Raw genomic sequence first — 69,909 nt, forward strand, 5'->3', positions numbered from 1 at the left:
AGACATTGTAGACAATGCATGGCCGCGTGTTAACCGCGGGAGGGTTTTTGGGCTTCTTCTTTTTTCTTTTTGGGGCCATTAAACTACCAACCCTGCACCCCAATTAATGCAGAAAGCAATAGCCACTTATTTAAGGAAGTCCTGACCCAATCGCACATGAGAAGCAAACTCGAAGGGTTACAGATCTTTAGCAAATATTGGTGAAACTGCCCCGAAAAGGCCCCCTCCATAACTTCCTTTTACGTCTTCCTGCCCAGTGTTGCTGGATGGGGGCGGGGGTGTGGGGGGTGGGGGGGTGGGGAGATCATTTCTCTTGCCTCGTTTTTCTCCGGGCTTCATAATAACCACGGCACGTCCCGTGAGCCCCGTCGGCATCACATGTAATCTCTTTGTCCCTCTTACTCCTCCCTCCCTCTTCTTCTCCATCCTCCCGTCATCCTCTCGGTGTCAGCCTCCCCAGCGCGGGTTGCGGGGGGGGGTGACGCGTCAGGACTGATTCCCTCTGACAATGAGCGACTCGCGCTAATTTACTCATTTATGCTAATATGATTGACATTTCATTTGGGCACACTCCCCTCCCCTGCCACTGATAGGGGCCGGTCGAGGCAGCCAGTAATCACTGACAGGTCCATTAAAGGGAGATTGCATGCAATTATCTGGCTAATTCAGAGGGGTTCTTTTAATTTGGCGGCATAAAATTGTCAATCTCGGAAGTGTAACCGGGCCTCATTCGAGGGCCCGGGACTAAAAATAAATAAAGAGCGGGGTCCTGTGTGTCTTTTACTCCTGGGCGAGAGACAAAAGAAAAGAGAATGGAGGGAAGGCAGAGCTTCATCTGTTGTGCTGCCACGGCGGCGACGGACCATGTGGTTTCCCACCGTCGCAGAGGACCGTTTCATTTTTGCAATGTTTGCAATGATGGCCTCGAATCCAAAAAAAAGGAAAAAACGCATTTACTGACCCCCCCCCCCCCTTGTGTAACAATGAAAATAAATACACGAAACATCTGGAGAGCATTGGCAGGATCCTGCAGCTGTAGCGGCGTTGGCTGCAGAGCGGGCTTACAGTTGCCGTGTTCCACTCGGTCCCCGAAGGTGCTGCATGGATTAACGTCTCAATCCATATGTTTGAAGCGGCTAGAAATAGAATTTTGGACACAGTAGGTGGCAGGAGAAGGTTTTTTGGCGTCATCGGAGAAAATTGCAGCCAGCAAGCGGAAGAATAAGTGTTTTCTCACCGTCTCTCTCACAGTTGGGCCTCCTGCATGAGAGAGGAGCGGCAACATTTTCTGTCCATCCCTGAAACTCCTCCCAGCGTTATTTTAGTAATAATAAATAATAATATAACAGCGGGCGCCTGGAGCTCAAAGAACCCAGGAAGGAACGGGATATGGATCGTATGGATGACGTTTAAATAAAGAACGGGTAGTATGTGATTCTTCTTTTAAACGTCATACAGGATTTACAATATGCGGAAGGGCTGTCGTGGCTCAAAACAAAAACAAATAAATCTAATAAAATAAGCTAATTTTAGATCCTAGATGGCTAGATGCTTTATTATGAATCCTCTCAGTTGACGTGATATAAATAATCAAGATCAGAATAATTAAACAATTTGCATTAGATTGAACTTTTTATTGCATTGGATTAGATCTTTTACCAATATACTTTTCAGGATAAAATGAAAAATAAGGCAGCTGTGGTGGAAAATCCTTGTCTCTGATTGGCTCCTCCTGCTATGGGCCTACACTTGATTATTCATGTGCTCACTTGCAAGTTGCTATGAAATATTATTATTATAACACGCCCAACACACACACACTTGATGTACAGAATTGTACATCAATGGTTAATCTTATTCACATTGGTTATCTCCCCCCCCCCCCTCAACGCACGGCCCGGGGGGCCGAATCACTGGAGGGGGGGGGGGGGGGACAGGGGAAAAGTGACTCAATGCAGTGCACTCGGTGCTGCTGAGTACCCCCCCCCTCCCACTGCGGGCAATTCAATTACCTCCAACGCGAATGGGGGGGGGGGGCTTTCATTTCTAGGAGGCAGCCCTTGGTAACTCATAAGGCATCGCATTGGTAACCGGGGCAATTAAGGAGCTAATGCAGCTGTTTGTCATGGTTTGGGGGGGGGGGGGGGGGGGGGAGATGAAAGTGTCCAATTTAAGTGAGCGGGGGAAGAGGAAAACAGGTCCAACATGAATGCAAACTCACTTATACAATTCCATGAAGTCCAGATGCACAAAGCAGGGAGCGGTGCTTTTCCCGCCCGCTGCTGCTCACATCAGAATTTCAAATGCGCCCATTTTCGCGCAACGGCCTTAACAATGAACGATGCTACTACTGGATAATGCGTTTGCTATTCCCACGAATCTATTGTTCCTTTTGGTGTTTCAGCCCCCCCCCCCATGAATAAAACATGCCCTATAGTCATTTTTACTGCATGCTGTTGCATTATATCAATCATTCAGGAAGCCTCCGCCTGTAATTTGATTCGCGGTGTAATATTCACGGCAACAAAAGTAGGCCCCGGAAAACCAAACCGAGGGGACGTGCTTTTTTTGCTGTTGTTGTCACCTCTCTGTATGATTTGCAGCTCATTCATCATCGCCCGTGTCGGTTGCGTGCTGTTGAAACGACACCCGCTGCCCCGTTGTGTGAGCTCACGTCCAGAGACCCGTTTGAATAAATCGTTTCACCCGATGCGACGCGCGCGCAGTGATATCGGAGCGCTCGTGCACCGGGAGCGGCGCCTCCCGCTACCGCGCGGAGAGGGGCGGGGCGCGGCGGGCGGGGCCGGGGCCCGCTCGCTGCTGCTGCTGCTGCTGCTGCGGCCGCCAGAGGGCAGCCGTGCTTTACCGAGCCAGGACTGCGACCAGGTGTTTCATGGAGGCACAAAAAAAAAGTCCAAACTGCAAATTAGAGACGAGATCCCTCTCATTCAAATGTCCGGCAAAGCTTTCCGTTCCAAACCAAATCATCTCTGCAGATGTTTTCCTCCTCTGTAATAAACACCTGTCCATGAAGAAAACATAAATCCTCTAATATCAGCGTAAAGCTGGTTTTGGAATGAAGAGGTACAGATAAAATGGTCATTGTTACCCTGCTAACTGCTAAAGGATGAGACCAAACAAACTTATTCGGTTTTATAACAATTCATTTGAAATAATTTAGTCATTGAGTATGACACGACATTCTTGACCTTGAATTGTCATTCTTTGTTATTATATTCGTGTTGTCTTCAATGTGCGCTATTTCTGGAGGATTAACAACACCATGAAGTTTGTCATGTTCTCAAAATAAATGCCCTAAAAACAAAATGAAAATCAATAAAACCAATTAAGTCGGCCAAAGAAACGGACACATGCACGGAAACGTGTCAACAAAGGAATTGTTATGCAGCTTCAATTTTAAAGTAGACACGTCTAATACAGAGCTGTCAGTCAGGACTTCAACTGACAGTCAAAAGAGTTAAAGTAGGCAGATAATATTAGAGAAATGACAAGAAAAAAGGAATAAATAGCACAAAAAGAAAAAACATTTGACATTGATAGATTTTTATAATTATCGAAAATGTTCTGTTGATCAACTAATCAAACACTACTAATTGTTTTAATTATAAATGATGTTTGATCATACTTAGATTATTATTATTATTATTATTAGGTTGTTGCCTGCTCAACTCAAATCTTGGATTTTAAAGGAAAACGATAAAAGTCAATTTATCTTTATATTTTTGAATATGAATGAAACAATACATCCATAAAGACGTACATCTGTGCGTTAACGTCAACACGAGGCTCGTGAACCCCCCGGACCTGCTCTCTGCCGTCACACAGCGACACGCGTGTGCTTCACGTGTGCTTTAGATCCTCGATCTCTCTCCGCGTGTGACGGAGCGCGGATCCTGCTGCCCTTCGCTGTCTGGAGGGACGCAACCACCTCCCAGAGCAAATAAACAGGAGGCCTGCTGTGGCGACGCTGAAGCCGTGGTCCCCCCCTCCTCCCCCACACCCCCACCCCCCCGCGCTCCCAGCCCCGGTGGCTCCCCCCCTGCAACAAAGGAGCAGACGGTGATTCCGACCCGGCTCTTTTGTCACGGCCCCACATGGGGCCGTGATTAAAACAGTTCCTCCACCGGGGGAGTTGGGGAGGAGGGGGGGGGGGGGGGCTCCGCTGTCCCTCCCCCTCGACAGCGGCGCTACCTGTGGAAGGCCCGCAGGAAACCGGGGAGACGCACAAGGTTTCCGGCCCTGAACTCTGACCTCGTCGCCGGTGTTTATTTTTTTAATTTTCTCTTCAAATCTCACGCCGGGTGGGAGGGGGGCCCACCCGGGGGGGGGGGGCGGGCACTGAACGTGAACCGCTCTGATACCCCCCCCCCCCCCCCCCGTGGAGGTATCAGAGGGATCCAGGTGCCCTGAACCAGGCGTGGGTGTGAAACAACATGTTTGAGTGCGGTTGTTTGCCTCCTGATGGGATTACTGGCACACGGAGGCCGCGGATCGTTCCCTCCGCATAGGTCCATCCTGTTTGTCGCTGCATTATCCCCCCCCACCCCCCCACCCCCCTTCTTAAGTCACCTCGGGAGTTCAAAGTGAGGCAAAAGAAGGCCTGTGATGAGGCGCAGTGTGAAAGTGAGATAGAGAGAGAGAGAGAGAGAGAGAGAGAGTATCCAGGTGTTGATTCCAGGCATTTCTTTGATTCTATTGATTCAGTCGTCTATTTCTTCAGGCCCGAAAGACGCAGTGATCCACTTTCACCACGGAGGTCAGAATCAGCCTCATCGGCTCACGCATTCGTGGGGTTTGACTCGGTGTTTTTCCACATACAGCTTCTTTTTTTACGAATAAACATGAAAAAAATCAAAACCAGTAGAACATTAAAAAAAAAAGAGTAAAACAGGTGATTTACAGACCAAGGATTAGGACCAAGGACCAGGATTAAGTGCCTTTATGATCAGAGGGTCACGTTTCGGAGAGATATTGTTTTCACAGGGCAGCGACACATGCGGCAAACGGTGTTATTTTCATCAGCACGTACGATATTTGGAATACACGTCCAAACGGAGCTCATTCAATAACGCATAGGCGGCTTTAGAGGAGTCAGACGCCCAAGCGGCTGAATGGAAACGCCGTGGTGAAAATATCAGGTGTAAAAGCAAGGAAAGAACACAACGAACGTAGAATGTGTCAAATGGAAAAAAAAAGTCATGTCGTTATTCAGTTATTCTCCTCATTGATCAGTCACTCGCCCGAGCAAACATATCCTCCATCGGAGGTCAGGTCAAAGGTCAGGGGAGTCTCAGGACCTCCGCTACAAACACCGCTCTGCTGCAAAGGACCTCTTGGGTACTTTCGGAAAGGTCGAAAGAAATCATCTTGTTAAACATTTACTTTAAAAGCACGGAGAGAGTTTCATCTGGGATAACCTGCATAAAGTCCCTTCTTCTAAGCCACAATGTCTATCAAATGTATTTTCCAGTCCGATGGAGAGGGAATGAGTGAGAGAAAAAGCAAAGGGGGGGTAAAAAAAAAAAAAAAAAGAAAGAAAGAAAGAAAGAAGAAACACTCCAAGATGAAGGGGCAACGGAATAAAAGGGGCAATTACTGTTCCTTTCTTATGGAAATGGTAATGAAGTGGGACATGGGGCTCGGGACAATAGAGGGCCACAGTCAGGTTGAGCGTCACCGTGTAAACTGCTTCCTGTTAGGGAGCCATTTAGCCCTCACTTTTACTGACTTACAAGCCATCTCCAGGCCAACTACAAAGAGGCCCTCCCCATCAAAGCTGGAGGCCGCTGCTGTCTGTGGAGTCCAGATAGTCCTTTCCCAGGCCAGCTCACATCTAACGCCGCAGAGAGCGGGCCTTTAGGGGGCTGCTCTTAAAATGTGTGCGAGTGTGTGTGTGTGTGTGTGTGTGCGTTTCCTGGCCCATGTGATCCCACCGTGGTTTATTCTTATAAAGGCTTTATCACAAAGAGTGTTTACTTTGTGTGTCGTAACGAGTTCTGCACTCTGACATCATGTGAGGTAGATATTATTATTATTATTATTACTAACTACTTGAGAGGATAAAACCCTCAAGAAAAGAACAGGTACATTTTACGTCTGAAAGAATCAGAAAACTGCATTATTTTGAAAAGAAATGCATAATATTTCATTAAAATGACTAATTCCTCATTCATTTTTGAAGCACGTCTTTTCTTTCTTTGACCATTTTTCACCGCATGCAGTTCTAGATTTTTATTTTAAGCAGCCTTCGCATTCTACTCATATTCATGTTATTTGTAGGTGACTAACTACGAAACCTCAATAAACCAACTTTGACAAACATTTATGCAGACTTGGTATCCACTTTGATTCCTTTTATTTCAGGGTCTGCTAAGGTTCTAGTAATTGAGTAGAAACCGAAGGAAGCCTCTGTGTCAATAATACAGTTTATACAATAAAAAGCTCTGATTTTAAGTATACGTCATTTTAATCAAATGTGTACTGTGTTGACTATATAACAGTAATATAATTTATCCCTAAATGTACATAGCGGCATTTGAACCCTTTTAACTTATGTCAATGTGGATTAATTAATGAGAAGAAGTTGCTAATGATCTTTAAAGACTTTAAAGAATACAAACTTCCACTAACATAAATTTGTCCTCTTTTCATTCATTTTCTTTTTTTTGGGGCTTCAAACCAAGTTTGAACTTCTGTTCTTCCCATAAAGGCACCGGAGCCTGAATGAAGCTGTAAGCCGGCCCCATCACCACCCCACAGGCCAGTAGGGGGCAGTGTGCTGGTGTCTGGGGGGGGGGAGGGGGGGGGCAGGACTTAAGGCAGGGGAGATGAGGAGGAGGGCCGCATCTATTGTCTTTTAATGAGAGCCTTTGATGTGGCCCCACTGTTTGCTGTTTGTACACCTGGGCCGCCGTGCCTGCATTCACATTGGCTGTTGGAGGAGAGAGGAGGTGGGGGGGGGGGGGGGGGGGGGGGCATATCCCAGGTAACACTTTCCAGTCAGCTGCTGCTGCTGCTGCTTGGCGTGGGAAGGCTGTAAAAGCTGCCCGCCCCCCCCCTTTGTTTACCCCCCACCACCACCCAGCTTCAGTTTACGGTGTACCCCCCCCCCCCCTCTCTCACAATCCCCCCCACCACCACCAGCACCACCTAGACTCTGCAGGCAGACGCTGGCGGCCCCTGTGGGGCCCCCTGGACACCCGTAGAGGTGAAGCTGCATGCCGGGGCCCACTGACAACGATACTTCCTCCCAGGCCAGCTGGAGATGAGCGTCACCCTACAGCAGCTGGGGAGGGAGGGAGGCCTTTTTTTTGGGGGGGGGGGCATTGTGCACGGCCGCCCAAAAGAACCGAGGAAGAACTATTTGGGTCACGTTGTCCTTTTAAAAAGCCGCCAGTCCGGAAAAGGACGTAAAAAAACACCCGGATGAGTGGATCCCGGGCTTCTGCATGTGTCATATTATGTGAACCTCTGGAATAGTCACGTGACCCACAGCTGGTTTTTAACACTCACATGTGAAAAAAGATCGAACGAAAACGGCCTTCTAACTTTGCTTAGAAAGTTCTTTTTTTTAGTGGCATCCGCGATGAGCTCGGTTTCAGACACCCACGTGATGCGTCACCACCACTACTGTTTCTTCCCCTTGTTTGATTTGGATTTTCTTTTTTTTTAAAAAGAAGAGAGATTTAGAGGCGTGAAGATATAAAACACGCAGCTCTGTGCCCTGCTCCGTCAAAACCTCTGCGATGGCGACGCAAAGTGCATCCGAGACCCACCTGTGGCAAACTAAAGCCCCTCTGACGTCTTCGGGTGGACCGGTGGCGCCGAGGTCACCGCCCGGTGACGGGCCCGAGGGGCCCGAGGGGGGGGTCATGAATCCCGAAGGAGGCGCCGCGTGAACGTCTCATTTTAATTGTGCATTTATAGCGAGAGGAAGTGTCGCCCGGAGGAAGGAGGGCGAGGGGCTCTGAGGTCACACGTCCTCCGACTCTGGGTCAATAGCGCTCCTGGCTGCACCGATCATTAATCCTCTGTCTTTGACACTTACTGTTTGTCAGTGGAAACAGGCCTCGCTCCTTTTGATCTCACCTCCCCCCCCCCCCCCACCCCACACACACACACACACACACCCAGCCACACCACCCCTGCCCATTCATCCCCTCCCACTAAAAAAAAACCCTCAGAGCCACACCGGGTCAGAGCAGCAGGGAGAGCGTCCCACGGCAGACGGAGGTGGTCATAAGAAGTCCCCCCCCCGGAGCAGACAGCGGGGCCGGTGGTGTGATGAGGGCCCCCCCCCCCCCCCCAAAGAAAAAAGTTATGAGTGCTATCTGCTAATATTTGCTAATATCTTCCGAGCCCAAGTCCCCCCCCCCTCTACACGTCAGAAGGAGAGAGAGAGAGAGAGAGACGATCTGACTCGACAGGGTCTACTGTTAGAGTGTGCGTGTGTGTGTGTGTGTGTGTGTGGGGGGGGGGGGGCGCAGCGCGGGGGCATTTAACTGTGTTTTCTCACACGCTGGTGTCTGCTGACCTCAGCTGAAAGCGAGGAGAGGAGCAACGAGGAAACCTGCCAGGGAAAGGATGGCTCACAACGTCACTTTCTACCTTTTTTTTTGTGGGAGGGAAGGGGGGGAGAGGGGGGGGGGGGGCATTTACATCCATACTAATATAAAAAGCAGAGCTGAGCTGCACCTGCAGAGCATCAAATGCTACCAAGCCATCAGATGCATTTGGACCTCGTTGACCATGATTCACACAAAAAAAGCACAAACACAGACATCGCACACACGACCTCCATGACACGGCAAAGCTTTTCATCCAAATAAATGCCGTGTCGTTTTCGTCGAGGGCTTTATTCAAACTCCTCACATTATAATCACCCGTCCCTTAAAGCTTCCAACCGGACGTGTTTGAATTCACAGTCGTCCCCCTCCCTCGGCGTTTCTGCTCCTCCACAGCTGAGTCGGTCCCTGCAGCGTCAAAGCTCAGCCTCCTGCCATTAGCATGCCAAAGGTCCCCAGGTCTACTGTAAGGGCACCGAGATGAGGGCCTGTGGGGGGGCTGAGGGTGGGGAGGTGCGGGTGGGAGGGGGGGGGGGGGCAATTACTGTCGCAGCTAATTCTTTTTATCCCTTTCAAAGGGACGGGTGATTAGAAGAGGAAAGTTTAGATTTCCTGAACTTGAAGTGGAAACGCAAAAGTGACAGACGAAGCTCGGGGGCTCAATCCACATCAGGGAGGGCTGTGTGTGTGTGTGTGTGTGTGTTTATTGGTGGGCTTACGATGGGATTTGAGGGAGCTGTGGTTGGCGGGTTGCTTCCTCCACTCCGTCTTTCTGTCTTCACCCAAACACAAAGCAACAGTTAATAATATAAGATTTACATGAAAACCACACGCAGTAAGTGTCTCCTTATTAAATGTATCGTAGGTCAAAGGTCAAAGACACATCACGACACATGCTGTGATATATTTAACCGGTAGACTGATCTTGAGTATTTGCAGTTTAGTCTTCTCTCTAATTCATCACATTTCAGAGGGATTTATTATCATTTTAGTCTGACATTTTTAGATCTTATTATATGAAGATTTTGAATTAAAAATGTAAAAATGCTGATTACAATGCAATGCTATTAAATGTCCTAATGAGCTGCACTATACCAGATTACAACGAGAACTTGCTTTGATTTTAATAACAAGCAATAATACTTTAATGTTAATGCAAACAATGTGTTTACAGCCTGGGATGAATACTTTTACTAATAGCAAGTTTTAGCTTCCCAGCTTTTCAATCTTAACAGCAAAAAACTTCCTCTGGCCCCGTACTAAGAAAAACCCTTCAGGGAAACAACAACTACACACAGTCGCACAAATGAGAAGCTTAATTCAATGCAACAAAAATGCAGATGGAAACCGATGGGAGTTTTGCTGCCGAACAGCTTTTAACTTTTAACGTTTCAATAAATCTTTATTGGGCCTTTGAATCGACATATACATATACGTATATAAGCACACACAGACACACACATATCTGTGTGTATGGTCAGGAAGAAATCAAATGAAGAAGTAAAGTTGGAAAATAAATCGCAAAAAAAACATCCCGAAACAAGAATGCAAAAAATACAAAAGTAGAGAAGACAAAAAAGAAAAACAGTTATATACGATTCATCCACTTAACAAACAAAAATGGAAAAAAAAGTGTAAAGTCTGTAAACCCCACCTAGAAAAAACACTTCCAAGTTAAGCTTTCAGGAGGTTGCTATAGAAACATCTCTCCCACACGTTTAATCCCAGTGGGTCTGTGGCCACGCTTCGGCCTGAGCACCTTGACTGCTTCAGAGTGTGTGTCCACCTGACCTCAGCTTTGTCGCGGTGAAATTGGTGAACCCTTTGTTTGATTCTTCCCTGGATTAGACGTGTTTACCCTACAACGCTTTATCATCAGGTTCCCATCGTTAGACGCGTTGCATCGCATCGGGCCGCTCGCATCCTCTGAGACCTTCCTCCGCTTCGGGTCCCTTGGAGCTTCGGTTATTGTGTTTGTTTTGTTCAGTAACACCGCTTATGTCATAATTCATAAAAGTAAAAAAAAAAAAAAAAAGACTGTGTGTGTGTGTGTGTGTGTGTGTGAGGATTTTTTTTCTTCTTCCCAGGCCTGACTCACCCGCCTACTGGTGTTTACCTATTTAGGCCCGGCGAACTCCTCTGGAAAATATGCTTGGTTATAAGTGTCCCTTTGTGAAGCACCAGGCCTCTGTCATATTTCTCACCTAGGTGCGTGTGTGCCGATGCCAGAGCGAGGCCCGCGCCGCTTTAACCCCCCCCCCCCCCCCCCCCCCCCCCCCCTTCGGGTTTGGCCTCCCCCCCCGGGAGGGGGTCAAACTGCTGCGAGATGCTCCGTGTTGTTGTTTTTTTTCTTCGTGCTTTTAATCATTCTCACATGGCAACACCTGACAAACACACGGGAGTTATGAGTGACTGTCTGTCGGGGAGTGGGGGGTCTGTGCTGTATGCAGCCGCTTTTTTTTTTTTTTAACGCTCTGTGTCCTTCTCTCGGGCCTCCGTAAGCGGAGAAACACACACACACAGACACACACACAGTGAGGGGGGAGGGGGGGGGGGGGGGGGGAAGGGGGCCGCTGAATGATACGGGGATGGAAAGGTGTGAGAGAGCCCCCTTTGCAATTTACGGCCTCCGTGGAGGCCGGAGGAAGTGGCGCAGTAAAGGGGAGTCGCGCTCCAAAAGAGCTCTCACTCAATTCCAAGTACATCACAGACGGCGGAAATTTCGGAGGCGAGAAAAAAAAGGCGAGGAGGCCCGAGACGGGGAAAAAACGCCGGAGCCCTTCCCTCGGGATCAACGGGGAGCGTTGGAATGAACACAGCGACAGAAAGCGCTGTTTCACCACGACGAGTATCGACATGCACAAACGCAACGGGATGATGGGATGCATAAGTGTGAGCAACTGATACGTTACCATGTGCAGTATATTTTATTTAGTAGTTGTGTGTAAGCTAGATTTTAATCATACAGCAGGTGGAGTTCATATGTTTATACTTTATATAAGCACATTTCCTCAAATACTCATTGTGTTTTTTTTCTTTATAAACTGTTCCCCTGAAAAGGAATAAGTAACGATCTTTTTCAATTAAATAAATAGTTAAAAAAAATGGAAAATTGCTTTTCACAGTTTCCAATTGAGTATAGAGACAAGTATTTAGAAAATTATAATAAAAAAAAACTTTATCACACATTTCACTTACATAGAATTATAATATGTTGAATGTGTTTGAAAGCAAAATAAACTGATGGCATAAAAAATGTTCCCTTTCAGTGATATTTTTCATTGTTAACAAAGGCGTCGATGTCTAATGTTGATGCAGAGCAAGGTAAAAAAACCAATTATAACTTTTACGTTTTGTTTATAAAATCTTATTTTGTGCTTAGTGAAGAAATGAAGATGTTGGCATCGTTATTATTCACCGGACTTATTTAATAAATGTCGACATCTCATCGCCTCTTATGTGCGAGTTCAGTTCGAAAGGAAAGCGGGGATTCATTATGAGAGCAGGATGCTGACTCTCTTCTTTCAATAACTGTTGACTCGTTAAATAGAATCCTCCCCTCCGACATGTGGCCGAGTAGAAGAAGAAGAAGAAGAAGAAGCACGACACGCTTCAGGAAAGGCGACATTTGTGTGTACTAAGAACGGGATAGAGATCTTTTGAGTCACATGACTCGGCCTCCGACTGGCTGCAAAACGTTTAATATCAGAGGGAGTCGTGCAGGCCCATTATGCAAATCCCGGGGGCCACCGCCGGTGTGCCGTCCACACTTTGGCACAACGGGGGGGGACACATAGTCGACCCTAATGGCCCATACTCAGTAAACACATGTGGATTTGAGACGACAAAAGATTAGCACTATTTGCAAATATACCACTGAGTTCAAAGGCACGGCTCCGAGGCCTCGCTTCCCTTCTTTTGTCTGAAGGCAGAGCCTCGAATGAGCCGAGCACCAACCGCAGAAAGGCTGTATTAGATTTGTATTTATCAGACTGTAACTCACCCAAAAGTTCCATCCGAACGCTATAGCATATGCATTATTTTGATTCCCATAAATGCTGTGAAATGTTTCTGGTTTTGATAGAGTTGGTTCAGGGGGGAAAAAAATGTACTCTTAAAAAAAAAAAGTTATATTATGGTGACCTGGTGTGTGGGGGTGTGGGGGGGCTGCGTTTAGAGACGTTGAACCCGGTCAAAGAGGCGAGGTGTGTGTGCGCACAGGCCACGCCCCGTATCCCCATGAGGTCCCCGGGGGCCTTTAAAGGATGAGGCCTCGAGGTTCGGGAAGCAGTATCCCTCGGGCCTTCCTCATCTCAGCGGTGTCTCTGTGAGCCCCTGCGCGACACACCTCGGATTTTTAGATCGACCCGCTCTCCTGGGAAATAATGACTTCTTCCAACACTGACCAGCGCCTGGAGCATCTCCTCAGCGCCGTGGAGAGCGAGTTCCAGAAGGGCAGCGAGAAGGGCGACGCGTCCGAGAGGGATATTAAACTGACGCTGGATGACGCGGAACTGTGGAACAAGTTCAAAGAGTTGACGAACGAGATGATTGTCACTAAAACCGGAAGGTAGGTCCAGCAGCCGCGAGGTGCCAAAGTGGTGCCGTTTGCGCACAGACCAAACATATTTACGCGCTGTTTTTACGCACGGGGTTTTGTGAAGTTCTCTTTTTTTTTTAACGTTATTCATTTCCTAAGCTGCAGAGATCATTTTATTTTGACGCCACTGTGGCTCGTGCGCTAGTGCTCGGTCGAAAGGTGCCGCTCTTGGGGCCTCACGGGTCTTTGGGACAAGTGAAAACTGGATCTGTCAACGAGTTGTATTAAAAATGATGTGCTTGAAATCCCGGTGAAACGCACACAGACGCCTCGTATTAAATGCTTACCCATTGCGTCCTCGTTGTTTTCTTTTTTTTAAAATCTCTCCAGGAGGATGTTTCCGGTGCTCAGGGCCAGCGTCAGCGGCCTGGACCCCAACGCCATGTACTCGGTGCTGCTGGATTTCGTGGCCGCGGACAACAACCGGTGGAAGTACGTGAACGGGGAGTGGGTGCCCGGTGGCAAACCGGAGCCCCAGAGCCCCAGCTGCGTCTACATCCACCCGGACTCCCCGAACTTCGGGGCGCACTGGATGAAAGCGCCCGTGTCCTTCAGCAAAGTGAAGCTCTCCAACAAACTGAACGGAGGCGGACAGGTGAGGAGGCTGTTTGACATGCAAGAGGTTAAAAAAAAGGGTTTCTAATATTTACTAGTATTAATTAGGTGAAGGTGAAAGTCACTTCTTTTAAGAAAACATTGGATAGAAGTCCATTAGCTGCTGTTTGTTCCTGCTCTCCAACATGATGTTAATTGGTGACATTGTTCTTTCTTCTTGTCTGCAGATCATGCTGAATTCTCTGCACAAATACGAGCCGAGGATACACATCGTGAAGGTCGGAGGCGTCCAGAAGATGATCAGCAGCCAGTCCTTCCCCGAAACCCAGTTCATCGCGGTCACCGCGTACCAGAACGAAGAGGTCAGGCGGCGCCGAATGAAATCCACGTTTGCACACTCGTCTCGTCTCGAGTATTGAATTCGAAATTTCTCACATCTGTCGCTTCCTCCCCCGCAGATTACCGCTCTGAAGATCAAGCACAATCCCTTCGCCAAAGCCTTCTTGGACGCCAAAGAGAGGTGACGGGCTAAAAGTCCAACACTCCTCAAATGAATCAAGTCCGGGCACTGACTGCTGGGGATCATTAATATTGACAGTTAATGATGTTATTGATTACAGGAGTGACCACAAAGACCTCCCCGATCACAGCGCAGACGGCCAACAGTCGGGCTACTCTCAGCGTGAGTTTCCCTCATTTACACTTGACCCAACATGTCAGTTAAATAACCGTGAACAGTAAATGCATCGCGAGGGGGGGGGTTTTTGCCGGTTGACTTGATTTCGTTTTTTTTTTTTAACTTCCACAGTCGGAGGTTGGTTCCTGCCGGGCCAGAGTCCCATCTGCCCCAGCAGCAGCAGCCCCCCCCAGTTCAGCGGCTCGGCGGGCCACTCCTCCGGCTCCTACTGCGAGCGCTACTCCAGCCTGAGGAGCCACAGGGCGGCCCCGTACCCCGGCCACTACCCCCACCGCACCTCCAGCACAAGTAAGAACCCCCCCCCCTGCCCCCCTGACGACGCAGGCCCACCTCGGCGTCCCTTTTCGTCCTCACCACTGGATCACGGCCTTCGCGGGGACGCGCCGCGACCCAATTGGCTTATTTTATGATTTTTTGTTTGTTTTTTTTTTTTTGACATTTTCAGACAACTACATGGACAACACTTCGGGGACTCTGCCCTCCCACGACAGCTGGTCTTCTCTTCAGATCCCCAACTCCACGGGCATGGGCACTCTGTCCCACACCACCAACTCCACATCTAATTCCAGGTAAGCCCCCCCCCACCCCCCCCGAGGCTCCGGAATTGCTGTATTCTCAACAATACTCCATGACGTTCTGGACGTCTTCAGACCCCCCCCCCCCCCCCCATACGTTTTTTGAGTAAACAACAGCGAGTGCCGCTGTAATAACAAGAACCCTCTGGCTCCGTCTCTCGCCCACAGTCAGTACCCGAGCCTGTGGTCGGTCGCCGGCACCACCCTCACCCCCTCGGGCTCGGCCTCCGGCTCCATATCCGGAGGTTTGACCTCCCAGTTCCTGAGGGGCTCCTCGTACACCGGCTTGACCTCCTCGCTGCCCGTCTCCTCGCCTTCCTCCATGTACGACCCCGGCCTGGGCGAGGTCGGGGTCGGGGTCGGCGAGGCCCAGTTCGAGAGCTCCATCGCCCGGCTGACCGCGTCCTGGGCGCCCGTGGCTCAGAGCTACTGAGCTGAGAGGAGGGGGGGGGGGGCTCTGTTGGCCTGGAGAGGCCTTCGGTAAGCGGGACTAAAGACAAAAAAAAAGTGAGAAGCCCCCCGGAGAAGAGGGACACGTGACATCGTCGAGGAATTCTCCCGGCTCAGTCATTCCATGGCCTCTAATTAAAAACAACAACAACAACAAAAACAAAGGTACAGGGCTGGAGTCACGCTGAGCAGTCGATGTGCAGCGACAGAACTCGAAAGACAATCTCTGTCCATGATGAACGATGTCATGGTGCAGACCGTAGAACAGCTGCATGATCAGAACTCCCCATCTGCTCTTAGCCATTCCCAACATGCTTATGACACATCTATAACATGTTCATATATATATACAACCAAACTCAACTAAGTAATCCTTTCATATTATTTGTTTTTATTCTTAAATATATAAGAGGAAACATGGTTCTGCTAACATAACATGTGTATATGTGTGTAAATAGAATAAATTAACGTCCAGTGTTTTCCACATATAAATAAATGTGCCTTTTCTGATTGCAATAAATGTTCCACGCTCGGACTGAGAGACACAAGTGCCTTCTGCATCCCCCCCCACCCCCCACCCCCCCCCCCTCCCCCATGCACAGACACGTGTACATAACTATCTATTTGTATTTGAACTCACTGTTGAGTTGTATTTATGTCATTTAATAATAAATTAAAAATGTGCGTTTTCTCAAATTCTGTCTTGTTTGTTGGATGCCTTGTGAAAATGGTTTTGTTCTCTTTTGTTATTTTCTCGACGCAAGGCCTAAAACACCTTGCACGTCAACACTTAACTGAGAAAGTCTCATTAGTTTGAGGGAAAAACAACGGCCGCTGTGGTTAAAACAAGAAGAAAAACATCAATTCGCCTTTCTTTTATTCTCATTTGGAGCCTTGGAGGTCGTGACCCTCGCTCATAAAAACCTTTGGCCCTGCAGTACGAGCCGACTCAAAACAACAGCTTTCGCGGCGCTACGCTAAGGGACCGGTGCCTCGCTGTCACGCGCCTGAATGTGACGAGGTGTCCGGTTATGAGAAACGGGTTCGGGGTCCGTTTCCATCGCTGGCGCCCCTCCGTGACAATCTGCGCCGTGGTGCGACGTACGGCCGACACCTTTCGGATCTGCATGCGAGGGAAAGTCTAAAAGGTATTGAAAACAAATACAAAATGCCAACACCCGGGGTTGAATTTAATAAGCCTACATTATGATCGTGAATGGAGTCAAACAATGTGTAAAGGTTTAAATAAAGCAAATGCCTTTGGTGCCTTGCCTTTACATGATGCATGAAGGGACAAAAAACGTCTTATTTTATATCAGCAGCTTGTGTTAAAATTTACGTGGGAAAATCTTTCCAGTATTTTTTCCAAATGTACCAAAACGAACATGCGGTGGTTGTGGTGCATTGTTTCTGAAATACATGAAGTTAATATTATATAAATCAGCTCATACAGCAATGAGCACAAACTGAGAAGAGCACCCCCCCCCCCCAAAAAAAAGCAAATTTCCAAAATAAACTCTACGGCTCTTACCCGAGGCCAGAACCCATGATGTCAGCGGTGTGATGTGTGTGTGTGTGTGTGTGTGTCGGGCCCACACAGAGGCTTCAGGGCCCCCGAGCGGTGATGATGGAGTGGTCCTCACCGAGGTGCAAATGAATGCTGTGGGGGTCACGGGGCCACGGGGCAAACAGCAATGAAGCAGCAATGTGACCCTGCAGCTGGCGGGCGGGGGGGGGGGGGGGGGGGGGCGACGGCGGCTTGAGCAAAGGTCTCCTCGTGAAGCATCTCTGGAAAAGCTCCACAGTCGGTGAGTTTATCGCCGCTCACTCTCGTTCAAAGGGTCTAGTGAGATGTGGAAGTGACGAATATATCCACTCAGACACCGGTGGGTTTTATTTATTCACGGTAAAAGTCCTTCTAAGCCGTGATATACAACTCGTATTCAAAATACTTCTATATTTCCTATAGTATGTGAATCCTATCCTACAAGGTATGTTAACATCAAAGGATACAAATACTATGACATACTTTTTCATCATAGCAATATAACTTTTTATTACATTTCAACATGGTAGCCAATATGCTTTTCTATTTCAGTTTCCATTATATTGGTGATAGTATTACGTTACATGTTTTGTATTTAGCTTTTTCTTTTTTTAATTAAATGGGTATTTAAGCATTAAAACAAAAAAAATGTTTTATACATATTACATTAAATTAATTACTCCTTTTCTTCTTTTCAAATCTATGGGTAATTCTTGCATACATTCTTGTTATAAATAAAGTACTTCATTATATTTTTTGCAATTTGTTTGATTGTTGTTGAATATATTTAAGACATTTCTATTAACAGGTGCAACTCCTGAATGTTGTAATTGGTTGAGGTGGCGGGAAAGTCAGTTTGATGTAGTTAATACTAACACATGTTTTGTATGAAAAACCCTAAAAGTGACTTCGCCCTCTGTGTTGTTTTTATTCATGAAAATAAAATAGCAATTTTTTTTTTTTAAAGAAATAGTGCAAGTTTAAAGAACTTTCTGCTTCGGCTTCACTTTTCAGAACAGGTGCATTGTGGGTAGTGTAGTCCTCCAGGTTTTGATTGACGATACATTTTTAGATTAGATTCCACTTTATTGTCATTACACGTGTACAGGTACACAGCAACGAAATGCAGTTTGGCATCCAACCAGAAGTGCAACAGAAAGCATCATAATACATAAAAGGATTTACAGATAATGAATAAAGAGGGTGGCTTATGGCCTGACCTGGTACTATTTAGTAATAAATGAGGCAAAACAGTAGACAGATTAAATTAACATTAAATAAAGCAGAGATATAAACAGAAACTAGTGTACATGAGAGAAAAAAGTGATTTGTCATTACTTTGTATAGTAAATATGCAAATATACATTTTTGTGTCCTATCTAACTGCATAAAATGTGTTACGTTGCTGCACACTAATCCAACTTATTTGTCTTAATCCGCATTTCCCAAATGTGATGTAGTTGTTTGGGCGTACTGAGACATCACGAGTGCGTCACACTGCTGTGTCAACAATCCCTACCACATAGAGGATGGTGAGTAAGCTGTTGAGGTATTCTTCATTTGAGCTATTACTCATAGTATAAGTTTAAAAGAGGAATAACTTTATTACATTTAGAATACAACAGAATGAAAGACCGAGAGAGAGTGTGTGTGTGTGTGTGTGTGTGTGTGTGTGCTGATGCAAACTTGTTTATGAGCAGTTGTCCAGACTTAACGGGGAGGATGTTTGCTGATGGTCTTTGCTCAGTCTGGAGCGATAAACAGGTCCTGCTGGGCCCAGAGCCATCTTTTCCTTCTAACTTACACAGTGTGTGTCTGTGTGTGTGTGTGTGTGTGTGTTGATCCGAGGACCCTGAGCTCACTGAAGCCTTTGTTCTCCACGATGGCCGATCCGCTCCGCACACCCCAGCCTGCCGCCTGTGTTGGCCTTCGCTAATTGACAATTGGGAGTTTGACTTTGCACACCGGGGGGTGGGGGGGGGGGGGCTCCTCTCCCCCCGACTGCAAGTGTGTGTCCCAAATACGCTTTGCCGAGTGTGCCCCGGCACTTAGGTGCGGAGGGGCCGATGCAGATGTCGGGTTCGGGTCACAGTTCGTTGGATGAAAAACCCACCAAAAAAAAAAAAACCTCCATTTCCCGGCAGTTTCAATGACAGAAATGTATTAAAGACAAAAAGGTGAAGTTGGAGGAAAAGAATTTTTTCCAGGCTTCCAGGAGCCGAGCGGCCTTTTGCAGGAGAAGCCCCGAGAGGGGGCGAAGCAGCAGGATTATGACGCTGAGTCACACCCATGATTTACGAGGGGGGGGGGCCGCCGAAAAAAAACAAGCTGTCATGTCTGGGATCGAGCGAGTCGCCGCATCGGCCCCCGAAGGGAAGGTTCTGTTTGCAGACCGCCCCCGAAAGCCCAACCCCCCCCCCCCCAGGCCCTCTGATGTCTGTGTGTCTTCGTTAATGAAGAAATTCTGGTACCTTGGTGAGACATTGCTCTCAGCTGAGCAGACTCGGGCCTCCTCCGTGCCCCCTCGCCGCCCTGCGGCCGCGCCATCGGGGCCGCCTCCGGGCCTCACCTCCCGCCCGACTTACCAGAAGTTTGGATGCTAAAATGACCCCCCGCCCCCCCCAATTTGTGGTTAATTCCACCGTTACGGCGCACGCTGCAGGATCAAATCGGAGGATTTTTCCAATACTGGGATTCTGCGTGGGAGACACTGCCAAACGCAACGTGGGGTTTCTCTGTCTCGATCTGTCCTTTTTCCTCCTAGAAGACGGTCATGTTGCATTGTGGGTAGTGTAATGGATGCAACCGCTTGGTATAGTCAGAGAGGGGGAAAAAAAAACAACTTACATGTAACAACCTAAGCCAGAATTTTTAGATTTCAATTTGTGTTGTTGCAGTCCTCTTCAATCACTGGTGTCCAACCTGGGGGGTTAAGAACAGCGGTCACAAGATGACTGAAGGAATAAGGAAGAAAAAAGACAAATGTTGGATAATCAAATGTATTATTTCTCCTGATTTAAAAAAAAAATTAAATCCGAAAAACGGCCTTCTTTTCACTATTATTAAAACCATAAGCAGCTTGAAACGCTCATTTTGGCCAGAAAATCTAAGTTTAACCTCCATTTTCAAACACATATTTTGGGGAGACAAAAAGAAGTGTAGTAACACAAAAAGACGTCCCACACTCTCCAACAGCAAACACGAGCTTTGCAAAAAAAAAACAAAAAAAAAACACTGTCCCCGATGACACAGACGTCCGAACTACATGAGCAATTTCACACATTAGGAGGACCTGCTAGCCGGCGTGAGCTGATGTATGTCCCCCCCCCTCCCCTCAGCACGCCGGTGGCGACGGCGTCTCTCACCAGCCCGACAGGCCGGTCCGGTTAGAGGTGGACGGTCACACCAGCACAGGGGACTTGTAAGCAAACGGGTCTGACATCCGGCCCGGCGCCCCCCCCCCCCCAACCCCCCCCCCCCCCCCAAAAAAGGGGGTTTCCAGGTCGAAGAGGAGTTCAGGACTTACTGTCGTCGTTGCAAGTGTCCTCCACAAAAGGGAAGTTGTGCGACGTTGTCCACCACCTCAACAAGTGTCTCATGCAAAAGCAATGAAATTGTCCCCCCCCCCTTCCCCCTACCAAGCCCCCACTCCAGGACAAGGGCATGGAAGGTCATTCAGGATCAAAAAGGAAAAAGCATAAAATAATCAGTTCACGAAGATGTAAACAGGAGATAACGGGTCTCGCGATGTTGGAACTGCATCGATGTTCTTCCTGGTTCGACTTAACAGTAAAATTCCAGATATTTTACATCATCTCACACACTTAAAATCCACCTTTTTCTAACTGTAAAGTGTGTTTACAGATGTTTGGGATCCTATATTATGTATAAAGAGTTGTTTGAGGGAAGCTCATCTCTACAGTAAGAACCCGGCTGCTCAGTGGACACAAACTCTCTTCACACTTTAAGGACAACGCTGCTCCCTTGTGGTTCTGGATCAGAACTCTTGTCACGTGCGCGCGGCGTTTGTTCCAAACCTGAACAGGAAGCGCAACACAAATCGACGGAAACATTTTAATTTCTTTCATTATTTTTCAGGAAAGAAAATGTGTGCCCACCGCATCAGGACTTTGAGTACTATGCGATGAACTTGAGGGGACAACTCTTGGAGAAGCCGCTCTCAGTGGGCCAGTGGCCTTCGGGTGGGATCAGAGTTCTTTGCCTCAGAGGGAAAGGGACGTGAACCAACAAATTCAGTGAAGTCAGTAAAAACTCTTTTATCTTTCTTTAGTAGCACATTACCAATGAGGTTGTGGTCCAGCTTGCCAAAGTGTCCTCATTGGAACACAGTGCAAACATAAGTGTATTTGTTTTAAATGTGGATTATGTCTATATAATGTCTATTATACGTATCCACTTTCTTGATGCCTTGTAATGACCGGCTTGTCTTTGAAAATGAGAATAATTCTGCCAATTCATTTTCATAAAAACACTCAATCTTCACATCACTTAAATTCCTTTATTTAAAAAAAAACAAACAAAAAGACACATCTTTAAATATTGAGACGACGTGCAGAAGGTGGAACGAGGGCTGTTCATTCATGGACCTTAGCGAGGTCACAGCGAAGCCCCTCAGACGGGTCACAGGGAGAAGAGCCGGTGGCTCCGGGCGTCGGATCCGATACGATGCACACGAGTCTCCACGTGCGGATTCCACAGAGAGTCTCAGCTGAATTTGGCTTTAGAGAAATCCATCTCCGGGTGTTGGGACATGAACCTGCAGTGACAGGAGAGCAACACAACATGATGCTTTCAGTCTTTGACACCACACGCTCCTTAAGTGACCGACTCTCCCAGTCACAGCGTCACGTTCTCGACCATCACGCCACACTGCAGTGTTACAATGAGGCCGAAGCACCATTTTGATACAACTCTGCAATGGGAAAGTTGCATCTTCTTAAAAAAAGAGTCGGGTTTGGGACCTCTTGCTGCGGTGGGAATGGTTCTCTATGGTTTGTAGCAAGACGTGTCTTCTGAATGGGGTCCCAAAACGTGTGTTTGGGGAAATATGGGGAGCCAATTCAAATCCCACACGTGGCCACCGCAATTATGAAAAAGAACTAGAAGACCCCGTATAATAATAGTCCTGTGTGAACAAGGATTATGAGCAGCAAATTGTTCCCTGTGATGGATTTCACACTGAAAAAAACCCCCACAAATCAATCTTTTCTATTTCTATTATTTGGGGCAACGCTGCAAACTCACTTTTTAAGAATGTCTTGCTTCTTCTGCTCTTCGGACGTAGGCAGGCCCATGGATTTCTGCCTCTGGTCGTACATCATCTTCTCCACCATACCGCGCGTCTCTCCGTCCAGGTCTGACAGCTGCTCAGCGGGAGAAACACACGGTTAGGACCACGCAGGACGGTATTACTGCAGACGTAATAGAGGGAGCCAAAAAACCCCAAAAAACCCATTCGTTACCTTTGAGTTTTCTGGACAGACTTTCTTGGTGTTGATTTCTGGGTCTGTGGTAACAATCTTGCTCCACCACTCCATTTTATTAATCTGAAATTAAAATAATAACATCGGGCTCAGCGACTGAGCGGTTCTTTCGTTTCATTAGTCACTGCGGAGGACAAACACATCCCGGCTCATTTCTTCACTTCTCTTGCGCTCCGACAGTCTGTTTGAACTCGGTGTTACGCTACGCTAACGAGTGCTTCCCCCCATTAATTATGCAGCGGAGCATCGCCATCTTTAACATCCTCGGGTCTCATGTTTCATCGGGTGCGGGACCCAGGTGGGGAGCCTTTTCAACTCAGTGTGATGCAAATCATTCCGAGAGTTACGTACGAATGTTCTTACCTTTTCCAAGTGGACTGTAACGATCTTGCCATCGTCAATGAGCCAGGAGCTTTCTTCCACCTTCACCTCGTTGTAGAGCTCGCCTTCGATAACAGGGGGGTGTCCCTTCAGGCCCACTTTGATGGAGCGTCGCTGGATGTCCACCCCGACGTCTCTCCCCTTAATGCGGAACTTCACATCGAAAGGCACGGCCAGCTGAAGGGGACGTCCGTGTAAGTCGTTAAGATTTCGTTTAAATTACGGAAATCCAAACTACGGGAACGAGCCGAACACACGCTGGACGAGACAAGAGGCGTGTTGAGGGACTCGCATGGGTGTTTTGGTAAAACTCTGGTTGCTCGAGCACCAAAATACTGGTTTGGCGAGGAGCTGGCGATGCGTAACAACATTCAGCAGAAAGGAGTCACGGCGTCAGTCTGAAAACACTCACATCAACTTCAGACAGCGACTGCGTCCACCTGTAGTTCGGCAGGTCAGCTCCGTTTTCTGCGTTGGGCTTCAGTTTATCTTTGTCCTTCTCGTCTTCTTCTCCATCCGAGTCAGTCTGGGGAAATAGAAATGTGAGGTGAGTAGGTCAGCCGAAACAGACTTAACCAACGGGCCACGAATCTTGAACCAACATTTCACTCACCCCCTTCTCTTTTTCTACTTTGTCAGATGGCTTTTCTGCATTTGACGTCTCATTCTTCTTTTTCTCCTCATCTTTCTTTTTCTACGATTACATGCAACACCAATGAATAAGTCACAATTTGCTCAACGACAGAGTTTCACAAGTGAGTGAAGCACGAAGGCGCCCAGATTTCACCTTGTCAAGTTCAGACTGAAGCTTCTCTGCCTCTTCTTCAGTCAGTTCCTGAATTTTGGGGCCTTCTTCGTTTTTCTTTTTCTTATTTTCCTCCGCCAGCTTGGCGGCTCTTTCGACCTTCTCTTTCTTTTCCTTCTCCTGTTTGGTCTGCTTCTCTTTGTGGGACTTGAGCGCGAGCTGACTGTGGTGGGCGAGAGCTTCTTTGACGAGCTGCAGGGAAGAGATGATCGCACATGACATGACGCAGAGACACACACGAGTGTGTAGCATCACAACGTGTGCTGGTACATTCACAGCGCTCACCTTCTCTGCAGCACCTGCTTCGCCGCCGGTGAAGAAATCCGTTTTGCGGCGGAGGAAGCTGAAAAACGTATTTACCAACTGTTGAGAGAAAAACAGGCCGTCACCAATATCAGATGGATTAACTTTAGGTCATTTGTGCTCGAGAGTTCTTGGAATAAATGGCCTGTATGATAGTCCACCACATACGGATCAGCTCCACGTTCAAACAACATGAAACTGTTCTTCCCATCCTCATGACATGTATTGCTTAGGAGTAAAGGCGGGCGGTAGAAGATATAGGTCGGTCCCCGTCCACTCAGGGTGCCGCATCTCACCGCTTTTAAATAAAAACCCAACATTTAAATCGAACCGATTGTTTTGTGCAACCTTGTAAGCCACGTGTATGCCACATTGGACACTACCAAGTTACATCGATCGATTAAAGAAGTATAGCTAAGATGTGTCCAGCAGGATAGTCTATCAATAGTGACGAAAGCATTAACTTCAACCTGTATAGGGTTTCTCTGAATGAAACTTATTAACGTTACATGCGAAGTGTATATCCTAGCTTACAGGCTAACTAACGTTAGCTTCGCAATTAACAAACGGAGGCTTTCACACGTTAGCGACTTATCAAGTTACCTCCTGTATTCCTCCTTCGTGTTGTTGCGCCATGACAAGCAACATGCCGTCGTACTTCTCTTCATCGTCCCCCATGTTTGCAGATTAAGAAACGGTTGAACACAATGTTAGCTGCCCGAATGACGAGCGAAAAGTTGAGTTAGGCCCGTAGTCACTGGTGACACAATTCACTTCCTGGAAACAAACCCCGCCTACGGAAAATCTGTCCAATGGGAAGGATAGATTTGAGATGTCAACCAAAGCATCCAATTAAATAAGAGTATTAGTTCAGGAGCGATTGGGGCGTGTGGAGGGAATATTCTAGAGAATAAGCAATGTTTAATTATTTGATTTTATTTCATTATAATTTTATTTATTTTGTTTTAAATATATTATTGTTGTATTAATGAACGTATTCCCTTGTGATGTCAAAGACACAATGTAGCAAAGGAAAAAATATTAAGAGATCATTTCAGAATAACATTTTAAATTCCCAGGAAGATTATCGTTATAGTTATCATGTACACCTGTAGGCTTCACTAAAGACTTGACAAGTAATATTACACTGCTTGTGTATAATCATATATTCTAGCCTAAATTACTATTGTGGATACCATCGATAAAGGCAGCTATATGGTTTCTACCAGTTTAATGGTTAAATGGAAGAAAAAGACTAAAGTTTACAGCCACGTCTGTGGCCTAGATTAAAGTTTACGGCTGCGTCTGTGGCCTAGATTATGGTATCTATAAAGAGTTGTAATTCTCTAAACCTGTTCAACCCTTTCGTGCAGTTCCTGGGTGTGACTGGGACACGGATCAGGGGGCATCCGGTGCGTTGATCCCATTAGTTCTTGATAGACTGGTACAGGCATAGTTAATGGCTGAAGTAAACATGATAAATGTTGTTTTATGCAATGAGATCGCAGTGAGAAACCCGCATGGCAGTTAAGTGTCGTTGGGAGTCCTTTTATAGTGTGTTATGGTTGAAGAGGCTCATTGAATAGACATTTCATTACTTTCTCCAGTTTTATAACATTGGAGAACAGCATTGACCTCTGTGATAGAACATCAAACTTTATGAATAAATGGTCATTTGTCTCCTTCTGGAGGTGGAACTTAAAAGGTGAATGACACTAACTCAAAAAAAGACGAGGAGTACTTTGACTCCCTCGTGTGACAGAAGACCAGCAAACAATTTATTCTTTTTGTTTCACTTTATTACATTTAAAGCAACAAAATCAGTTAAAGGATGATTCTTGGTCACAACGTTTGCCACCATTTCATTACACGCCGAGGCTGGACCAAGTTCCCGACCTCAATTATCTCACAAACGTATTTTCCCTCCTCATAATTACAATTGAAATGAGGCACAAGAGGATGGATCCCGGGAGGCAGTAGTGTAATCTGGACAGTTAAAACATGTGGATTGGCTCCCTGTGTATGTTCATTGCAGTTATTGGAAAGCTAAGATGAGCCAATAATGATAAGAATCACACAGTCAGCTGGCAGAATTCCCATCAGGGCCCCGTAGGAACAGAGACCTTCACTCAGTGAGTCACATTAATGGCATTTTAGTTCTCGTACACGATATAAGACTATAGCTGCGGCAAACACCAGCTTTATAACAACTTACAATTACACTTCATGTTATTAACCTACAATCAACCGGCTTTGAATGAAGAAAAACCTGCCCCGTGCTACATGAACGTCATAAACCTCACTAGAAAACATTTTCACAATAGATTTTCTTTCTTCAGGGAAGAAAACAAATATTTACACGGCAAAGGGAGGCCTCTTTCATTTCTGTACAGCCAATACGGAGCCACTGCCCAAAGCCAGGTAGCTTAGCATTAGCATTAGGTCTCCCACTGTGCTAAACAGCTAGCCTGGTTCAGTCCAAAGAAAACAAAACACTCTCTGGAGCGCACTTATTAACAGGTTGTGTATTATCTCTGATAAATACGGACACAAATGTCACATTGTATCCAAGGAATAATCTGCCGCATGAGAAGAATCAAAACGTATCTTCCGATAGAACCGGGCTAGTTACCTGCAGTTTAAAAGCTGTGGCTTGTAACATACGACAGCGAATTTCCCTCCCAATTCTTTCTACTATCAGACAAACACATAAATACTTCAATATTAGAATCAAAAGATCAAAGCCAAAGTCAAACTTTTTCTTCCTGCCCAATAATATGACTTCATCCGTTCACGCTGTTGCCACACTACGCATGTTCCATTAAGACAAATGAGAAAACATTGAATAGATTTTAAAATTACAAATTACTTTAAAATAATATTTAAGACAAGATGAGGAAATTTGTAAAATATATTCACACTAAACTCAAATAATCTTTGCTTAACAACAGCCAAAACGAGTCAGCTTCAATGGACAAACTCTCCCTCAAGGACGAGGGTACGCTTTGACTCCATCAAGCAATCCTTCAAACACGCACAGAAGATCCAAACACACACACACACACACACACACACACACACACACACAAAGGCCCGAGTTCACCGACGTGGATATTCACATTTTCACTTTGCCCGCGCCGCGGACTCGCCCGTGACCTTTCAACCTCCTGAACGCGACGACCTCGTGGAGACGATGCCATCATTTGTCCTCATGTCCCCACGGAGGCGCGGATCAGCGCGGCGCCCGAAGAAGCAGAACTGGAAGTATGACCTGTAAAAGGATAAATAAATAAATAAATAAGACTCATGTTTCAGCTTCAATTTTGCCAATTGCCCTCCCCATTCTTAGGTAGGCGAAATAACACCCAGGTAGTCCGACATCACCAAGTCACAGTTAGCCAATGCACGTGACAATGTAATAACAAAGAAGGAATTGTTGTTTTATTTGTTCTTATCTGCAAAGGCTGCCAACAGGTTAGTTTGAGAACAAAAATACACAATATGGATTTTTACTAATTAATTGTTGAATGAAAACTTTCTGTTTTGGAAAAAAAAAAAAATAACTCCACAGGCATCTTTAAGAAGTGACACTCATTTCGTGGCAATTAAGTCTCGGCTTTTGGCAGACTGTGCCACTGGTGAATGTTTTACATTTCACCTACTAGAGTGACATCAATGTATAACATTCCAACTGCTTGAAAGGTTAAAGTGCAACAATGATCTTGCATAAGGTCAGTGGTTGTTTCCTTATATTCACCATTTACATTCCCACATAAAACAGGACAGGGGTAATCATTTTGTAATTTGAGAAGTGCAAAGTGTCTCAAAAGGATCTCTTTTTTTTCTGTAATCTACGTTTAGGTCATTGATGTTGAATCAACGTTCAGACTAAGTGGAGAAAATCCACTAAATCAATGAGTTTATAGAATATGCTTTAAAATGGCTGCTGTCAGATGAAACCACATGAAATCCAACTGTAAAACGACATTAGAAGTCAAAACACCTGGACAGGGCCGCCGCCGCCACAAAGGACACAGGGGTCATGCCAACCCTGGTCCAGATTAGATACTGCCATTTACTGCTTTTTAGATAACCGTATTTAAAAAAAATATCTGTTTTTTCAAATCCAACCACTTTCAGGCCAAACTAAATGAAGGACTCTGTGTTTGTCCACTAGATCTTTATTCCTCTGATTAGGGGTCAGTCATCGCTTTTTTTATAACCGGATTCCCGAGGTGAAATAAATAAACAGTTGACACGTCTTATGTTGCTCAACAGGAAGTCCAAGCTCAGGTGTGCATTGTTGAGTGAAACTAGCCAATCAATGCCTTCAAGCTTAAGGGAGGCTTGTGTTTCTTGTGTCTGGGCTTTTGGGCGTCTTTTGATTCATGCACCTGGCTTTTTTTTTTTGTTTGTTGCCGTGGACTGACAAGACAGTTAAGGTCATGGAGTTTACAGTAGCTGAAACAGATCCATTAACTGTGACCAATCCAAACACAACGCTGGGTGCTAAAAAGTCGGAACGAAATGTATCAGGAAGTGTTTTGACCGATCTCAGATGCAAACAAACCCCGGCGTATGCCGCCGGATAATTGCTATGACAGCCGCTGTTGGTGCGAACAAAGGACTTCCCTTGTTACACTAGCCAAGTCACGCCAAAGAAAAATGTGCACGTTTTTTTTCTTCTTTTTTTAAAAAAAAGCCACGCCAACCAGCTGCAGAAAATAGAAACAAGTGAAGGACACACTATTCGAGTTACATCCAGGAGGTCTTACCTCCGTTGGCCCGCCACATCTCTCTGGCACACTTGTCGGAGGAAGTCAGGTCGGATATTTGAATGTTGGGGTTTGATTTGTAATCATCTTGATCAAACAGATTAAAAGACAGCGGTGGTTAGTTACTTAAGCCCATTTGCGGCGTCTCAGAAGGCGACGCCTTTGTATTTTTTGGAACCCGGGGACTCACTGTTGTTGCTTAGCGAGAAGGAGTCGCTCTCCCTCATGGTCTCGTTGCCGCTGTCCGACAGCGTCCTCTCGGCCCGGGAGAGGCGCGGCCTCCTCTTGGCGCTCTTCCTGGTGCTGATGCGAATGATGCCGCGCACCAGCCGGCACTCCGCCTCCTGCTCGTCCATTTTGTGCTCCTCCGCCAGCGCGTTGATGAGCTGGTTGATGGCCGTGCTCTTCCTCAGGAACACGGAGTCCGAGGTGCACCGGGCCAACTCCTCAATCTGATACTCGGAGTAGAGCTCCAGCAGCTTCTTGGTAATCAAAGAGTCCACGTTCTCCTCGCTGTCCTCCCACCCATCGAGCCTCATTGTCTCGTGCAGGGACGGGTGGCCGGCCTGTGTTCGCACCCCCGACAGCGCCGCGCGCGATGGCGGTTTGGCATCAAGCTCCAGATACTCTCTGGGACTGTCAACCCTGACTCCGTCGATGCAAACGTCCCCGAGCCAGTCCGTGCCGTCGTCCTCGTCGTCTCTGATGTCTTCTGGGTTCGCCGATCGCAGGCTCACCTTCTCCCCCGGTTCGTCCGGGGAGCTCTCGTTCGGCGCCAGGCACGGCGCGAGGACGGTACGCTGGCAGACCCCAAAGAGGCCGCAGGTGAGCACGCTGCACACGAGGGTCCTGCAGCTCCTCTGAGGGGAGCAGGGATTGCAGCTTCGCGCCGCCGAGGACTGGTCAGCTGAGCCGGGAATGAAGCCGATGGTTTCGGACTGCCTCCCGTTGGCGTCCCCCGGGTGAGCTTTGTGCCCCGGCTTTGGCTGCGGGACGGGGAGCCGGTCCTCCACGGGGTCGACACAGCGCTCCTCGTAGGACGACCTCTGGCTGCTGCCCCGTCTGGTGCCGTGCCTCAAACCGCCGGAAGACATGACTTAACCCGCCCCCACCCCACCACCCCCCCGAAATCTGTGCAAACGACAAGAGAAAAGAGAGTTCAATTGAGGAGAGACTTCAAGGTGAGACAATGGGGGGGATTGCATCATCAAACTTCTCGTTAAAAGGCTTGAAAAAACTTCAAATCAGCCGAGGCCGCCTGAGGGAATTTCTCGTAAACAATTGTGAAACTAATGTCCCCAGGTGGCAGGAAAAGTAACCCGACTGGTTCTCTGGATGATGCGAGAGTACGCAGTCAAATCAACCAGTCGCTGTGTGATGAATGGGGCATTTGTGAAATGTAACTAATTGTGTTACATTGCAACTTTTTTAATAGAAGAATAGAGAAACTTTAAATATTATAGGACAAGATTGAGAATGATTCCATGTATTCACAGGCATCGCCCGTGTTTACACTGGGACAGTGAATCAACACAATAACACCAAACCAAAACCGATGAATAAAATGTGTTTTTTTTTTTGCATGCACCTGCTTGCGGGTCGCATTGATTTAAAGAAAAAAAGTCTCATAAGTGTCGGAGTTTCTTTGCTTATGATTTTCCGGGAACACACAACCCAGTGTCAACAGCTTTAACTTGTAGTTTTCTTAAATCGTGTATGGCGTTCCGCGACGTGCCGAATTGGAGCTAATGTTTACAGAAGCTATCCCTTCAGAGTCATTAGCCGAAAGCTAATTTCACACGGTTACCACCTACTCACAGTTCACACGGTGCGTCCACCGACTGACTTCCGAATCACCGTCGTCTTCGCCAACTTCCACTACACATGTCCGCCTGAAATCCAATTTTGAAGGTCCCAAATGTTCAATTCCGCTCGAAATGATTAGTCACAGTCGAGTTGTTCTACTTGCTCCGTACCTGTGCGTCAAGGTAGAGGAAAAGCCCCAGGTAGCCTGAACGGGAGGCTGGACTTCCGGTTATGACTTCCGAAACAAAACGCAAGTACAATGATTTATTGAGGGTATCTTCAAAGATAACACGGCGTAAAAGTATTTGAATCTCGCAGCAACCAGCCGAGAAGGGTGATAGTATATATCACTTCATGAAGAATTGCCCCACACACAAAATCAATGTACAGTTACTTTTATTTTGACGGGATTTCAAGGGTCTAACTATATGCCCGGAACACCTTGTACGGCCAAAATGAAAGGTACAGTGACATTGAAACTGGCCTTCGAAACCTGTGACACTTTCTATGAGTAAACATATTCATAAAGTTTCAAAACGGTTATTTTTGTACTAATGTAAATCCCCCCAAGAAACTAACTCTAAACAAAACAATGACTGAAATGATTTAAGGATATGTTGTCACTTAACCTTAAGCAAACAATGAACACATGTGTCACAGTGACATGACGTTATAACAAGGTGTATTTGGAATATTTACTTATTACATATAACTATACAGTTCTATGATGATATTATAGGGCATTATAGGTTTTGAATGTATTATAAGCATGTTACAGAAGGCACATTTAACCAATACATACATTCTAATAAATAAGTTGAGACGTATTGCTGTTGTTAGTGTTATTATTATAATAACAAGCTCCTGTAAATCATGGCTGGTAAATAAAAGCCATATTATCTTGTTTGTATCTCATTCCCCGACTACGTCAAGTCACCCGTAGTGACCATTGATTTCCCGGATGTGACTCCGTTATGGGTATTTATGGAGAAACAAAAATCACAACGCACGTGCAAGTATTAGTATTTTAATTATCCATTAGTTCGTAGGAACGCCATTACGATCACCATCGCTAAGAGTTAGTGCGTAAATATTATATTTATTTTGAAAAAACACCGACCGGAAACAACACCTTTCCTTTGTGTTAAGTTTGACAACATCTGGTTGTGACAGCGCACCGATTCCACTCGCGAATCTGTCGGGACTCTTTGAAGGGAAGATCGATAAAAGAGACAAAAGACATCACCAAGTTTTAGTGCTCGTCTTTATGCACACAGGACCTCTCGAGGTTACCAAAATGTGCTAACAAGCTAACAATGGTAACTGTGTCTTGGCTGTGCCGATGTGGAAGTAAACGTTAGTCTGAATGGCTAAGCTAACAAGCTAACAAGCTAACGAGCTAACGATGACCAGTTGGTCGATGCCGGGAATCCAAGCGAGGACGTTCTGGAGGCTCGAGGAGGAACACGTGATACGTCGTGGGAAAGTAGCGGCACCAGGCATGTCATTTCGAGCACGGGCTCTTTTGCTGGCGGTTAATTGGTTAATTGCAACTAGATGCTCGGGATAAGCTCGTTTTCTCCGTTGAACATTTGCCCCATTCCGCTGCTTCGAGCGCGGGGGGGTGGTGGTGGTGGTGGTGGTGGTGGTGGTGGTGGTGGAGGAGGAGGAGGGGTTGGGTGGTCGGTGATGCCCAAATGCCCCCGGTCCGCCGAATTGGGTCCGAGCAGCCGACACTTCACCGCGAGCCATGAAAAACTGCGAGTATCAACAAATCGACCCGCAGGCACTCCCGGCCGCCGCCCCGACCCCTCCGCCGCCCCCCGGACCGGACGGGGACCGGGGAGAGGAGCCGGCGGCGCCGAGGAGGAAGTGGCAGGTCTTCCCCGGAAAGAATCGCTTCTACTGCGACGGGCGGATCATCGTGGCCCGCCAGAGCGGGGTCCTGCCCCTCACGCTGGGTCTCATCGTCATCACGTGTGGATTGTTCTTCATATTTGAGTGAGTCTGGCTGTCGGGGCAAAACACGGCGGGATGTGACGTCAGCGCGCGTCGGGCTCCGGGAGCCGCACCGTAGCCGCGCGGCGGAACCGGCTCTTCGAATGGACCGTTTTATTGGTTTGATTGCTGCCAGGCGTGTTGGAATCCGCGCCGAACCGTAGAGCCGGTTCTACTAATTCACGACATGTCGTCATTCGTGTTTTGAAGAGAACGATTTATTTACTAAAGAGCAAGTCGACCTAAAATGCTCAAATATCATCATGTGTTTTTGCCTCTTTGCTTAGGCTTACAACGTGTACAACGTGTCTTTCCTATATAACAATTCTATTTAATATTTGCATCTGTTAATAAGACCAACATGTACTGTTATATAGAATTACTCTCGCATGAAAAACGTTTCTTTTTCTTACTATCTCAGCATACTGAACAGTGTGTTACATCTCCATGGATTTCAGATGGTGATCAAAGACACTGAAAGTTAATTAAAACAAGATTCCCTCATGGATGGGGGGGGGGGGGGGGGTGTGGGGGGTGGGGAAGTAGGTTAAGTTATAAAACAAGTCTCCAGCCTTTGATTTGGTGTTGGTTGTAATTCATCCTTTCTCCACCCCGTCTCTGCCCCACACCACAGCTGTCCCTTCCTGGTCAAACACCTGACCAGCTGCATACCTGTTATTGGAGGACTCCTCTTTGTGTTTGTGGTCATCACGTTGCTGCAGACCAGCCTCACTGACCCCGGCATCCTGCCCAGGGCCACACCAGAGGAGGCTGCAGACATCGAAAAACAGATTGGTAAGGACTGACTTGGTAATACGTGGGGGCGACACCCAATGTTAACATTTATATTCCTTTGCACTGGAACTGTGTCCTGAAGGAAATGTGATCCCTAAACTTAGAACTCCACTCCACTCTTTATTTTTTTTATTTTTACCCTACTCTGAGCAAATATGGCAAATATTAAGCATTTGCTCTTTTTGTCACATAAGAGCTTCAATATTTTGACCTTTTTTTACAAAATATTTTTTGTACTTTTTCCATGATACTTTTCAACTTTTTTTTCAAAACATTTTTCGAGACAATATTTGTCACTTATTATTGACTTTTCTTTCGGTGACATTTTTTGGACTTTCTTTCCCACATTTTTAAAATATATAATTTTTTTTTTTTTTTCAAGCTATTTTTTGAGGCAGCATATTTTGACTTTTTTCAAAACATTTTTCGAGAGAGGAGGTCTGATTGGGCAGCATAAGGAGCCCGTAGCATCTGGTGTTTTTAATGTTGGTCATTCACGGAATGGAAGAACACTAAACGGCCTGTATTGTGTCACGTGTCAAGTGGCGAATGTTCACAGCCGATTTTGATCTTGTCATCAACTCCTCCTGCAGACAACACTGGAAACGCCAGCTATCGGCCTCCGCCACGCACCAAGGAGGTCCTCATCAACCAGCAGGTGGTGAAGCTCAAGTACTGCTTCACCTGCAAGATGTTCCGGCCTCCCCGCACCTCCCACTGCAGCCTGTGCGACAACTGTGTGGGTGAGCTGTGGACACGCACCAGCACTCCGACGTGTGCACCGGATGAATAATGAATTCATATATTTACTTCTCAGGACTTATCGGCGCACTCTTGAAGTAAACCCATTTCGGTGCGTTTCTCTCCCAGAGCGATTCGACCATCACTGCCCGTGGGTAGGGAACTGTGTGGGAAAACGCAACTACCGCTTCTTCTACACCTTCATCGTGTCGCTCTCCTTCCTGACGGCGTTCATCTTTGGCTGCGTGACCACACATCTCGCCCTGAGTATGTGTTTTTGTGACTTTTTTTTTTTACCATTTGAAAAAGAAAAAAAAAACCTCCACCCAGGACCTTACTGATAATGATTGCTAACACACCTGGCTCAAACAGCCCCTGCCGGTTTCGGTGGGCGTTTGATTTGTTTCACTTGGACTTGCCAGACGGGCGGTGTTAACCACATCAGAGCAGGTTAGGTGCCTGATAAGAAACATGTATCGAATGCTTTTTTTTTTTTCTTTTCATATTGGTTCTGGCACACATGTTCCTCTTTAATGGGTGTGGAAACCCGCTTTGAGCCAGTGTTTTTTTTTTTTTTTTTCCCTCTCTCTCTTACAGGAGCTCAAGGTGGAAAAGGCCTTGTGTTCGCTCTGCAAGAGAGTCCAGGCAGATATCCTTTAATCACAAATGGGTTTTTAAGGTTTCTGACAGGGAGTTTTATTTATTTCTCCCCCTCCAAAATACCGATACTCTCCTTGACGCAACCTTTCACTGCAGTGGAGCTGGTGGTATGTTTCTTCTCCGTCTGGTCCATCTTGGGCCTCTCGGGCTTCCATACATACCTGGTCTCTTCCAACCTGACCACTAATGAAGATGTGAGTGATGCCTTCAGTTGAATTAGCTGCACTGCATTTACAGAGTAAATAGGTCTCCTCTGATGCAGAATAAACACAATACATAACATTTTGTGTATTAAATGTTGCTTAAATTTAAATTATATTACACTAAATAGTATTTTTTGGACATGCACATGGAAAATATGTACAATTAAACATTTGGTTACTTGTAGAAGGAAAGCATCTTTTTACAAGATTTCTTTTTTGGTATCAATTCACCTGACATTTATTGTCAATCAAAATGCTTTTAATTAAATAAAGCTGTAAAATGTTGCATGCCAAATACATTTTGAATCTTGTCTGTTCCAGATCAAAGGTTCCTGGTCAGGGAAGAGTGGAGAAGATGTCTCCAACCCGTACAGCCATAAAAACATCTTTGTAAACTGTTGTTCTGTGCTCTGTGGACCGATGCCACCCAGGTTCGTCCTAATTGGGATTTACTCAAATGTATTTTTCTTTTTCAATTGATTCACTTGTTTCTTTCTCCCTTCACTTTACATTTTAGAGTTGTATAGATATTGTATGGGACCTTGTTTCAAGTTCAACATATGGCAGATAATTATTTAAATGGACAGGATTTCCTGAATTGGCTGGATATAAAGCTTTAAAAAAAATGGTCATAAATATAAATTCAGTTACTAAATTTGCTTACTTTTTTTGTAAATAAACTACTGGAGACAAATGTTTATTACAGTCTGTATCATACATAATTAAACAGGCAATAAATGAAACACAAGCAACTATTTGATTTTAATGATGTATTGGAAATGTACGTCCTTTTTTTTTTTCTACCATAAAAGAGAATTCAAGCCTGTGAACTCGTACGATTTGCATAGATATGTTAATTTTTTTTCATGCCACTGCGGTCCTTTAGCATGATGTTCAGCAAAGCATCCACCAATAAGGGTGCATTAGATATGGAGACTTAAAAAAAAAAGGAACGTTGCTGGTTCCCCTCTTTTTCTTCCAGCTTGATTGACAGGCGGGGTTTCCTGCCCGCGGATGAATCCGTGCAGACCGCCGGCGTGGACACTGAGCCGGCCACCCTGGCCCCTAAAAGTGTGGTAGGAGACTCTTCCACGTTGGCTTTTGGCTTGCAGGAATCCCATCTGTCCCCGTGCCTGCGACCCCCCCCAAACTGTTCCTCCGCCTGACGTAGCTCCAACCCGGCCGCTGTGCGGAGCTGTTGTTGACTGTTAATCCCCACGTACACTCTGCTTGCACTAAAGCCAGAGCTTTGGTATTTATTGGTGTTTTATTGTTTAAAACAAAAAAAAAGAAGAAATCGTCAGCAAATTTGTGTGCGATCCAACCTGATGTACCTGAATAACCTGAATAGATGCCGAAACGCCAATAGAGACGAGTCAAACATTACTGTGGGACACTCGGCAATGTCTATTACACAGCCAAATCCTGGCAGCAGCTTTGTATTTATCCTTTCATCTCACACGGTGGAAAAATCTGCAAACAAGCTTGTTGCATTAAAAAGTATTCTTTTACGTTCTGTACTATGTGCTTGGCTGTTGGTCTGACGGGTTAAAACGTCAGGCAATCAAATGCTTCTGAGAAGCTACCTCTGGTTTACCTCAGACATTTCTTTTATTTATTTATTTGTGTCATCTAATGTCCATCACAAGCTCCACCTCAGTGTTTTGTCATGTTGTGGAGCAGCTGCTGTTTGCTGTTCGTGTTAACAGCCCCTTTGTTGAGAGTCAACGTGCCAAATTATTTGTGACGCGTCATGTCGGTCCACATTGTTTACGTTTCATTTGTCCATCTTGTTTCTATATTGTCAGTATCAGATGTAAAATAATAAAACATGCATCTTTTTTTTCGTCCATGCATTTCATCATGTGTGAGTGCTCATTTTTCATTGTACCGTTTGTCCACCCTCCTTCCTCAGGGGAAGGAAAGATCCTGACCAAAACAGCGTTTGTGTCAACTTGCCGTCCTGTCTGTTGTCCGTCTCTGTGTCGGACCCCCCCCCCCCCCCCACACCCACAAGGAGGAGAAACGTCTGGATTCTGCTGATTAGTCCTTGTTAGTGCAGGAAAAGTGATGCTTCAGCTTGCTAGAGAGCAGGCAAAGCGAGTGCAGAGTTCTCTTGTTCCCACCACTGTGTCTGCATGGCCTCGTCCACCGCCTCCCCCCCACCATCATTAACACTTCACAGAATATACGGACGTTTAGATTTGACATTTCCATTTGTTTTAACCTTGAGCCGTGATTGGAGAGGAAAACTGCATTCCTTAAAAAGATGTGTTACATTGATTTTATTTTTTCTCCCCAAATTGGTAGTTTTTAGTTTTGAATAAAAAATGACCCCCAAGGCTTTATGCCCTCGAAGGTCATCCATTATTCACACTTTGAGTGACTCAAAGGCCCAGAACATTTTAAACTTAAATCAGGCCAAAAGCTGCACTATTCAGTACTTTATTCTTTATTCAACAACACTTCTGAACCCAACTAAGTCTTTTTCAGCTCCACGCTGCCTTCTAACTTGTTTCAGCCTAATGCTTTGGTCTTATGCTCCATAACGTCACTGCTCCATATCAGCTTTTCAGTGGAATCCATTGTACACTCAGTCCAACAGCATTAACCTGTACGTGTGCAGCTATCAGTCCCTGCATTTCAAAATATAAAGAATGTAAACAACGTCTGTGCCAGGACTATGAAAGCAAGATGTATGGCGTTGATACGGTGAAACCAATTCCTTTAAACAGTTGCGTTCTTTGGGCTAAACTTATCAAAACAGATTCCACAGGTCCGACCTGCATCCACTGCAATTCATCTTCACCGGCTCCTTTCATCACTCTCTTCCTCTTCCTCTCTGGTGCCTCTCCAGTGCACACAGGGGACTAAAGGTCTGCTGGAGTCGGCCACGATCCCTCCGCTCCTGTCCACCTCGTGTCCTCAGGGGAAACCTCACCCGGACGAGGGCCCGGCGGTGAACCGGGACCCTTCCCCGGAGCTCTCCTCCAGCTGCGGGACCCGCCGAGGCGAGACCCCTCCGGCGCGTCGCGCCAAGGCCCGTTCGAAGAAGGGCAAGCGAGCCGCTCCGCGCGCTCCCGACCCGTCCTTCGACGACACCGCACCCCCCAGCTCTCCTCCGGACGGCGGCCGACGCCCCGGAGCCGGGGGCCGCGAGGGCGCCGGGGGCCGCGAGGGCGCCGGGGGCCGCGAGGGCGCCGGGGGCCGCGAGGGCGCCGGGTTCGCCTCCTCGCGCTGAGCGGAGCGGCGGCGGCGGCCTCCGGTTTGGAAAAAAGCGCACGTTGTTTGGCGCTTGCATGCTGTAACACAGTCAGATACAAATGGTGTGAGCTTATAAAATGTGTGCTGTTTGTTGGTCTATACGAAAGAGTCTTGTCGTGGACGAACACGACATCACTAGGGTGTGTGTCTCGCGTGTTCAATTTGTGGTGGACGTCGGGACGCTGAAGCCGACTGGGTGTACTCTGGTTGTAACGTAGCATCTTAGCCTTCGGGTGTAGAATGAAAAGCACATGAATAGATGGTGTACTGATAGAGCCAAATGCCTTTCTGATGATTCTCATGTGAAACATGAATTTTACCAGCATGTCAGATCCATCAAATATTGTGAAATAGTAGCTTTGATGTATCAGGTTGAAAAAAAAAAAGCTTGTACGGTCTTAAAGGGAAAATCCATTCCAAGTGTTGAATTGAAAATGATTTCTATTGGATTTACAGCACAGTTTATGGTGTGAATACGTTTGTTCTCGGGTTGAGGAGCAGAGAGACGCTTTCTGCTGATGATGTCACCTTGACACACACAGGCAGTGGATAATTGAACTGGTCACGTGACTCAAACAGCAACCCCCCCACAGCACTTTTCAAGCTCGGCTCTAAAAAATAAAGAGGGTCACACTTAGTGCTCGTGAGGCTCAATTTTGGGCCCTGAGCGGAGAGCCCTGACAAGCAGTTTGGGTCGAGATCCAAAGACTGAAGCCGTCGCATCCAATTCACCCTCAAGTCTCTGCCTCCTTTTCTCCAAACATTTCTCCAATTGTTCTGTTTTTTTTTTCAATTGCACTTGTGAATTTTGACGTAAGTGTGGGTTTTCCCTTTAACTTAGCACATGGTGAAACACAGTGTGTTTCAGTTGTATCAGTTTGTACTGTATTTTTGTGCTGTATAAATGGCAGTGAATGCAACTGCATGATATTGACTAATAATGTATTTTCGATTTAGTTTATTTACACCCTATTCAAAACATTCCTTTATACGCCTGAGAGATCCTCTTCCACTCTTTTTTTTTAAGGAAAACTCTGCTCTGGACTGTGTATGTGAGCTATCATTAATATGAAAAGATTCTCACACCTGCTCACACTGCAACAGCCATCCCCGTTTTCTCCTCCGTAGCACTGTTTGCTTCAACTGATCCAAGAATGTGACTGGTGATTGGTTCTCAGGGGGAAGAAGTGGGTGAGGTGGGTAGGTGCTCATTATGCAAGTTTCATGTGGGACATATCACGTCGATTCCTCGGTGCAGCCTCATAGATGAATGGTTGCTCAAAAAAAATGCAATGATCCAAGGGTTCATCCAAATGCACTCGATCGCAGGCACAAATTAACACACACACGCATCACATGTGGAGTATTCTTTGTGTCAAAAGTTAACCGAACACGATGTCACACATTCAAGTAAGTCTACCAGCTAAAGGAAGCAAAAGGAAAATAAAGTTGAGTGAAATGAAGAGATTTTGTTTGTTTTGGTGAACAGCGTGGTGGAAGCACATCTGAGTACTGATTAAAAAAAAATCCAACCGAAGCGAGAATCTAACGAAACATCTGCCCACTGTATTAAACAGCATCCTGCAATGATGACTGTGAAAAGCCTCCTGTCTCTGTTACATCAGACCCAACAGAGATTTAGGCCAATAATAATGAAATCATCATCACAAAGCAGAGCAAGCAATATATAGACACAAACACGGCAAGCACTCAAGTGATTAGGATCTGCGTTATTTAGTCAATCTGCTCTCAAGATTGCCCAATCAGAGATGAGCTCAGACCTATCCATGAGGGACACAGAGCATTGGCCCAATCAGAGAAGATCTCAGACCTACAGATGAGGAACACAGGCCCAATCAGAGAAGATCTCAGACCTACCCATGAGGGACAGAGGATTGGCCCAATCAGAGAAGATCTCAGACCTACAGATGAGGAACACAGAACATAGGCCCAATCAGAGAAGATCTCAGACCTACCCATGAGGGACAGAGCATTGGCCCAATCAGAGAAGAGCTCAGACCTATTTATAAGGGACAGCGCATAGACCCAATCAGAGACAGATTACACCCTTAATGTGATTGGGGAAATTTGAGCGTAAATTGACTCTCAGTGATTCAGATCTCAATCGCTGTCTTTGTGTGTATCCCTTGATGCGCATCACGATGGGGATTTGATCGCGACACAGTGTGCGGATCTGTTGTTTTGTTTTTATGGCGCTGAAGTTCTGCTGTCCACCACTGGATGACAGCAATGACCTAAAAAAAAACATGCCGCTGATGTCAGACGATCCATCCACATCATCAGCCACTTTCGTCTTTTTTCATTTTTGCCGCCTTTGCCTCGCTTCTACGCGGCGTTCTCGATGAGTCCTGCGAGTCCTCCGCCCGGGTGTTTGTTGAGTCCGTCCCTCTGCTCGTGGACACATTCTGTCCACACGATGGTGTCAAAACGGGCGAGATCATAGATAGAGGTCCCCAGATAGAAGAGGCAGCAACCACGCCGCCGGGCCTGGTTTTGGCGCCGTCCCTTTAACGGGATCACAATCCCGAGACTCTGCCGGTTCGAGTTGTCACGCATCGGATGAAAGGCCCTTCATTTCTAAATGCTGTTGGTTTTCACCTGTCTTGTTCTAGTCATGGACGTATACTCATTGGGTATCAAATGAATAACACAAAGGTTTTCCAGCATCCAGGGCCCTTTTCCTTGTGGCGCATGGGGCCTGCTGAACATGCACATTAGTGTTGCCCCCCCCCGCTGACACACTAAATTGGGATCGCAGTATGGACTTAAAAATCCGCCCCTCTAGGCTCAAAGTTTTCCAAGAATAAAAGCTTTAGGGATTAAAAAAGTACAACATGAAGCACTATATTATGTTCATCGTTTACCTGGTCGTAGAACTTTATTGTTTAACCCAGGGTCGCCCTCTGTAACGAGCCTTGCTGAGTGGATAATCATCACCTAAACGTCCCAAATATACTATACAGTACATTAATGTGTGGAAAAAAAACTTTAGACAACCAAGATGAAAAGTACGTTGTGATGGGAAATGTCTACTTGGTGTGTGTTTCTACTGTGAACCCTTTAGATCGTCAGCCTTTAAGCGAGCGCACAGACTTCGTCACGTGACCGTTTCACAACGGGTCGTGTTACAGACGTCATGTGCTCTTATTCACGGGTTCTCTTCGTCTCACCTGTTCAATTACGAGCGCTTATTGTATGTTCACATGTTCCATGCCCTGATGGACGGTTCAGTGCACAGGCCCCACCCTTGATCACTCTATAGCTGCAGGAAAACAACACAACATTTCAAAGAATGGTTCGGTTTGACGGTATAAGACTCAATAGCGGGCGGAATTATTTTCTTCCCACCACGATCTGTAAAAAGGTGTCTTTAAATAACGCTGATTCAAACAAAGGATGTGTTATTCAAAAATGTATACTTACTAAATACTTAGTTATGCAAGTTATCCAACCGTAATTTTCGTCCTACGTCAGTCAACAGAGAGAATGAGAGCAGGATCTAACGCACCCACGGGCTGGCCTGCATACATTCTGGGCTGAGTCTGCTATTCGTAACGTGAGAAGAACTCGTTTCAGGTTCACTACGGAGACTTTGTCCCCATTGTTGTCACCACAAAGGTCAAGAGGCGTCGCCAGAAAACATTGCTTCGGTTGCCCGCTGTGTCATTATCAACCAGCTGATCGAGAGCCAAACAATGCTGTTGGTTAGCTTTTACTTTATTGTGTTTCCGTAACCTTTTTTTTAAAATTCCCTAAAATTAGTGGAAAATTAATGGTGACCTGTACCCGCAGGTCACCTGAGCTCTTTGCTGTTCATCCAAACCTGCCGTCTTTTACTTACGGCTGCAGTAAACCCAATAACAAATGGCTCGGTTGAATCCGCTGTGCGCTACTTTCCCAGAAACAAGTGAAGCGAGGGAATATTTCTCCCAGTAGTCCGTGGAGACTAACAAGGGGCTTCCAACTAAATGCTATAGTTGTTCCATATTTGCCAGATATGCAACTGTTTGCTTGCTTCTTTAGTAGTTACAGATGTGTGTGCGAAGCTTGTCATCGTAATCCCATGTTACCTAAAAAAAAGATGAATGCAGTTTTGATTGGGGGTCAAATGGTCCATTTGACATCTGGTCAAGTGAAGATAGATATTTAGCCTTTTTGCTAATGCTGAGACACACACGGTGTCTACCAATGTGAAGAATTATGAATGACCTCTAAAGGACCCCTGGTAATGTCTGCCTTCTTGGAAGCTGCAGTAAACCACACTTCACTTATCATCCATCACTATTTAAACAAACCTAGCTTAGGACGACACGGTTTATCCCTATGTTTGCCGCTCCAAAAACATTTAACCTCATTTCACTTCCTGCATTTATGACTTTTGTTTTGTCTAATCGGCGCCTAAAGCTAACAACGGCACATCAAAAAATACCCTTTTACAAGCGGGGGGGGGGGGGGGGGGGGGGGGTCCCCCGTTTACACTACGCGCTCACAGGAATGTCTGAACAAATCCAATCGCTCCGGGGCCCAAAAGGCGGCTCTGCCACGTCTAATGAGTTACCCAGAAGAACATTTAAGCGCTTTACGGGGAAACGCCGCTTAAATTGGCGCTCAGCTCTCCTTCCTCGTGCGCTGCGTGACGAAAAAACACGGCGAGGAGCTCCGTTTAATTAGCCGCTCATTTAGCCAATGGCCGCGTGCCTCTTACTCTTCCTCTTCCAAATATCCTTATCGTCACCGAGAGTCTCTCAGCTGCATTCCTGCAGTAAGGACAATTGCACGATGCGGGTATTGTGGAGGGACTCGATTGACTATCTCCTCTAAACCGTGCCAGGAATCCGTGTAAAAGCAGGAAATGCACGATGAAATAAATTAATAATAAATAATAAAAAAAAAGCTGATCGCCAAACACACAGGTGAAGTTAGACAGCTAAAATCCAGAAATACCTCCACGCCAGTGAGGAAGATGTGAAGGTAAGAAGGTAACGCCCCCAACGACGATTGCATTATTCAAACGAAATGACTCGACCCCACCAAACGTTAAAAGTAGCCGTGTTGAGAGTATCACTCAAGGCTCACCTCTGGGGCGAAGGTGGAGAGCCCAGACAGCCGGGGTGGTGGTGGTGGTAGTGGGGTGGGGGGGTTGGAATGTTTCTCCTTCGTGTGGAAAGTAGCTAATCCAGGTGGAAAGTGTAAAAAACTTGATTATCAGGATGCCAACTGGACGCCTCTCTGTGGAGGCAGTTATTCCGTGGAGTCCATCTGGGAGGCGTCTCCCAGGCTGAGGCAGAACCTGCTCCAGGGGTTCCACGTCCCATCTGGCCTGAGGAAAACAGCCCCATCAGGTAGCAGGGGGGGTGTGGGGGGGAGCAGGCGGTCTGAGCTCCTTAGCCCACTGCCACCAGGACGCCACCAGGAGGAAGAAGGAAACGGACAGATAGGCCGTTCAATTGCTGAGAATCATGCGGTCAGGACTCTGTGATCACTGTGTCTTTCATTTTAATCTATCGTTTCCCTGGCAACCTGATCGGCAGTCAGCACGTTGGCTTCTTATCGTTGGATATTTCTACATCACACTGCAAAAGCGCGACGTGAGTTTCCAAGTTCTGTGCAAAGGCCTTTGACTTCACACATGAAGGAAAAAAGCCAAGACGTCGCCACACACAGGACAGCAGCACAGGGGTGGAGAGGCGTCTTTGATACCAGTGGGGCCAAAGTCCAACAACTGTAACACAAGCGCAGCGGTAGTAAAGTAGTTCATGTCGGGCCCAAGGTGCCGAGCCCCAGCAGAGCCGGTCGCACCTTCGGTTTGGGCCGGATTTTTAAATTAAACCGCTACGGCTCAAGCATAGAAGCTCTGACTACAGGGTCTCTTTAGTCAACACCTTTTGCAGATGCTACCGGTGAATTCCATTTTTAAAAAAATGAAGAAATGATTTGACTGTATGTGCCTACTGGAGTGTGTGATTCAGACAGGTTCAATCGAACTCTGGAATTCCTCCAGCGGGGTTGCGTTCTTTCCAAAGGAGACGGAGGAGCACAAAAAGGCTTTAACCCTTTGAAGAGGAGAGTCGCGCGAGGTTTTCTTTTTTTTTTAATTTGTTTTGTTTTTTGCAGACTCATCGACTCCGTTTCGTCGCGCTGGTCGGCGTCCGGAGGCAGGCCGTCCAGCTGGAAACTGTGATGAGCAGCTGGAGGCCACGTGTTGAGCGGGTGAGAGCTGGAGGAAGAAAAAATAAATCAGGCTGTTCTAAAATGCTGTGTGTATGAAAAAAAAGAAAGAAGGAAGAACACTGTGATTTGTATACATTCCACTAAATAAATGTGTATGTAACGCACAGCTGCAAACGTCGCGTATAGAGACATTCGTAGATTCACGAGAATTGAAGAGTCGTCTTTCGCGCCTATAATGAATCACATGATCTCCTGTGAGGATGGGAGTCACTATACGACGGAAATTGCCGCGTCAGGTTTTTCTGCGGTACAATTAGTATAAACTGCGTTTTTTTTTTTTTTTTTGGCAGCAATGGGCTGGCGTGGAGCCTTCAGCGCTGTGTGGGGTCGCCGCTAAAAGAGAAACCCCGCGGAGTCAACTGGGGGGGGGGGTGAGAAATCAAATGCAGCCGCTCGACTTCAGCAAAATGAATTGATTTTGCTTTTACAGGCGAGATTGCATGAAGTCTCCTGGAAAACCACCACCTTTAACAGTTGAATCTCGGGAATGATTGACGTGTAGAGTAAAATGACATTATATATAGTCTTCAACAGATAGAAGAGTCTAAGACGGGACCACAAGTTGAATTATTACATCTTTTTGACTCTACAACACGCCGAGGACCTTTTTATTCAGACGTATATATCTGTGGCTTGAGTCCCTGAGCAAAGTACTACTCGTTCTCGGCCAAACCGTGATGCTTGGTCTGACCCGAGGACTCATCACATCTGTTTCACAACGCCAAGTGTCAAGAGCGGAAAAACATGCTCACGTGAGTGTGCCCGGAGGTGGATGAAATGATGATGCCATCGCGTCTCCTCTTTGTTCTGTGGGTATTTTCTCTCATTTAGGTAAATAAATTAAAAAAAACGTTATAGCTGTGTGAAACGGCGACGTCGCGTCAACCGCCATTTCATTCTCACACAAAATGACAAAAAAAGTCGGGTTCATCTTCGTCGACGGGCTGGTTCAGTTTGGAAGTTGGTAAAACACAGGAAGCAGGCCAACACCAACATAGCACGACAGAAAGGGAGACACATTGTCCTTTAAATTCCCAACTTCTACCAGAACATGTGAGTCAAGTTTGAATTATCACCGAAAAGCTTTTTTTTTTGTTGTTGTTTCACCACAACAAAAGCCTTCTTCCCAACCTCGGGCCAAACTTGTTTTAGTTACAAGCATAAACACGGCCTCGCCCCGAGCCATGAAAACACTTTAGTTTACCTTAGTAAACTAAAGTTATTTTACTGCACTCTGATCTCTCAAATTCTACTTCAACGGGTCCAATATTGAAAAAACACTTTTAATGAAAAGGTTTCCTGTCACGCTTGCAGGAACACACAATAAGTTGTGGAATGATCGGTTGAGTTTGGTCCACCGAGATGTTTGGTTAAGGTGAGAAAAAGACACCATAGCTTGTGTTAAAACACTTCCGTCACAAGCCTGAGTTCACATGACAACCAAACACAAGCTATAAAGTTAAAACATGACTCCCACATTTTGTCATTAACAATGTTAATGGTTTAACATTCACATGTTAAACCGTGTTAACCAATACGTTGAATTAACAATTACGCAAGACACTGTGCAACCACAACTATCCATACATCCACAATCAACACACTTATCCAAACTGCATTTTCGTGACAAACAAACGCTCCACAGTTTGATTACATCAATTGCGCTTTTTACTGAGACGCGTGGATGCATTTTATTTACATCGAAGGACGTGTGCATCGTTCACGTAAGCACGCTGTTACAGCACTTCCTAACTTGGAGAACTTTGGAGGCGCACGTCGCTCTGTCCGCAGGCTTGCAGAGAGATGTTATCTGGGTGTGGTAGCAATGATTTTATCCAACACGCCGTCAAAAGAGCCCCTGGATTATGGCCCGCGAGACTTCAAAGACCCTCTCCTTTGTCAATCCCAGTGACGTCTGACGCCGCTCTCCAGCAAACATCAAACGAATGGACTCGGATGAATTTATGTGGCTGTAAAATAGGGTCTTGGAGCTGACCGTAAACGGCCTCACATCTGTCCTCAATCTTCACCGCGGCGTGTAATGAGATCACGAGGCCTTTGTTCTCTCCCAGTGGAGAGAAGGAGCCGGGGGGGGGGGGGGTTTGGAGCTCAGGTAAGCCCGTGTACGCGCCGCAGGTTGAAGCTAATGGAAAACAGGAATGGACGGCCAACGGAGCTCTGCTGATGAACTGTTGAAGGCCGTCAGGACTCGGCTCTGACCAAAAGTTCGGGACGTCCCACAGAGAAAAGCAACAGAGTCTCACGCACCTTCAGGTCCGCAACCGCACATTTTCCACAAATGACGATGAGTCACAACCAGAGCTAAAGAAACATTTTACAACAACAGGTATCTGGCAGATTGACATTTGCATAAAAAACACAAATGAAGATGTAATGTGAGAGATGACATAAGTCATCTATTCATTTAGTATTAAGGGCAAACGCCACCACTCACTGTCCTTTGATTGGGATGATTACATGAATTACTATATAAAAAAACCTGACTATCTTATAGAGCACCAACATTTTAGAGAAACAAAATCTGTGTAGTGAAAAATCCCAAAGGTTAAAAAAAAAATCCAGCCCAACTGGTAATGATTACTTCGCTCCACATGACGCTCTAAAACTAATCCTTTCTAAGCGTGGTTTTGATCTGATAGAAGTGCACAGAGCCAGTGACAGGCCAGTTGCAATAATCCAAAACCCACAGGTGGATTCAATAGTCAAACCCCCCCGCCCCCCTCTTGGGGGTGTTTTTGGTTACGGGGTGGAATACCACAACACGAGCCCCATCTCATCCCCTGCCTCCAGCACCGGGAGGGAGAGGGTGGGGGCGCGATAACGCCAACGAGACGTGTTTGTGGTTTGATGCCGTATAGAGAAAACCCCTGATGGAGGATTTGTTAGTTTTCACTGGCCTTACACCTCGTAAAGCGCTGTGTTTTGATCCCTCCCGGTCATGTGGTTTTTGTGTAGTCCAGGTGAAAGGTGCTCTGCGTGTGTGTCCCCTCTTCAATTCATCAGGTTTCAGACCGGGAGAAATGATACCAAAAAAAAAACATACTGGTTTTGCACAGGCTGAAAATGAGGAGTCATCCGTTATAAATGGTGCATTTATTTGGGGACATTAAAAGGAAGTGTTTAACTAAAAGTGAAATTCTACCAATGAACATCTTGTCCAAATAGGTCTCATTCTAACTTGAGGAAACTGGTAAGTGATGCACTGACATGACACCCAAAATCTTAATTACAAAGTGTTTGCTGTTATTGTTTGTTAAAAAACATATAATTATGATGATATGAATCAACTTCCGCAATGTGAGTATGAGGGCGATTAAAGGGAAGTAACTAAAAAGCCTAAAGAATGCCAAGATAACCAGTATACGGATGTTTCTCCACTGGATTTGTTGGTGCATAAAAGTCAAACCTATTTACAAGGTTTTATATGTTTTATATGTGAGGTTCTGGCTGGAAAGGTGACAGACACACAAATCACAGTTCATAACGAGGTAGAGGACGCCTAAATCAAGGCGAATGGGACATGTGGTCTGTTTACCACACTGTTTGATGTCAACATATTGATGAAGTGATTGACAACCCGTCCGGGATTTCTTAACAAACTGCTGCACAAGTCTGCAGGATGCAACAAAGGAAGTGGAGAAAAGCAAAGAAAGAAACAAAACATTCTGGCGAAAAAGGTCAGAAGTAAAACTTTCTCTTTCTAAATCAGGGTCACAGGATTATTCATTCGGAGATCGCCACAAACTGCCAAAAAGTAAACGAGGAACTGAGGGACGAAACTGGCACTGAGCCACGGAGGCTTCTACCATTCAAAGCAGACACCTGACGTTCTCAGGAAGGCGCAGACGTCACAGTGTCGGAAAAAACCGACAATGACCCAGTTCTTCCGAGATATGTGGGCACGCCTTAGGCTGCTGTAATGAGTTCTGGTACCACGCCCAAATGCTAACTTGTGCTACGTAATAGCTTTTGTCTTGGGGCCCGTGCGACATTGAGAGCAGGCCTGGAGATGCCATCTGTACCCTTAGAACACACAGAGGGGGACGGGGGACGGGGGGGTTAAAAAAGAAAAGCTAGTGTGGCACATTGTGTTGAAGAAGACAAACGTGTAGTAAGGACGAAGAAGCTAATGTGTATTTGATCTTGGATTGAATGACGGGAACCTGCCAATCTATAAGATATTTTCCCATTTGGAAAAGACAAAAGCTCGGTGCATGTGTGATTTCACGTGGTAATGGAGCCAAAGTTGGAGTGCGTTTTGTAGTAAGTGTGTCATCTTTTAGTAGCTGCTTCACTTACCTGCCATTTGCTAACTTTCCTGTGTCCGTCCAATAAAAACAACTCCTTTTGGAGCGGTTTTGTCACTGCGAGCAGCGCTCTGATCATTTGATATAATCACTTCCTGTAAAGTGTCAGCATTCTTTTTCCACTAACCGGTATAAGTGACGCATGTTTTCACGCGGCACCAGTAACAGGTCACTGCTTTGAGGCACACACAATGCTCTTTTCTTTCAGAATAGAATCTAGAATAAGTGTTGCGTTTGCAGTAGTGTTAAAAATAAACACACATTCTGTTATGAATAGCAGAGGAGCAGTCAGAAAAAAACTCCGAAATGAAATGTGTCTCCTCAACGCTTCATTATATGATAAAGATCAGTTATTTACTGGAGGCTTTCTACTGACTCATCAAATGTAAAGATAAAGCGTTGGGTTTCCAGTAATGCCTCGTGAGGGTGTTTCTGCTTATTTTATTTTTTTTGGTCAATATTTCTAAATTATGATAAGAAGGGCCATTGGAAAACGAAATGGCGGATATAAATGTTACGAGAAAAAAAAAAAAATCCCACTGAATGTCAAGCCGCTCATAGCTGGAATCCGTCGGAAAAGATAAGGCCGCGTGTTGCCGCGAGCGTGACAAAGGCCATCTTTGAAATGTCGCTGTTTAACCTGTCAACACCGGTATGCTGCTGCAGTCCAACCGCGCGTGTGTGTGTGTGTGTGCGATCTTTGAGACTATTAACACATTCTCCCCTTCCAGGAAAGGTTTGCACGGGGGAAAGAGAAAGAAGGCGCCGCAGACACCAAGGTGTGCGTCACGTGCCGATTGCAAACAACAGCATGCAAAGCCACAGCGTTGAGCATCGACGTACCGATGGTTTCAAATTCTCATGAAAATGAAAATACTAAGGGCTGGTGTCAGTGCTCTAAGGAGCCGGCACCGGTCTAAAGCGCGTCACTACTTGGGCTGGGCTAACAATTAAACTAGTTTAACCACTTAGGGCCGAATGCAAATGACACAACGGGCAGCAGGGAGGTTAATTGCTGTGTGTGTGTTTGTGTGTGTCAGGGAGGCGTGTTGCCATGTGTCTGTTGGGTGGAGGTATTCTCTCTTCGCTTTGTCACTTAGAGTCAAACAAAATAGCTTTTTTTTGTGTTCTCAGCTGGACAAAAAAAGGAACAATTGTCCCCAGAACGTTCCCACAGGGGACGTCTATCTTTCAGAATTAGTGAGTGCAAATTTTTTTTTTTAACCAAGCTCGTCACATCTGCAGAAGCACACTGCTGTTGACACATGAGTGACGACTGTTTATGTCCATTCTCTGGTTCCAGTAGCATTAAAGCAGGGTGGCAGCCTTTCCCCCCCCCCAGAAAAATTGAGATATTACAGATTCATAAGCACTTTTATCGTTGAGCAATGGCCTCGGTGAATATTTTATTAGAGATTGCCCAAGCACTTGCATGTTTTTGAAGGGTTTTGATCAAGATTTAACTTAACACATTTAGAAAAGTTAGTCCTTCACATACTGCAATTCTAAAGGTGAGACAAGATTAATAAATGGAAACGAGCTCACAGGGGAAGAACACGCAAAATCAGGCTTTTTTTAGACGTTTTTCTGTTTGTGGGATGGCTTTCCGTGACTATTGACAATTGTCCTCCCCTAGATGAACTTTGCACCATGTCACCAACTTATACGGCCCCAATAAAACAAACTGATGCCCACGTTCCTTTGAGCTTTTGAAACAGCCACAACAACGAGACTCCAGTTTTATTTGTGCGATAGTCGTATCATTAGAGATTTATTCATTTGGTTTGTTTGTGCCCTTTCATGGTGCATGTGGTTCGTGTGAAAAGAAAACGTTAAACCGAAAGTGCTCACTAAGTAGGAATGGGTTGGCCTCAATTAATCCACCTCCAAACATCCTCAACCAACTAGTAATCAGCATATTTTCTTACGCTCCTTGAAACCTCTCGCCCGAGGCGGCACGCGCCTACGCGCGGTGCAAAGTGCACGCGTGCGCGTGTCGTAGTGTTTTGCGCGTCCAGGGGGAATCCGTGCCCAGCCAATCGGGAGGCTGCAGTCCATGTCCATCCCAGCTCGGTAAAAAAAAAAAAAAGGCCGGCCCGTGAGAGAGAGAGAGAGCGCCTCTGTGGAGAGAGTCACTGAAGAGGGAGACAGAGACAGAGACGGGGAGAGAGAGAGAGAGAGAGAGAGAGAGAGAGAGAGAGAGAGAGAGAGAGAGAGAGAGAGAGAGAGAGAGAGAGAGAGAGAGAGAGAGAGAGAGAGAGAGAGAGAGAGAGAGAGAGAGAGAGAGAGAGAGAGAGAGAGAGAGAGAGAGAGAGAGAGAGAGAGAGAGAGAGAGAGAGAGAGAGAGAGAGAGAGAGCTTCTGTTTCGGAGATGACCGATACTTCACACAACTTTCCCATCACTTCATCGCACTTGGACCGCTGAGGAGGAGACGTAGCGAAGCCGCTGTCTGCGTCCTTGCGCACCTGTCCGAACACACCGCCGGCTCCACTGAGGGATCGCGACCGCGCTGCACGTCACCTCACGCACACGCACACACACACACGCGCGCACGCACTCCGTGGACATCCCGTTCCGTTGCCGTTCCGTTCCGGTCGTCATGTCCTCCGGTGATACCTCGGAGCAGAGTCGGCGGGTCAGCGTGCTGTCTTGGGATCAGGTGCAGCGGTTGGACTCCATCCTGGGGGAGAGCGTCCCGATCCACGGCCGCGGAAACTTCCCCACGCTGTCCGTGCGGCCCCGGCAGATCGTCCAGGTGAGACCTCTTCTTCGTATGGTGGCGTTAACATATCAAGTGGAAGCTCAGATGAAGTCCCCCCCCCCCCCGTGGCACAAGTGGTGAAGTAGGGGAAAAAACCAAGTGATTTTACCGTGGTTTGTGTACCAAATCTTCCCCGGAAGGGATCCATTATAGAATTTCGGGTTTCCATGGATACATCATTTATATTTCTACCAGGCAGATCACCAGGGTCACTTTAAATAAAAACCTTGTTAATGAAGTAAACAGAAAGGATCAGGTTGAAGGATCCCCCCCCCCTCCTCCCCATATCACACAGAAAGACAAATACACCCATATTTCCATTATGAAACGTTGAATAAAACAGTGTTTAGAAGGTGCTCCCTTAAATGAACCACAAAATCCCCCTCGTTTGACTCCCTCGTCGTCTGAGGGTTCTGTGGCTGAGCGGCTCGCTCATCCCAACACATTGGATCCCTCGCACATTTAACACGACCATAAAAGTTGAGATGATCCAACGGCGTGACTACAGTGTTCCACTCGCTCATTGAGGTTTCTGCTCCTGAGGGATATTTTTTTCCCTCACTTTTCACAGCTCTCGTGAAAGTAAGCAACAGATAAGGACTGAGCTGGTGGTTGCATGTATGTCCAGGGCTCATATTTCACTCTTGAGTGATTCATATCTTCCGCGGTGACCCTTTTTGGGCCAAGCAAGAGACCCTCACAAATAACCGTTTCAAGACCCTGCAATCAAAGGGGGGGGGGGGGGGCCCTGTAATTTACACTGAACATCACCAGCATTTCATATCCTTCATCACACAATCCTGTAAGCGTGTTGACATTTTTGCATGCTGGCTCTTGGCTTTGGCATTACACTTTACAAAAAAAAGAGACCTCGGGGTGAGTCATAGCTCAATAGAACCAGTTTCTGTTTGAAATATGAAAACAAACAAGCCGGTCCCACAATGGAGCCCTCTGAGCTCCTCTCCCTGCACGTTTGCTGTGCACACACTTCATCTATAAATACGACTTCATGACAAACCGGTGCAAGAATTCTGCCATGCACCGCGTAAGTGTTTGGAAAATCCTGCAGCGCATCGCCATGCGACGCTGGCATGGCTCTCGACAGACTTAACAGCGCACGCCATGTTCGCTTCCATGGGATATGTCAAGTTGATTTGGTTACCATATGGCCACGAGGGGAAACCAATGGCCGCCTGGAAGGAAGAAAAACACACACTCAGGGATCCTAACCACCATGATGTGTTTTGGAAAATGGTTGACAGTTAACGTGAGGCATGCGTGATTCATGGCACATTGGCTAAAAGCATCTCAAGACTGCCATCTCGGCTGAAAAAAAAAAAAAGCCTACGCACCCTACGGTTCCGTCCACCTGGAGACAGGTACGGGTGTCGCGCGCTGGGTGAGGTCGACCGAGCCGCCCCCGCACTCCCGAAAGCGTCAGAGGAGCCCCAAAACTGACAGCTGGCGGGTTTGTCCGAGGGCCACGTTCAAACAACAACATCTGTTTGTGGTCTGGTCGGCGAAATGAGCCACGGGAGCAGTGCAGGAAAGACTTTTACTGTCACCGACACCTCTGCGCTCTCCATTAAACGTCGACAGCCATTGAAAACCGCAGTCGGGGGGGTGGGGTGATTATGCACAACCTTCCCTAGACGGGTTGAGTCCACACGCACAGGCCGCTGTGTACAAACCCGGTAGCCTCGAATCACATGATGAGAAACACAGATATCTGCGGTGTGTGTCACACGTTACGTCATTTGGTGACTGGGTTTATGTGTGTGTGTGTGTGTGTGTGTGGGTGGGGGGGGGGTGCCGAGCCCAACGTGTTTTCGTTGCCCACGCAAAAACTGTCCGTCTCTTATTTCCAGCTCTGCAGGTTGTCACATTTAGACCCGAATGGTTCAAACGACTGGGTTTGAGGGGTGGATTAGAGCCTGTAACAACACTGGACCTGTGGGTCAGGCTCGCTGTGGTAAGTGAAGACCAGTCGCCTGACTCCCACAGCGGACCTTCGCCAGACTGTAAACCGACTCCTCACTGGGCTTTTGTTGAGAATGAGCAACATGTAGTCGCCACATGCTTCCAGAGGAAGTGGCGTCCGCTTTAAAATGTGCTTTTATTTTGCATCCAATAGCATCTTTTGGATTTGTCAGTCGAAGGAGTTTGAGTTTCTTTTATGCCGAAGTGGTTACTTCCTCGGGGGCAGTAACCACTACGCTTATATTCCTTTTTGAAGGTTTTTTTTCTTTGGGGTCAATTTACTTATTCAAACTTATTTAAAAATGGATGCTAAACTCTTTTTCCTCACCTATTCCTGTAATTCTGACCTCTAAATTACAATAATAACACATGCATTTGACAAAGAGGCATATATACGATTCCACTGCAACAGTGTTATGCAACATACGATACAGTGATACAGTGTGGGTTACTTCATTTAAGAAGCCCTTGAGCTGGTTTCAGTTTCACCCGTACGCCTTGAGAATAACCGGATAAGCCGGGCTATTCTGACCACTGGTTTCATTTTACATGGCTGGCTGGCTGGCTGGCAAAAAACAACAACTTTACTACAGCTAACTCAAAGACAGCGAAATGAGAGTGAAGCACCAACAGCGCGTTTCCGGTACCCTCACCCTGGCACACAGGTAAAAGGACCTCTCAAGCATAGGACGTTTCAAAAGGAAGCTTTTTAAGTACTCGGACCAGTCGGCTGACTGACTGGGTCGCGTTTGGAGTGAAGGACCGAGGACGAAGGGCCAGGGACTCGTAACTCCTCATTTGCCGTGGCCATACATCCTCGGATCATCTGACTCAGCGCCCAGAGCTCTCATTGGTGGCCAAGCGACCGTGGGCTGGCCTATGACTGGCTTATTTCAACCTGACATTATATTAAAAAAAACACACATTCAGACCACAGCCGCAATGAAAACCTGGAGGAAACTTTTGAAAGGGGGGGGGGGGAGAGATGCTGTTATGTGTCGCCGAGGCGTTGTCAACTCCAGACAGTCTGGTGTGTTTTAGCAGCTCTTTTTTATTTTATTTTTTTACAAGGCCTTTTTTGCCCCAACGTAGGCGGAAGTGTCTCCCTCCCCAGGTGCTGGCGCGTCATGCAGGAAATGCACGAGCCTGTTTTATGAGTGCTGCAGGGTGGGGATGACGGGGTGGGGGTGGGGGGGGCAGACCTGGGCTTCCTCGTGCACTCTTTTTCGGGGACCCACAGACGGGGGAGACGTGGCTGTGTTGAGGGTGAGGTCAGAGCTGACACTGCTGTGATTACGCTTTACAAAATGATCCAACCTTTTGTCCTTGGGATGTGGAAATATATGGTGTCTTGTTAATGCCTTGCTGTTCATTCTCTTGCGTTTTGGGGAAAACTAACAACTTTGAACAAAAATTGCTTCTTTTCAATTATAACCTTTAGTTTCGAAGAAACCATTCAATATTATGAAAGATCTTGCCTCGCCACCTTCGTCTGGTGTAGTGGGCCAGTATTAAAAAGGGATTTATTGGAGTAGCTTATATCTGGTATGATATAGATTCTAATAGTCTGGCTGGATGTCTGCCTGATTTGATTGATAGCTTGTGGCCAGCAGATGCTTATTGCTTATTGCTCAGCGAGAGTTGTCTAACAGGGGACGGCTGTGCTTTCGATTTCTTCAAATTCCTCCTCGTTTGGATGCTTTTAATCCCTCTGGTGCAGTTTTGAGTGACGCAGCAAGCATAAACATCTCAGCTGTCTGTAGCTCAGACGTCCTCTAATGCATCGCAAACACTGTGTTTGTTCCAATAACCAGATAAACATGTGCTGGAGTGTTTATATGAAAGCATGACAGACCACGTTCTCTCAATGTGGTCTCGGGGCTCTAGTTAGAAGTCCACGGCTTGATTCCATGCTCTCTGCAGGGTTTAGTCGCTCTCGCCTAACAGGACCATCTTTAGTCAATGACACTGATCTGCGTGGAGGACGACAGCCTCTAATTTGCCACTTTTGTTGTCAAAGTGTACAAAATACTGCCTTTCTTTTAGGAATCTACCACAGACTTTCTCTGACTCTCTGTGTAACTTCTGCAGTGAAAAACATGCTGATATCCTGTGGCCCTATCCTTTTTTTTTCGGTTTGCCCATCATTAAGTTTTTCCTCCCCGTCTGTGTACCTTTTCAGGTGGTCAGGGCCCGGCTGGAGGAGCGGGGCGTGGTGGTGTGCGACGTCAAGCTGAACGGCTCCGCGGCCAGCCACGTGCTTCACCAGGACAATGGCCTTGGCTACAAAGACCTGGACCTGATCTTCGGCCTGACCCTCACCGACGACAATACCTTCCGGGTGGTGATGGACGTGGTTCTGGACTGCCTGGTGGACTTCTTGCCCGAAGGGGTGTGCAGGGATCGAATCACCCCCCTGGCCCTGAAGGACGCGTACGTGCAGAAACTGGTGAAAGTTTGCAAGGAGACGGACCGGTGGAGCCTCATCTCGCTGTCCAACAACACCGGCAAGAACGTGGAGCTGAAGTTCGTGGACTCCCTCAGGAGGCAGTTTGAGTTCAGCGTCGACTCCTTCCAGATCACCCTGGACTCCCTGCTGCTCTTCGACCGCTGCTCGGAGACGGCCATGTCCGAGGCCTTCCACCCTACCGTGCAGGGCGAGAGCATGTACGGGGACTTCGAGGAAGCCCTGGGCCACCTCCGCTCCAGGACTATTGCCACCCGCAACCCGGAGGAGATCCGCGGCGGCGGGCTGCTCAAGTACTGCCACCTGCTGGCGCGCGGCTTCCGGCCGTCCTCCGAGACTCAGATGAAGCAGATGCAGCGCTACATGTGCTCGCGCTTCTTCATCGACTTCCCCGACATCAACGTGCAGCGGAGGAAGCTGGAGGCGTACCTGCAGAACCACTTCGCGGGCATCGAGCACAAGCGCTACGAGTGCCTGGTCACGCTGAGGCGGGTGGTGGACGAGAGCACCGTGTGCCTGATGGGCCACGAGCGCAGGCAAACGCTGGCGCTGATCTCCGCCCTGGCCCTGCGCGTGATGGCCGAGCAGAACGCCATCCCCGCCCTGTCCAACATCACCTGCTACTACCAGCCGGCGCCCTACGTCAGGGACGTCAACTTCAGCAACTATTACGTGGCGCAAGTTCAGTCCCACCTGACCACGTGGAACTCCTACCAGACGTGGCTGCCTTGCAGTTGAGCGGGTTGACTTTGAAGGGTCGGGGGGGGGCGGCGGCGGCGGTGGGGGGGGGGGGGGGACGAGAACTTTCTCATTTGACGTTACGTTTATGAAAGCGGAGCATTCATTGGAGCGCGCTGCGCCTGTGTAGCAATGTGGCTTTTTCTTGGTTTGGGGCCCACCATTAAAAAAAAAAAGAAAAAGAAATTATTCGTTTTTTTTAGCCAAATATTATTTCAAAAGCATTCCACTAAGTTATATTGATTAATACTGCTGTAAACATAAATCTAATTTGAGCCATCATAACTTTTTATTCTTATGTTGTGTCATAACTAATGTGGACATGTATGGAAAAATATGAAGGATTAATATGTGACGGAGGTCTGTTCCTTACCTGATGGAGGCTTGCATTGGGTCTTGATTTCTGAATTTTTATTTTATTTTACGAAACCAGTTTTTTGTTCCACCTGTGGTTTCAACTGACGTTTTTCAGAGGACAAAAGGACCAAAGATAAACTTTCTTGTGTAGCATGACAAACAGAGACTGTATGCGGTTCTAAGTGCCTGAAACTGACCAACTGTCTTTATAGCATTTGCTCTGTAATCATTTTGGAAACCTTTTTTTTTATCCTTGTTAATTTACATTTTTATATCCAGGGTTGGGGTATTTTGTTTTTAAATCATTAAAAAAAATGGAATGAAATCTTGCATTGGTCTTTTTTTACATATTCTTTAAGAAAATCTTATATAGATAAAGTGAGGAGATACTGTATGCTCCAGTTGAATCAGATTACTCTGGGGATTGCATACTTCAACCTCGCTGTCTCAGTCACTGTGTTTCCAAAGATCTCTCTCTCCCCCCCCCCCCCCCCCCGGTCTATCTTTCACTATCTCTCTTGATCGGGCACAAAATCCTCAGTGTTTTGTCTGTGTTCCAGCAGCCAAACACCGACTGGCCTGACACAAACACTTCCTTGTTCAAACTCTAACCCGCCCCCCCAAGAAGCGGATTCCACCCGAGCCTCAGCATATACATTAGCCATTTCCTTCCACTTGTGTGCCTCTGAGAAGGGGTTTCCTTGGCCTCATTCATGAAGGGGGGGGGGGGGGCAGGGGGTGGGGGTGTTGCTTCTCTTGGATGGGCTGAGCTCTGAGGGCACAGCTGAGGACCAGGTGGTGAAATGGGACGGCTTGTTTTTCAGCAAATGCAACGATGCGTTCCAGCACTTCACTTCCTTGCATGATCAAAACAGATCAGTATTTCATCCTTACTTGGACCGAACATTTCTGACATATCATCCTAATTACTTTTCCACGGGGGATGACTTCTTGTGATTTAATGCAGCATGAAATGGTATCGAGAAGGGATTATGCTAATTGCCGTAGCGCTCGCGCGTTTCTTCTTGATAAAAGTTCATTTGGAAGTAAAGTGTCTGCCTGTGGGATGAAGGGTAAATGGAAATACACAGAGGGAGGCTTCCCTCCCTGGGTTAGCTGTCAGACTTGTTTTCAAAATGCTACAGTAACACTTGAGGAACCATGGGACAAGCCCCAAGGGCACAGAAATAGAGCTTGTTGTATCTTTAACAACCCTGGGATTTTTGCGCCTGGAGGCCAGACCTCAAGAGGCTAGCAGAGAGTAGCGTTAACACCTCTTGTAAGACATTAACTAACAAACTACAACAAGTTCTAAAAGTGTTGAATCTCAGGAGATTGATGAAACTTTTGGGCGACAATGATCTTCGTGAGGATCTTTCTTCACAACCTTCACCCAGACGGGATGGTTTCAACTATTCGAGGAAGACATTGGCTGGATTCAAGTTACGTGGCGATGGGAGACGCTCCTCTTGGAGTCATGACACAAACAACCAGGATATGCAACATAAATGAGTTGTGCTAAAGGTTGGTCAGTCTCATGACCTGCGTTCCTCGGTCACAAACGGCTTAACGACACGTCACTATTTAATTTAAATTGTAGGATGGTCCCGTAAAGGATGGTCCTGTGGTTCCTATGCTAAAGAAGCTAAGTAGGGAAGCATTGGAGCTCCTCTCCTTAGCATTATATGCTCCTAAACTTCCTAATGAGTTTGGCTTTACACTATTTCAACGTCCACATTGTGAGCATGCTAGCATTAGCATTGAGCTACATTGCATCCTTGCTGAGAAATGACCGCGGCTTCGAGTGTTGGTTGAACATGAAATAAAGGCTTATTGTAGAAAAGAAAATGGCTTTTATCCCACTAATGTTATTTTTTTTAAGTAGCTGAATTCTTTTCTAAGTAACTGTGGACCTAAAGCAAGGGAGCCCCATTTTTTATTTAATTTTTTTTGGGACAAAGCTCTCAGCAGCTGGGCCTTCTCTCTCTCTCCCCCCCCCCCTTCTGCTGCAGTCTGCTTGGGTGGGCCCTTCTCGGTTCAACTCCCACCACAGTCGTTGGAGCTCAAAAGGTCCCGTTATCATTTTCTTTTCTCCCTCCCGGCTATTACAGCCTGCTGCGAAGGGTAATCTGTGTGTGGCGATCGCACGGCGCATGTTATTCGGTTTGCACGTCGGCTGATTAGATTAGAAAAAATGTCTTCTTTTTGGGGTGACAGATACCACCTGGGGAGGGGGGGGGGGGGGGGGGGGTGGAGTGATGGGAAGGGTCGGGAGGAGCTTTGAGTCTTTGCGCTTGTCCGCTCCCTATCGGGACATATTGGCTACCAGGGGGGGGATTTTAGAGAAACACAATATTGTCCTGAGACGGGGGGGCGCTACGCGGGCGGCTGGTTCCCCTCAAACAAGAAGGTGGAGCGCATTGAACTTTAAAGAGCACGCTCAAAGTGGGATGTTGAAGGAACGTTTCTCGTGGGAGGCGGAGTTTGGGGAAAGTAAACAAAATCAAAAGACGTGTGATATCAAAGAAGGCAGTGAGGACTATGTGTTCCCCGTTTAACTGCCGCCATCGAAATAAAGTTCCATAAAAGTACCACATTTACAAAAAAAGTGAGATATTATGAAAACACATAAAAATGTTTTATTCAAGAATGATTGAATCAGATTGATACTTATTTCTATCTTTACGGCTGAAGGATGAAGGAAGTGGTGCTAAAGTTGTTCTCATAAAGCCGTTTTACTGGACTGGGTGGCATTGCTCCATCCATCATCATGTCGTTAGCAGGCAATTCCCAGGGACTCACACAGGACTTCTATTTGTAGGTTCGTGAGGATATTCAGAGCGACTTCACCATGGTAATGTTATTTGTTGTCCTGAAATGCAAAGCGGCTGTCTGTGCCATACAGTGGGAATAAAATCTATGCATCCACTTTGGACTTTTCTGTGCCACAAAATGAGTAAAAATGCACATTTATCTCTGTTCAAAAGTGCAAAAACACTTACATGGAAGTATACAATTGAATTCCTACAAAAATATTTGAAGCATATGTAGTTTCTAAGTGTGTGTGTATATTTAATGTGCATTGATTTTCATTTTGCCTTTCAGAGGCATAGTAATTCAGCCTTGAGTTGCAATGCTTTGTTGGAGTATTATGAATCCATAATAATATGACAACACTGGTTTGTCTTCTGTGATCATATTCATGATAACATGAGAATGATCTAATCTTCCTCCGATCTACATAATTAGGGTAGTACACATAAACCTCACATATAGCAGTTATTCAATGTAATAAATGTGCCGATTACTCCTTCCTCGTTATACCAGAACACCATATGAAAAGTCTGTGGTTATATATGGAAGAAGTTTGATTCCAGTTCCTGCAGCCACGAATATAAATTACATTGCCATGGTCATTTGAACACAATAAAAGTGCAGAGAAAGCTAAAGCAGTGAAATGTGTGGTCAATTGGACAGAAAAACCCATATAAAGACCAGCTCGGGTGATGAATCAATCGACACAGTCAAGCAAATCAAGCAAAGTTTTTCCAGGACTGACACAGGCTCCACAATACCTCGCGTTGCTTAATCTATTTTTCCCAAGACGAGCGGAACATGAATGTTCTGCATCCCCTGCCCTCACCACTTTAATTTGGTCAAATCCCAAAAAAAACAAAACAAACCTATAATTTACAAACAACGTCGCAGACGAGGCCGAAGAGAGGCCTCGGCTTGTGTTTTCCAGGACAAAAAAACATGGGGGCAGGAACACGGGCGGCCGAGCGCTGACATTCTGTTGAGTCACTCCCATGCAGAAAATAATGAACCGTATTTTTAAGAGAACGTCCCAGACCACTGTGGGTGCAGACTATAAACAAAGCGAGACACAGTGTCAGCGCAGGAGACACTTTTTGGGAAAGTATCTGCTGAATGGAAATGTCGCGTCTTGGAACGGCCCAACGGGGCGGGGGGGGGGTGATTTCGGGCTCACGGCCCGTCCACACAGCTGCTGGGTCCATAGTCGGGAGTTTCACCTGCAGAGCACATTGACTCTGTGAGATTCAATTTAAACTCCAAGTGGGTGTTTTTCTTGCCCGTGTTAAATCAACAAAAGTGTTAACGGTTTAACTCGGAATAAGTCTCAAAAATAAACCTGTTCAGCGTTAAATACATTACACGACATTTAGCTGACGCCTTTATCCAGAGCAACTTACATTGCTCTATTTACCCGTGGTTCTTACATTTTAGCTCAGGGAGAAATTAGGGGGTTAGGTGACATTTTGACATGGGACATAGAGCAGCAAGGGTTTGAACCACCAACCTTGTGCTTCTCAAAAACACACCCTCTCCAATCCATGCGCCACAGTACGTAGAGTTAAACCCAACCCGAAGAAGTTTGACACTGTTCAGTCACATTCCAAACCTACCAAAGAGTTAATTTAACTCTAATAATAATTGTCGCAAATGAATCTGATCTTGACTCTGGACGATGACTCCAGCTCTTTCGTACAATCGTCTCTGTAACAGTTGAATCAACGTTTTGCACAACACCAGAAAATGAACTCTTTTGCTGAAGGCGAACCCCCCCCCCAAACAACTGGTATCCCACCAGCTTCTTGACAGCCACGGTAAAAATGGGCCTGAAAGGTCACCCTTTGACCCCTGCAGGAGTCTCTCTTCTCATAAATATTAATGGCCACTGTACCAAATGGGACCACTGACTGTTAACGAGGGGTGTCAAGGAGGGGGGGGGAGCTGTGCTTTTTACCACTGCGAGAGGCTCCACTGTTGGTGGAACCTGGAAAGGCGCGGCGTCCGCTCCATGTGGATCTTCTTAGCGACTGGGCCTCTGATCCCGGATGGCTTCGATTGGCTCCGAGGGGGGAAATCGGCGAGCGGCTCGACAGATTCACTGCAAACCACAGCAGCTGCACACGTGGATACCTTCGACCAACTGCAGATTCTCCCCAGATGGTTCTGACCGTCCTCCAGCCACAACCCGAAAACCTTCCAATGCGCCCAGCTGGCTCACTTGCATACCTGGGTCGTGTTTATCAGTTGGCCTCAGACAGTTTATGTAACCGTGTTATATAATAATCACAGCCAAACAGACAAGGTATACAACGTTCCGTCATGGTGTCCATTCCACAAACTCCTTAACCCCTCGACAAAAAAAAAACTAGGAAACAGCCACAGAACATCTGGTTGTCCGCTGATTTTAAACAGCAGCCAAATGATACGCACGCAGCAGCCGGGATGAGGAAAAAATTAGCTTGAGTCTGCAAACAGGGGATAAAAGTATGGAAAAATCTGTTTGGGGTGATGTTTGCATGATTCAGAATGATCAAATTAAAAAATCCAAACCTTTCATTAAATGGCATTACTGCAGAGATATTCTTCCTCCAAAAACCAAATGAAATTCTCCCAGCAAGTACGCAGCTCTGACTTGTGTCACAACACGTTTTGCTTGAACTCTCATAAAACATCCTGTCAAAAGTCTTTTTTTTTTATGTCCGCAGGGCTCATTTCCCTCTCGTTGGATTTCCCGGTCACACGCTGGATGTAAAGAATCAACATTTCACCGGCAGTGTTGATGTTTCCTCCAGAAAATACAGTGTGCAGCACGCAAGGGCATCACGGCTCCACGCTGAGTGGGAGGCGGGGGGCGGGGGGGGGGGGGGGGGGTGATGGATGAGCCACAAGGCAGGGGCTTCATTTTCAGTTGCCGTGAGCAAGAGGGGACTGACATCTGATCAGCTCAGGTGGGGAAGCACAGGGCTGCCTCTGTTTTCATCCAGACCTTCTGCGGGTCCTGTATGTGCCTGGGGGAGGGCGGTGAGAGGGGGGAGGAAGGAGTGGGGGAGGCGGGGTGGGTGGGGGGGGGGGGGGTGGTCCAAATCACTGCTCAACCCGTCTGGTCATGTTTCAGATAAGCGACAGGTGGGCTGCGTAGCTGCAGCCAATTGACAGTTTCATGGGCGTCGAATGCCCAAAGTGTGTCGGGCCGTACGGTTTGCCGGGGGGGATATAGCAGGAGGTTAATCATGCGTTTGTGACATGTGACATCAAGGGCTGAACGGATGAAAAAAGAAAACAGCCGAGGTCTTTGGGTAGGGAAGTGAAATGATGTCATGGACATTTTGAGAAAATGTCATAAATTGGCTTTCTTAAAACTTGACAGAGTTAGATTGACACCACTCACCGACATTAAAAAAAACAAACACGTACAGACATAACTGCTCTCATCTGACCTCCCCTTTGGCTGATACACCTGCCCTCAATAACTGGCCTGCCCTTGACTTTGATATTTGTCTGCCCCGCTCTTCCTGTTCCGTGTGTGTTTTTTTTGTTGTTGTCTGCTCCCAGTCTGGATTTGCTTCCTCTGTTTGGACTGACCCTGGGTGCACGAGTGCCTGGTTTTTCATTAAAGCCTTTATGTACTCACCCTGTGTCACCGCGGTCTGAAATCGAGTCCGTATTCAACCGAGAATTGTTTGGCCAACAAACCAAAGAGTCCAATAAAATCCGGCTTCTTGGCAAACAGCAGGCAGGTGACGTGACTCCACCACGTGCTGCTGTTGTCACAGTGAGGCTGCCAAGTTGCACTGATGCTTCTGGGCTGGTGGATTAACTGCTGTTCACTGAGAAATACATTTCATTTACAGATAGTGCTGGTTTTTTTATGTTATATATTTAACTCTTTAAAAAATATATATATAACACAAATGAATGTCTAAGATGGAAGTCCTCAGTAGAACTATTTCTTAGACCTAATTCTCTACTTCAACATTACCAACTCAATGGATTGTAACGCGGCAGCTGTTCTAACCGTGTCATATTGGATTGGGCCATTTCACGGTCATCACATTGGGGCTACGGGTCCGTGAAATAATGCATTATTCATGAGAAGAAGGTGTGTGTGTGTCTACTTTGTCTTGGGAGTAGTTGTGGGAACAACTTCATTTAAGGTTCACATACTTCCGGAGCTTTCCGCCACACATCTCGTAGCCTGCATCCATGGCTCAGGAACAACAACGACAGGTAGGGTGATACAATCTGAGCCATCGCCATAACAACGTTTTTTAGCTGTCTATGAGGGTCATCACGCATAGTTCAAGTTCTCGGGCCTTTGCAGTCGCATTTTTTTAATTAAAAAAGTCTCATTGATACAATGGGGGCTCCTTTCATCACCCGCCTCCCTTCTCTTCCACCACTTGTGCGCATTCCTCCCCCTTTCTGGCCTTTTCTCACATTGATCAAATATTTGCTCTTCTTGGGCCCCGGGGGCTGTTTTTTCTTCTTCCCGGAGTGTGTTTTCAGCAGCGGCCCGGGCCTGTGCGGCGGCACAACAGTGCCGCCTTAGACGTGTGAGTGTTTGGCTTAGCGGCCCGGGTGGGGGGGGGGGGTGGGCCAGAGTCTGGGGGCTCGGAGTGTGCTGGCAGCGTTTTGCCGCTCTCTCCCTTTGCTGGGCAGACTGGGCCTGCGACTCTCACACACTGCGGCCATTCACTCTCCCAGCACACACAGGATAGAGTACGGACTGTTTGAAGGCCGGTGGCAACGCCAGGAATGCTGAGCCCTAGTTCCTTTCTGGGAGGAAGAAAAAAAAAAAAGAAGGTATTTGGTTCTCTGTCTGTCTGTCTCTCTCCCTCCCTGCCTTTTGAAAGGTTGCAGCAGTCTGATGAGAAGGATCACCAGGGTCATTAGCTGCCCAGCTTCCTCCCAGCCTGGCCAGTCGGAGAGAGAGAAAGAGAGAGAGAGAGAGCCTCCCAGCCAGAGGAATCCTAAGGAGAGCCACCGCCTTCCACGTCGGTATTTCCTGGCCCATACCAGCATCCCCAGTGGCTCATTCACACAGTTATAGCAATGAAAAGCAGTAAACTAAATGCGGATGTTTGCATTAAACATCCGTCCCTGAACTCAGCTTTGGTGCAGGCTGTTCATACAGCCTTCGTAGCTACACGAATGCACTCCAATTTCCACGCAAACCAGTTTCATTCGTTTTCTACGAAAAACAAGAAATCACGAACCAGGAAGTGGCAATCACGCAAAATTGCCAAATTGGAGTCAGGGGGACGCCTTTTTGTGCCTGCAGTGTGAAACGAGACGTCACGTCCATTCATTTGTCACGTAATTCATATTAATTGGATAATGCAGGATGGGAATAATCTTTTACGACTTAAAACGTTGGACTTTACCACCATCGGCCTGTTTATCCTTTTAAATTTGATTCATTCAGCCTCTGCCTGCTGGTGTGTGTGTGTGTGTGCACTTAACAACTTAGCCACTACAAACTGCAAATGTAATAAGAGCAGAGGGGCCAGAGGATATACTGTACGCAGCACACTCCAAAAGTCACCAGAGGAGGGATCGTAAATCTGTGGATGTTGAAAAGCAGAACTAGGTGAGAAGTTACGAAACACAGAAGACTTTTTTTTATTTATTTTTTTTAAAGGAACCAGTGAAATCAGGTGGGAAAATGATTACAGTGTTGAACGATTCATTTTCCGTCTCAGAAGACTCTGCATTAACTTTTCTTCCAGCTTGGCAAACGACAAGAAGAGAACGTTCCAGGAGTTCAGAACAATCGGAACGTTTCTTTAAACTGCAATAAAAACAGGCGTCAAGGGGTCAAGTGGAGAAGTCGGTGCAAGAACGTTGCGTAAACCCCAAACTATTTTAATTCAAGTGCCAAAAAAAAAAAGCTAGAGAGAAGGTAATGATGTCCTTGACAGGGGTTCAAATCGACAACTATCTAACAGGCAAACACTTCACCGATTCCCCCCGGGTGGTTGTCAACTGCTTGTGAAATTCTCCTGTGCGTCTATACATGCCAGAGGAGATCCTCCTCAGGGAGAAATCCAATCTCTTCCTCCTCTTCCTCATATCAAGTTCCTGCTCTGTCCTCCGCAATGTCTTATAACCAGCACCCAACTCAACACACACACATAGAAATATATGTATACCTACTGTGTGTGTGTGTGTGTGTGTGTGTGTACCTGTGAACAAGCGGCCATTTCACCTGAACACACTCATGAAGAAAAACATTTTTATTTCAACTCAGTTCCCTTCCTGACATATTTTCTGGATAATTGGTTCCACTGAAAATTTGTCAGAAAAGAAAACTGATCCCACTAAATTTCCCTGAAACTGCAGTTTTTCATACAAAATGTGTTTTTTCGTAGAATTATTTAAAAACTAAAAAACCTAGCGAAACCAATTGGCAGTAATTGTTCATCTTAACTAGCGGGTAGAGAAAAAGAATCACTGATTCATTTTCAGAGCGATACCCTTTATTGATTTTCTTTAGTTGAGAAACCACGCAGGTCATTGTAAAAAAACAAAAACAAAAACAAAACAACCTAGACGATAAAAGTGTGAACATTGCTTTGAAAGAGTTTGATCCCCAAATTCAGGGATCATTCGGCCAAAGGGACGACGGATGTCTTCTGAGGAATCGGAGGGCTTTTAAACCAGCGCTGTTTGCAAAAGGATATTACATAAAAGTCACCGCACGCAGCTGTCGTTTGACAATAAAATGTTCCAGCAGAAACTGGAACAGTCCTTTCATTTCACTCTCAGAGGAAATGCATGCATATTTCCCCCCCGATTTCTGAAACCATCGTCAAAAGCCTGTGTCGTTGAGTCGAGTGAAAACTTGAAAACTGTAACAACGGGAACTATAAGTCCGAGAAAATCTTCCTGACAGTTGATTTGTTTCAAATCCACCTATAAATGAACTCCTCTCCGAATAAACCTGTCCACACACTAACCAATAAAAAAGGAGCTAAATGCAGGATCCGTGACTTTAAGAACTGCGTATGGTCACAGAGGAGAAGACTCGATCTTGTGTTCCGGCTCGAAAACGTCGAATCTCACAGCAGTGAGTCTTTCCACCGTGATAGAAAATGCATACAGTGTGCTCAGGAACGCTGTGATTACACTCCAAAAGGGATACTTAGTAGAGTCGGATGAGGCGTTCACATGCCAGCTGAGGGGGAAGAGGAGGACATTCCTCCATGTGTTTGGCTTTAAGAAAGAACACACTGTCGCATCAGCTGCACTCAAGTTCCTTGCTTTAACTCGTTTTAATTGAAGCGTATTCTTTGTACTCGAGCTACGATACATACGTATACGAAAAGTCAGTAAAAATTTGGGAATATCGTGTACTCATCACAAGCGAACATATGCATACTAAATATAGCTAATATACACTAATGCATTTAAAAATACTCCAAAACATGACTCCAATAAATGAGTAAAATATCATATGCAAATTCATCCGTGCTCTCTGAGTCTTTCCTGGGCTATTGATTAGTTTCTTCACCAGTAACGTAAATATCCAAGTAGTTAGAGTTATTATACTTTCATACTGGTGTGGGAGGTCAAAACACAGCCTCAGAGTGGAACAGGTTTAAAAACAAAACACACCCACACATGAAAAAAATATATTTTCGGATTAAGGTTATTATGTCAAACCGTGTATTATTCTACGCGAATTAACATAAATCTATGCTTTAGTTACGGTCAACCGATGCTGCAACTGAAAATGAAAGGGGAGGGAAAACACTTTGGACTCGGCCCTTTGGTTCACCGCCCCCATTACACGACCTCAGCGTGTTCCGCCTCCACCACGCCATCCATCTTCCCCCGTGTTCCGAGCTTGACCCTTTCACGGGCCGCCCACATCACAGCTCGAATCATCTCTCGCCCCATGCTGGCATTCGAGCAAACTTTAATGAGCTGCTGTGTTTACGGCGACGGCCCTTTTGTGATTTATTTTCGTGTTTTTCTTTTTGCGTGTGCACGCGAGACCCCGCCCATTCCACCTTCCTGGCTTGCCGGCTCGCAGGACCCCCCCCCCGATTGGAAGGGGCGGAAGAGGACGCAACTCCGTAAGCGCTTTTTCCGTTGCAGTCTGCCTCAGAGTTTTATTACCTGCAACAACAAAAAAAACAAAAAAAAAAGTTATGCTCGATCCAAGCAGTAAAAATCTTTATTACACCCGTCGCTGTTGAACTGTTAAATATATTATGGCTAAATTCCAGTATTTACAGAGCGTTTTGGTTCCCGACCTCCTTGTGTCACATCTTCTTTTTCAGTTTTCACGTTCACGCATCTGCTTCCAAACTAAGTTATAGCTATAACCAGCTGTAATCAATATATTTATAATGAGAATGTATCAAAAGACAATCTGAAAACTTGGGCTAATGTGAGAGGAGAGTGGAGACCAAAAGCAGAGCTAAAAGAGAATATTTGACCTCAAGCACAATCACAAGAGTGACACACGTGCACGTTGACTGTTTAAATGTCAACCTGCACACATATGAGAGGTTCTCAATCTACCAAAAAAAGTAATTTGCATATTTATGCAGAATAAAAAATGCAATGCTATTCTCATCATTAATACTATATGATGTTGTTCTGCCCATCCATTAGTTTTTATTGCTGCCTCACCCATAAAAAACAAATATTAGCACTACTTTCACCACAGGACGAACACGTTCGCCTTCGTGTCTGGTACAAAAAGAAAATTTAAAAAAGGAACAGAGCTGGGACCTTTGTACGGAATGGATTACTTTGACATTGCGTGATGAAGACTACTGCCTGTTTTCTTTTGACCGAAATATAACGAATAGATTTGTTTGCGCAGCTATCTAGAGCTCCGCGACACTCTGGGTACTGCACAGTGGCACAAGTGGCAGGTCGTTGGCAGGAAGTGGACCGGAGGGTTAAGTAAGGGTGGCGGCTGGCGCTGCCTCTCATTTCCATGGGTTTGGATAAAAAAAATAAAAAAACTGGCTGGCTGGCTGGCTTTTTATAGCACAGTGGCCAGGCGGGGTCACGGGGTATGTGTGGATCACAGCGTTCACTGTGTGGGAGTGTGGCAATCGTTCAGATGGAGAGAGAGAGAGAGACAGTAAGGAGAAAAAAAAACAAGAAAAAAGGTGGAGGCCAAGACTGAAGGTGGAGAATTAACGTAGAAGAGAAAAGCTAATGCGTGAGACCTTTGAACTCTTCCCTGAAACACTTGTAAAAGTGTCATGAGCAATTAAAAAAAAGAAAAGAAAAAGGAAAGGGCTGCTGGGAGTTTAGCAAATAAACCGAGAAAATACTACAGAGAGCCGCCAAGCAGCGACACGCCAGGCCACGCCCCCTGAGGAAATACCCCAGCCTCAGCTCTTCATGGCCAGCACGTCAATCTTGTTTTTTTTTCGTGCATGCGTGCTTGTTATCTTTAGACCAGTCAAACGGAGTGATTTATATTGGACACAAGTCCGTGAGGTTTTTTTTTTTTTCTTCTTCTTCTTTCTTTTCTCTCATGCCTGTATCAACAATATCACAGATGACGGAATGCCAACGCTAGCTTCTCCGTGTCATACCAGGGATTCCTCTGTGCTCAGCAGCTGGGTGATGAGGGGAGGACCAGAACAACCATGCAGCCCTTGTCATCCAGACCCCGACATTTTCTGAGAAAAAAGAAAAATCGGGGTGATAAGTGATTTATATCGTAGCAAATCTCGAAGTAAAAAAAAAAATGACAGAAGGTGCGATAACTTTTGCTTGAAGCTACTATGGGAAAATTATGAATTATGTGTGGATTTTGGCTGCGTGGAACAAAAACAAGGGGGGTGTCCGTGCACCAGAATATCTTCATTTCCATGCAGCGGGGGTTCGTCTCCCGGACCTCCAGCCCGGGAAGGTGTCGGCCTCCGGCGTCCAGCTTTGCTCCTGGACCACGGCAGGCGCCGCTCCTCATCTTGGGCACATGGCTTACGAGT

General features: G+C 46.4%; 5 protein-coding genes and 1 long non-coding RNA gene across 6 annotated transcripts; 3 read left to right on the forward strand and 3 right to left on the reverse strand.

The window, feature by feature from the left end:
- Positions 1-12,900: 12,900 nt before the first annotated feature.
- tbxta (T-box transcription factor Ta) lies at positions 12,901-15,445 on the forward strand. The gene is made up of 8 exons (XM_037474648.2): positions 12,901-13,155; positions 13,516-13,780; positions 13,968-14,102; positions 14,199-14,260; positions 14,361-14,422; positions 14,549-14,725; positions 14,883-15,006; positions 15,181-15,445. The coding sequence occupies exons 1-8, from the start codon at positions 12,971-12,973 to the stop codon at positions 15,443-15,445; spliced, it is 1,275 nt and encodes a 424-aa protein (XP_037330545.1). The 5' UTR covers positions 12,901-12,970.
- A 6,062-nt stretch (positions 15,446-21,507) lies between these two features.
- Positions 21,508-24,807, reverse strand: nudc (nudC nuclear distribution protein). The gene is made up of 9 exons (XM_037475024.2): positions 24,605-24,807; positions 23,984-24,061; positions 23,681-23,890; positions 23,507-23,587; positions 23,306-23,419; positions 22,876-23,070; positions 22,492-22,575; positions 22,274-22,392; positions 21,508-21,785 (listed from the first exon to the last, which is right to left on the reverse strand). Exons 1-9 carry the CDS (start codon positions 24,677-24,679, stop codon positions 21,734-21,736), a joined length of 1,008 nt encoding a protein of 335 aa, XP_037330921.2. The 5' UTR covers positions 24,680-24,807; the 3' UTR covers positions 21,508-21,733.
- Positions 24,808-25,802: 995 nt separating this feature from the next.
- kdf1b (keratinocyte differentiation factor 1b) lies at positions 25,803-30,797 on the reverse strand. The gene is made up of 4 exons (XM_037474667.2): positions 30,595-30,797; positions 28,967-29,907; positions 28,777-28,863; positions 25,803-27,272 (listed from the first exon to the last, which is right to left on the reverse strand). Exons 2-4 carry the CDS (start codon positions 29,868-29,870, stop codon positions 27,211-27,213), a joined length of 1,053 nt encoding a protein of 350 aa, XP_037330564.2. The 5' UTR covers positions 29,871-29,907; positions 30,595-30,797; the 3' UTR covers positions 25,803-27,210.
- A 1,448-nt stretch (positions 30,798-32,245) lies between these two features.
- zdhhc18b (zinc finger DHHC-type palmitoyltransferase 18b) lies at positions 32,246-36,276 on the forward strand. Its single transcript, XM_062558426.1, has 8 exons — positions 32,246-32,583; positions 33,215-33,375; positions 33,969-34,118; positions 34,246-34,383; positions 34,714-34,765; positions 34,868-34,970; positions 35,301-35,410; positions 35,962-36,276. The coding sequence occupies exons 1-8, from the start codon at positions 32,333-32,335 to the stop codon at positions 36,143-36,145; spliced, it is 1,149 nt and encodes a 382-aa protein (XP_062414410.1). The 5' UTR covers positions 32,246-32,332; the 3' UTR covers positions 36,146-36,276.
- A 1,887-nt stretch (positions 36,277-38,163) lies between these two features.
- Positions 38,164-41,816, reverse strand: LOC119219445 (uncharacterized). Its single transcript, XR_005120495.2, has 3 exons — positions 41,688-41,816; positions 41,435-41,526; positions 38,164-38,281 (listed from the first exon to the last, which is right to left on the reverse strand). It is a non-coding gene; the product is annotated as an uncharacterized LOC119219445 (long non-coding RNA).
- A 9,317-nt stretch (positions 41,817-51,133) lies between these two features.
- Positions 51,134-56,785, forward strand: tent5bb (terminal nucleotidyltransferase 5Bb). The gene is made up of 2 exons (XM_037475172.2): positions 51,134-51,579; positions 55,748-56,785. The coding sequence occupies exons 1-2, from the start codon at positions 51,424-51,426 to the stop codon at positions 56,768-56,770; spliced, it is 1,179 nt and encodes a 392-aa protein (XP_037331069.1). The 5' UTR covers positions 51,134-51,423; the 3' UTR covers positions 56,771-56,785.
- Positions 56,786-69,909: the final 13,124 nt, after the last annotated feature.

This window comes from Pungitius pungitius, chromosome 17 (genome assembly GCF_949316345.1).
Source record: "Pungitius pungitius chromosome 17, fPunPun2.1, whole genome shotgun sequence".
Taxonomy (NCBI): Eukaryota; Metazoa; Chordata; class Actinopteri; order Perciformes; family Gasterosteidae; genus Pungitius; species Pungitius pungitius.

Bases quoted from the DNA above. Each gene is read 5' to 3' on its own strand.
- tbxta (XM_037474648.2), top strand. From the start codon at position 12,971: ATGACTTCTTCCAACACTGACCAGCGCCTGGAGCATCTCCTCAGCGCC. The intron at 13,781-13,967 runs GTGAGGAGGCTG...TCTTGTCTGCAG, and splicing joins AACTGAACGGAGGCGGACAG to ATCATGCTGAATTCTCTGCA. The intron at 14,726-14,882 runs GTAAGAACCCCC...TGACATTTTCAG, and splicing joins CCACCGCACCTCCAGCACAA to ACAACTACATGGACAACACT.
- nudc (XM_037475024.2), bottom strand. From the start codon at position 24,679: ATGGGGGACGATGAAGAGAAGTACGACGGCATGTTGCTTGTCATGGCG. The intron at 23,588-23,680 runs GTGAAATCTGGG...ATGTAATCGTAG, and splicing joins TTCAGTCTGAACTTGACAAG to AAAAAGAAAGATGAGGAGAA. The intron at 23,071-23,305 runs GTGAGTGTTTTC...CGTCCCCTTCAG, and splicing joins AGTCGCTGTCTGAAGTTGAT to CTGGCCGTGCCTTTCGATGT.
- kdf1b (XM_037474667.2), bottom strand. From the start codon at position 29,870: ATGTCTTCCGGCGGTTTGAGGCACGGCACCAGACGGGGCAGCAGCCAG. The intron at 28,864-28,966 runs GTGAGTCCCCGG...TGTTTGATCAAG, and splicing joins CTTCTCGCTAAGCAACAACA to ATGATTACAAATCAAACCCC. The intron at 27,273-28,776 runs GTAAGACCTCCT...ATCCTTTTACAG, and splicing joins GATGTGGCGGGCCAACGGAG to GTCATACTTCCAGTTCTGCT.
- zdhhc18b (XM_062558426.1), top strand. From the start codon at position 32,333: ATGAAAAACTGCGAGTATCAACAAATCGACCCGCAGGCACTCCCGGCC. The intron at 34,766-34,867 runs ATATCCTTTAAT...GCAACCTTTCAC, and splicing joins CTGCAAGAGAGTCCAGGCAG to TGCAGTGGAGCTGGTGGTAT. The intron at 34,971-35,300 runs GTGAGTGATGCC...TGTCTGTTCCAG, and splicing joins ACCTGACCACTAATGAAGAT to ATCAAAGGTTCCTGGTCAGG.
- tent5bb (XM_037475172.2), top strand. From the start codon at position 51,424: ATGTCCTCCGGTGATACCTCGGAGCAGAGTCGGCGGGTCAGCGTGCTG. The intron at 51,580-55,747 runs GTGAGACCTCTT...GTACCTTTTCAG, and splicing joins GGCCCCGGCAGATCGTCCAG to GTGGTCAGGGCCCGGCTGGA.